Below are 58025 nucleotides of genomic sequence, written 5' to 3' on the forward strand. Positions count from 1 at the left end.
TGTATATAACACATATCAGATCCCAGATGGGTCTCTAGCACAAGGTAATAATGAAATTGATCAGCTATTAATAGTAAATGTGCTAGAAGTCTCAGAATGCCTTAAGAAACACAATGTAAACAGCAAAGTTTGAAGAAAGATTTTTCTATCACTTGCCAACAAACCAAAGAAATTATAAAGAAATGTCCTACCTGTTCTTTGTATAACCAGACTCCATGACCTACATGAAGTAGCCCAAAAGGTACCCAAACAAATAAATAGTTGATTAATAGTTGTGTTTCATTTTGCAGAGTTTGGAAAATTAAAGTATGTATACATCATATCATAGACATATATTCAGGATTTCAATGAGTAACTACTTTTAGTTTTTAAAAGATTCTATAATTACACATTTATTAGAAGTTATGGCTATTGTGGGGATATCTGACAGTGCTCCAGCATATGTCTCTAGTAAAATGAAACAGCTTTTGCATATTACAACATAAAACATATTACAGGTATACCACACAATCCTACAGGAGAAACAATTATAGAAAGATCTAATAAGGCTGGAGAGATGGCTCAGTAATTAAGAGCACTGACTGCTCTTCCAGAGGTCCTGAGTTCAAATCCCAGCAACCACATGGTGACTCACAACCATCCTATGCCCTCTTCTGGTATGTCTGAAGACAGCTACAGTGTACTTATATATAATAAATAAATCTTTAAAAAAAAAAAGAAAAAGAAAGATCTAATCATACTTTTAAAGGTATGCTTAACAAACAGAAAGGTGTGATAAAGGTTCCCAGAGATACATTACATAGTTCTTTATTAACTTTAAATTTTTAAATGCTAATGAGACAGGAACAACAGCTGAAGAGAGACATTGGATAGTAGAAAAAACCCGCTGAATTGAGTAGTCCTATATATTTTAAAGATATGTTGACCTCAGAATGGAAACCAGGATGTGTGTTACACTGGGGAAGAGGATTTGTCTTTGTTTCCACAGGAGGAGAAAAGCCGTGGATACAGTCAAATTTGATAAAGACTAGATTCAAACAGGAGAGGTAACTAACCAAGTAGAAGATAGAATAGTTTGAATGGATTAAATACGTTACGAGATTGTCAGGGAATGAGCCAAAGCTATGGCCAAGGCATTTATTAATAAATAATTAGTCTCAGAGTTGTCGTTCCAGGAGTGGAGGCTGGGAAAGGAAAAACTTGGAATTTATTTTACAATAAACATTATCTCAGAACCTATAAGATTATTAATTCTAATTAATTTTAAACTGTTAATTATTAATCACTAATCAACTAATTCTAGAAGTAAGCCTCATCTAGCTTCCTATGTGTGTTTTCTGGCTTGAGTCTGAATCAGGTGACTACAGACAAAGTTTGTGCGCCTTAGATGTACTTAATATTTGGGGGCCCCCGACCTCTCTGATTTGTGCTCAATAAGACATTTAAAATGTTGAGGTTTTCTATTATTCCTAACGGTAACCTTTGAGGTCTCCGTGAAGATGATGGGGGCATGGTAACTGCATGTGTATATAACAACACTAATCAGAGAGCCACAGGAGTAGCCTAACTAAATAAAAATCCAGATCTTCTTTTGAAAAAATTAATCCATCAGTCAAAGTAAAGATAAAAGTGCAGGAGAGGGAAAGCCAAGAATCTCGACTTTAGTGACATCATTCTTACCAAACCAAATGTTCCTTATCTGGGTTTTGTTCTTTTTCCAAATTTCTTTTTTTTTTTTTATTAAAAAAGGATTTGTTCATACAATCTGTTCTAATTGTAGTCTCCCTTCCCCCAACTCATCCCAGATCCTCACCATATATCTACCTAGTCAAATTTACATCTTTTCTTGCTCTCTTCTCTCTCTCTTCTCTCTCTCTTCTCTCTCTCTCTCTCTCTCTCTCTCTCTCTCTCTCTCTCTCTCTCTCTCTCTCTCCCTTCCTCCCTCCCTCACCAGAAAACACACAGGCATTCAAAGAAAAACGAAAAATAAATAAAATAAAACAAAAAACAAAGAAACCTGAATAGAACAAAATCAACAAATGAAAAGAGAAACAAAGAGTCAAAGAAAAAGCACAAAAAATAGATATAGACTGAGATACACGCACATTGGAAATGCAGAAATCCCATAAAAACACAAAATCGGAAACCGTGATATATAAGCAGAAGACCCGCAGGATAAGAACAAATGGGGGGTGGGGGGAGGATTCCTCAGACAAAGAATTAGGAGACAAAGAAACCCTCCAAAAATATCACTGTGTTTGTTTTGTATTGGTCATCCACTGCTGGGCAGAGCCTGGCCTTGAAAGTAGTGGACCAAAACCAAATGTTTAACGACAAAACCCAGTGGACTTTTCAGAAGGGCCAGCTTTTCTACTAGGTTAGACCCAGATGGCAAGGTGTTGGAATTATTGTTTTAAATTAACTTTGGTTTTACTTCTACCCAAAACCATTACCCAGGAGGAGGAGGAGCAAAAAGAAGAAGAAGAGGAGAAAGAGGAGGAGGAGGAGGAGGTGGAGGAGGAGGAGGAGGAGGAGAAAGAGGAAGAGGAAGAGGAAGAGGAAGAAGAATGAAAGCCCAAGTTTGGATCCCCAGCACAGAGATAAAAGGCTGGATATAAGATACCGTGGGTGCTATGCTGGCATGAATGCTATGGGGGTAAACAACCACTTTCTAATTAAATTTAAGTTGTGATCTACAAGAGGAACGCATGGGTGGAATTGTAGATCTGGCCAAGAATCAATGGTGTGGGAGCTGTCCAAGAACCCACAGTTTAGGAGCTCATAGGCACTAGAGATGAAGCTAAGCTTTCTGACTTCATCAGAGATGTTTCTTTGTACGGAAGACAGTAGTTAACACAGACACAACAATTCTAAGCACAGAGCAAGTGTCTAAGGATGCTCAGCTATAAATGGGACTTCTACATTACATCATCTCCAGTCAAGGCCCAGAGAACATCTCTGAAGAAATGCTAGAAAGATCCCAAGAGCCAGAAGTCAGAGAGGACTGGGAACAGTGTCTTCTGGACATAACAAGACAGCTACATGAATGATCTTCCAGCAGCCACACCACGGTTGTCCACACAAAAGCTTCCCAAGGTCAATCAGCTCTTGCAGGCTGTCCTCTGACCTCCACACATGTGCTATGATAAAGCTCAGTCACATACCACACACATACAAACACACACCACACACACATAAACACACACCTCACACAGACACACACACACACACACACACACACACACACACACACACACACACAAATAGATAAATATTTTAAGCCAAAAACAAAGTCAATAGAGGCTAGACACATAGATACAAGGCCTAAATCTATAAAACTGTGGAAACTACACGGCATTGGTCTTATTCATGAATTTTTTTAGATTTCACCCCACAAGTGCGGGCTACAAAACAGATGTATAAAAAGCATCTGGCAAAATCCAAGAGCTTAATATAAGCAATTAAGAAATATGAGCTAAAGAAGGTAAAAAGTAAATTATACAATATGGGTCATATTTTTACAGGGACAGCAAAGGTCACACTCGGTGAAAACTGAAAATTTTCCTATTTTTTCAGCAAATGGGGCAGATGCTCAGTCAGGCAGCTTCTGTTCACCACAGGAATGGAGAAGAAAAAGCAATCAGAGGGGAAATAAAAGTCACATATAAATCATAAAAGAAGAAGTAAGATGATCTGTTTTCAGATAATACGACCTTACACATAAAAAACACTGAAGATTCCCTAAAAATACTAGAAAATAGTAACGAATTTAATTAGCTTGCAGGATTCAAACTCGCCATACTAAAGTTGGCTGCAGTTAATGGCGACACCATCCATAAGGAAAATTAAATACCACTTATAAAACATTAATAACAACGAAATACTTAGAAATTACCTTAGTTAAATAACAGAGAAATGTAAATATATACTAAAATAACAAACTATTAATTAAAGAAGTGTTGTTTGATAATTTCATACGTACAGACAGTGTGCTTTGATCAAACCCCGCCCTTCATTGTTTCCTCCACCATCACTTTCACCTCCCAACTTCATTGCCCTTTTTTTTCACCTACTGAGCCCCTTAGTGCTGCCCACATGTGCATGGATGTAGAACCATCTACTAGAGCCTGGGTAGTGTATTGGGGGGCTGCATCCCTGAAGAAAACTAGTTCTCCCTGCCTATCTTAGAAGCTTTCATACTGCTTTAAAAAAAAACAAAAAACAAAAACAAAAAACACCATAACCAAGGCAACTTATAAAATAAAGTGTTTAACTGGGATTACGGGGGGAGGGGGGGCGTTGGAGTCCTTGATGGCAGAATGAAGGCCTAGCAGTGGGAACAGATGAAGTTCACCTCTTGAACCACAAACAAGAAGCAAAGAGCACACTAGGGATGACAGGAAGCTTTAAGTGTCAAAATCTGCCCCCATTGAAGCACCTCCTTCACTGAGACCACACCTTCTAATCCTTCCCAAACAGTCCCACTAACTAGGGACCAAGTATTCAAACACATCAATCTATGGGAGCCATTCTCACTGGAACCACCATAATTCCCTAGCACCCAACAGTTGTTGATACCTCCTGAGCTAGGGTAGGGCTTCATGAGTGTCTCCTAATACATGCTAGGATTTTGGCTGTATCTCCCTAGGGCAGGTTGTGCCCATTCGGTCACGGCCATCAGATGCCAAGCAAAACTACATTGAGGTTTCAACTTATACACATTAGAGCGGCAAAGATCAACAGCACAAATGACAGCTCAGGCTAGCAAGGATGTAGAGTAAGGGGAACACCCATCCAATGCTGGCAGGAGTACGAACTTGTAGAGGCACTGTGGAAATCAGTGTGGCCATTCCTGAGGAAGATGGGAATCTATCTACCTCAGCATCCAGCTATACCATTGTAAAGGTAACGTTTGTTCACCAGATGTAATTGTCTTCTTGGAGGCTTACTGCTGAGTAAGCTCACCCTTTGTAGCTCTTTCTGATCTACGGTTGGCTGGTTCAACTCAGCTCTTCTGCCTCAAAGCTCCTCTTCAAGCTGACTGATTCAAACTGGCTTCTCTCAAGGTTTCTGACTGAATTGCTCTGCTTGTCCTCAAACTAACTCTGACAATATGTTCTAATCTTCTGATTCCTTCTCATCCTCCGGCTCCTTCTGTCTTCACCCATAACTTGTCTCTGTAAAACTGTCCCAGTAAAATTACCTCTGTGTGTGTGTGTCTGTGTGTGTGTGTGTGTCTGTGTGTGTGTCTGTGTGTGTCTCTCTCCCTCTTCCTCTTCCTCTCCTTCTCCCTCTCTGTCTCTGTCTCTCTGTCTCTGTCTCTCTGTCTCTGTCTCTCTGTCTCTGTCCTCTGTCTCTGTTTCTCTGTCTCTGTCTCTGTCTCTGTCTCTCTGTCTCTCTGCCTCTCTTTTTCTGCCTCTGTCTCTGTCTCTCTGTCTCTCTCTCTCTCTCTCTCTCTCTCTCTCTCTCTCTCTCTCTCTCTCTCTTTCGTGTGTGTGTGTGTGTGTGTGTGTGGGTGTGTGTGTGTGTGTGTTGGGTCATGTGAATGTTTACCATCTCCTAGACCTTGACACATCCGTGTTTACTATTTCATCCTAACTTTTAAACTCCTATAAGTACTTCTTATAAGTGTAAACATGCTGTTTTGTCCCATCATAAAAACCGAAGTTGTCCAAGAACTATGGCACACATCTCTAATTCCAGCGCTTGAGAGGCTGAAATGGGAAAGGCATGTATTCAGGGTCTATATAGGGAGACGCTATCTCCAAAAAGATATAAACAGCAATCTTCCTTCACTTCTGCTTCTCAGTTTTATGACCTATTGTCAAGGTCACACTCATATATTCATAGACTATTGATTCACTGCTAGATAGAAAGATGGTGATCAAGATGCACTGACTTTAAGGAAACTGTCAAGGGTAAACAACGGTGTTATAAACAGTTAACTATATCCGTACATCGTAGTTTGAACTCAGACCATGAGCACACTGGCTTTCCTTCTTCCATCACAGTTTGCTTGTTCGTCCTAACTTCTTACTGCTGCTCAGAAAACAAAGACTAACATGGCCAGGTGAAGAATGTCAGAGAACACTTACTTAAACAAAAGACATCATAATAAAGAGGACCCTCGAAGGGGTGCTGCCAGGAGGACCTTGGCTCCTTATTCTCTGAGACTGAACTTCCAGGACCTTCTCTCCTTGTCCTCTGCAACTGAGCTGCCAGGACCTTCTCTCCTTGTCCTCTGCAACTGAGCTGCCAGGACCTTCGCTCCTTATCTTCTGCCACTGAGTTATGGGGCTCTTGGTGTGCTGCCTTCTGTACTTCCTGGTGGTCACTCCCAGGCACAGAGAGGAGCCCACCCCAGTCTGTTTGTCTCTCCACTTCTACCTTCCGTGACATGCCGCTGCACACAAAACTCTGTCCTTGGCAATCTTTGCTTTCCACCGTTCATGCTTTCCTGGAATTATTCCATTTACCTCCGTGGGATCAGTGACCACTCACTTGGTACTCACTTTACAATCTATAAATGTGACGTACTGTTTTATCTCAAGGGAAACATAAAATCAGGCACATTTTTCATACATTCACAAAACAAATATTGGTTAAATTCACAAGCAATCCTAACACTGAGAACAGGCACACTCATTACATCATCCCCATGCACTTTTCCCACTAACAAGTTAAGCCCTCTTAGTCTTCATGTTTACTGCACCTAAGACAGAAGAAACTTACTCTGTGAAAGTCACATGGTCACCAGCTGTCTCACTTTAAAGCATGTTTGTTAACTTGGAGTCAACAAGGGGTTAAATTAGATAAAGTGTTTCCAAGTGTATTCTAGCCTCCATTACATTATATTTTTTAATCTAACATAAGAACATAAGAGATTGGCTATAATGGACTCATTCTGGATTAAATGGCAGCTTTGAGAAGATACAGCCCCTGCCGACACTCTTTTCCTGGCGGTCCCCCCAATAAGTCTACAGGGTGGCTCTGATCCTCACCAAGGATCATCAAGTCCTAACCTTCCAGAAGCACCAAAGGCACTTGATACTTTGTTTATCTTCATGTTCTGGGTCTGCATGCTGGTGTCTTAGTTAGTGTTTGTATTGCTTCGACAAAACACCATGACCAGAAAGCGAGTAGCAAAGGAGAGGGTTTAGTCGGCTTACATTTCCACAGCGCTGGTCATCACTGAAGGAAGTCAGTACTGGAGCTCAAGCAGGGCAGGAACCTGGAGGCAGGAGCTGAGGCTGAGGCCATGGAGAGTGCTACTTACTGTCTTGCTTCAGATGGGTTGCTCGGTCTGCTTTCTTATAGAACCCAGGACCACCAGCCCTGAGATGGCCCCACCCACCATAGTATGAACCCTTCCCAATAAATCACTAAGAAAATGCCTTACAGCAGCTCTTACAAAGATATTTTCTCAGTTGAATTCTCTCCTTTCAGATGACTCCAATATGTCAAGTTGACGTAAGACTAGCCAGCACACCAGAGTAGGAAGTTACAAATGCTGCCAGAATTACACCACATGGGTAATTATTACCCTGTATTTATATGCCTTTATTACCGGCTTGCTTCCTAGAACTGAGATGTTTCTTTTCTAATAAGCCAACAGTGCTCAGGAATCAGTCAAGGCTAGATTTAACTTTGAATTTGAAGATTGACATTTGAAGATAAGGCTGGGGCCAGGGTTGTAGTTCAGTAGTAGGTGTTTGCCTAGCAAGTGCGAGTCTATACATTGGATGCCCAATGGCGTTTAAAAAAAAAAAAAAGTAAATTTCTTTCCAACCTCCATCTCAGAGCCAGCTTGATGTTGATGTCTAAGAAGAACAGAGTTGCCATCTATGATGTCCTTTTTAAGGAAGTCATGATGGCTGGCAAAAAAGAGGTCCACATGGCCAAACACGCCGAGCTGACAGACAAGAATGTGCCCAACCTTCCTGTCATGAAGGCCATGCAGTCTCTCAAGTCTCGGGGCTCCATGGAGGAGCATTTGCCTGGAGACATTTCTACTGGAACTGGATGAGGGCATCCAGTGTCTCCGAGGTTACCTGCACCTACCTCCGGAGATCGTGCCAGCCACCCTGTGCCGCAGCCGTCCTGAGACTGGCAGGCCGAGGTCCAAAGGTCCCGAGGGTGAGCAACATATGAAATTCACAAGAGGGGGACAGACAGAGACATCTACAGAGGGAGTGCTGTGCCCCCCGGAGCTGACAAGAACGCTGAGGCTGGGGCTGGCTCAGCAACTGAATTCCAGGTTAGAGGTGGCTTTGGCTGTGAACATGGTCAGCCACGTCGGTGAAGTTAGAGATTGCGTTGTATTGAATAAGCTTTAAAGGAAAAAATAAGTAAATAAGTACACAAATGAAGCTTACGTGCACATAAGAGAGCCTTAAGGCTTTAAGGTCATGACGTGTTCTTCCTGGAATCCTGTCCCTCATTGTGCCTGGTCCTTAGCTCTGAGTTCAGTCCAGAATAATGCAGTCTCTGTGTTTCTAGACATCAACCCCATTAAAATACTACTGAGTCTTCCCTGATCAAATAGTAAAACGTTTATCTTAGATACCTTTTAACCCAAGGACGCTTTTGTGCAAGAATTATTTCTATCAGACAAACTGTTAAAAATGCATTCCATGTGGAACTGGAGAGATGCTCAGTGGTTAGAGCACTGGCTCTTCTTCCCAGGAACTTGAGTTCAACTCCCAGCACCCACAAGGCCGTAGCCTCAGATCCAACACCCTCTTCTGGCCTCTTTGGGCACCAAACATGGAATCGATGCTCAGACATGTGTGAAGGCAAAACACCCATACCCGTAAAGTAGAAATTCAAAATAAATCTACATTTTTAAAAATATGAATTCTGAGTGCTTTTTTAAAAAACTGTACCATATATTTGAGATGAAATTGAAGGCTCAATTACTTTTTCAGGACAGAAAAATAAAGAAACCCCGGGCTAGGAGTCAGCTGGTAAAGCGCTTGCCCAACATTCAACAAAGCCCTGGGCGCTGTCCCCTGAACCACATGAGACCAGGCGTGGTGCCCCACGCCTATAATCCCGAAGTTCAGTCATCCTTGAACATAGTGAGTTCAAGGCCATCCTGGGATACTTGAGACTCAAAATAAGTAAGTAAATAGTACAACAAACTCAGCGTGCACTGGAAAATATGGGGTCTGTAACCTGCACAGCTCTGCCCCCTTTGTGACCACTGGGCATTCTGGCCCCAGGCTGCCATGAAGAAAATTCCCGTTTTCCAGCTGAGTCTTTTTCTTCATGTGCTTTCCTTTTCTCCCTTTCTCCAGCCCACCCCCAGTGTAATAAGACTTGACGTCTATGCTTCAGATAATTGTCTTAGCTCATAGGTTTGAATATTGCCCTGCGGACTGTCCCCCGTGCCTCCAAACTCAACTTCTCAGGAAATTGGAAGCCAAGCTCGGCTTTGGGCTGAGACTTCAGGGAACCTGCCTCTGGTCCCTTTCCCTTGGGTACCTGCCTAAGCACAGAGAGGCTTCTCGTTGGTTGGTTGTTTTTTTTTTCCCCCTTAAATAGTACTTCTCCGAGAATATTCAAAGTCACAGATGAGGTCAGGCACTGCACCGGACACCTCTGGAGAAGGTTTGAAAGCGATGCCTGCCCATTGTTCCAGATACCAGCGGCTCCGCAGACAACACCCTTGTCTTTCTCTCCAGGGTCCTGCGGTGCAGAATGGCGCTCTAGGTTGAGATGCTCAGAACAACCGTAGTTCTGTGAGGTAACCAACAGTTTCCGAATCTATATTTCTCTAGTGTCTTTCGCTTGACTGAGATCGAAGAGAGAGCCTGTCTTTTCTACAGTCAGACTCCTATGGTGTGGAATTACATCGTACGAATTTTTTTTTCCCCCTGTGAAATAGCTGTCGTGATGAGAAAGACAGAGAACGTGCAACTACTTCCTCCAAGAGAAGCCAAGAGAATGGTAAGGGGGCAATCTCTGATCTTCCCGTGCCTCGTGTTGTCTGCGTTCTAATTCTGCTGTGTCTTCAACTTAAGTTTCAATGCTATGCACTTTAAAACTGCACCCCCTTTGTGCACACCTCTATTATGACTTTACAATGCACCCCCTTCATCCTGATCCTCCTCCAAGCATCCTTCATGCCTAAGCTTCCAGAACCCTAGCCGACCATCTCCTCTGCGTGGGACCCAAATGTCTCTGTGTTTCCTAAATGTCTATTCATACCCATTGCCTTAAACACCTTATCAGAAAGGTCTTTATTTAACACTGAGGACAGGAACACCTTAAAGACTGGGCATAAACCTTTTCACTCCAGAATGTACAAAATAAAGAAAGCAGTCGCCTATGATGCCATAAATGTATAGAAATAGATGTTCTGCATGCCCCAGCTTGCTCGGATCTCCGAGTAGGGAAACGACACTAAGCCTTTGCTGTTACTGAAGCCACCCTCAAATATGTGCACCACAGGCACGTAACAAATAGTGTATGTGCAGAAGAGGAGGACAACTCAGAAAACAGCCCTTCCTGCTGCCAGCTCTGCTGTCCTCTCCCTCCCCATGCTAATTCCCCATGCCCCCACAGTTCCAATGTTAGTCCTCCTCTCCCAGGACCCTCTCTCCACCTTCCCGTGATTCACCTTCCACACCTAGCCACTCGCTTGTTTCTTCATTCCAATGATGTCTAAAAGCAGCGAGTGTGAGGAAGCCACTTTTTCCTCTCACGTCCTTGTAATAACTTGAGGATCAAAAAGAGCAAAGTAGCTTCAACCTCATACAAAATGTAGGTTCAGAGATGGACGGGGAAAGGTCCTCCGGGAACACCTCAGCACTCTTCACACGAGAGCCTGGTGCCCCGATCCTACACTGAGGCCCCTTTTAAAACGAAACAAAACAGAAGAGATTTTTCAGGATAGCTTTATGTGCAGACACCTTGAAACATCCCAGCCTTTGCAGAGAATGTCTCCCATTTGACTAGCTTACCCGGATTTCAAAGCGTTTGCTTTCCATGGAGTTTACTACTTCATCTCTACAGAGTCCTCAGAAGTAACTTCTCCGGCTGCCTGTGTTTCCCCAGCATTGGCTCTGCGCTCTCAGAACACAAAGGTAAGTGTTTGTTCGGGTGCATAGCAGACCTAGACTTGGATCTAAGATGGGCCGAAGCCGGGGTTGGTAGAATTGTTAATACATCAGAAGTAAGTTTCTCTCGATGAGTCCCTACCTGTTTAAGGATTCCTGGCAAGGATATACGTGTTGGAAACACAGCTGCCTAGATAAACAAAATGAAACTTTTTTTAATGCAGAAGCCTATCCTAGAAACTGATTACGGAAACCAAACGGAAATGGAATATTGGTAAATTAGGTTACAAGGGGTGGGTGAGCAGGACCTCACCCAGGTCAATGACTTACAGTCCATAATCAGGTTTAAATTATTCTTAGTATCGCCATTACCATGAACAATGTACTTCTGGCCCTCTTGGACAAGAGAAAATAATAAAAGTTTCATGATTTGTGATGATATAGCAGATGAAAAAAGAATCATATATGGAGAATAGGAATATATATCCTATATCTGAGCTAATGGCAGTACTGTTTGAAGCCTCTCCAAAATGGAGGGCATCTGAGGGTGTTGGGTGGTTTGCAGGATGCGCTGTGGTGATGAGAGCACCCTTAACATTCAGGAGCTTTGACAGGATCAGCAGGACCTCTGCTGGGCTTCACTGCTGTTAAGGGATACAGGGTTGGGGCTTCCAGAGCAGCATGAGAGGTCTGGTCTGAAACAGCATGGAACGAGTGCTTGTTGGTGCTAAAAGGACATGACATTCTGAGACCGCTGTTATATGATGGTCCATATCACAGTCTAGAGGTGGAAACTGAAATACATGTTTGACATGAGAGAAAACACTATTCAGGCTAAGACTAAAGCAAGAGAAACTGTGGGCTGACGGAGGAAATCACCAGATAGGCTATTTTTTTAAAGAGGTCTTTTAGGTGACAGTGGGAAACCCACGAAAGTTTAGAATTGCAAAATTAAAAGGAGGATATATTTAAAGTGGTAGAAAAAATAAAGTGGCAGAAAATGCAAACAATGACAGAGAAAGAGGCAAATCTTTTATAGCAAAACTAAGCAAAATGGCTGAAAGATTAAGAGTGGACGCCTTTCTCAGTAAGAAACCATAGCTCCTCACTGTGATCCAAGCTAGACATTGAGTTGACAACCAAAGGAAAATTGTGGCATTCATTTTTTTGTTGTTGTTCTTTTACATGTTGCCATGCTGACATTACAAAAAATATCCTTGGGTATCAAAATTCTCACAGGAACTCTGTTTCCTGGGGATTAGAAGTTCCTAGATATTCTTAGAGATTCAGATTTTCTTTGAAACCAGCTGACACACTGACTGAGGAAGTGTTCCGGGTGAGGCTCTACTGAAGTGAGGACTTCCACACACACACCAGCTGCTTTTGCATAAAAACTTAATTTATATTTTATGATTACATTGTCATAAAGATAACTAAAGTAGTCTCATTATACCCATGGTTTCTGTTTTTCTTTTCTTTCTTTCTTTCTTTTTTTTTTTTTCCTTGAGGTTAACATTTTTATTTTGTACCTGGGATTAGCCCAAAGTGGTCTGGAACTCACAGCAATCCTCCTGCCTTAGCTTCTAAAGTGCTGAGATCTAAGTCTTCACCACCATACCCTAATCTTATAGAAATATATTTTTACCTGCACTGAAAGGTGGTGACCCCAGGAAACTGTGTCCACTCACTTAATGGAGTGGTCTCTGGTAAGGAGCCGTTGAATGACTTTGAACAAAAGAGAGAGAGAGAGAGACAGTCAGAGACAGAGACAGAGAGAGTAGGGAAAGGGGGAGAGAGGGAAGAGAGAGAGAGAGAGAGAGAGAGAGAGAGAGAGAGAGAGAGAGAGAGAGAGAGAGAGAGGTCTCTGCAAATATGGGCTACACATCTTTAAATTTCTGAACTGATGAGAGTGCAGTATGAGCTCGGTCTCTGAGTAAGCGAGGATGCAGAGACACTCACTTTTCCTGTAAATGGAATAGAATAGAATTCTCTTGAAGCTGGTGAACACTGTGACCTGAAATCAACGATGACCTAACAGGATCTGAAACTCCCACCCAGGTACAGGTGAGGGCAGCTCTGAGATGCCTGGACAGAGTCCAGACAAAGCAGAGGGACGTACTAGATGGGACCCCAAAGGACATGGTCGCAATCATTAGAGATGTCAGCTCTTTCTATTTAATTCCAAGGACGCGCCACCCACAAATGGCCCCGAGCAACCACAGCGGCATTACGGAGTTCGTGCTCACCGGGCTCTCTGACGACCCCCTGATCCAGGCTCTACTTTTTGCTCTGTTCCTGGGGATTTACATCCTCACCATAACAGGGAACCTGATGATGCTGGTGGTGATCAGGGCTGACTCCCACCTCCACACGCCCATGTACTACTTCTTAAGCAACCTGTCGTTCCTGGATCTCTGCTTCTCATCCGTCACGGTTCCGAAGCTGCTGAAGGACCTCCTGTCTGCGAAGAAAAGCATCTCTGTGGAGGGCTGCCTGGCTCAGGTCTTCTTCGTGTTCATCACCGCGGGAACGGAAGCCTTTCTTCTTTCAATGATGGCGTATGACCGCTACGCTGCTGTCTGCCACCCGCTGCTCTACGGGCAGATGATGAGCAACGAACTCTGCCTGAAGTTGGTTCTGCTCTCGTGGGGCCTGGCCTCTCTCAGTTCAGTAGTCATTGTGCTCTTGGCTGTGAACCTGGACTTCTGCGAGGCCTACACCATTCACCACTACACGTGCGAGCTCCCCTCTCTCTTTCCTCTCTCTTGCTCCGATATCTCCATCAACGTTGACGTCTTGATCTGCTCCACCTTGCTGCATGGGCTGGGAACCTTTCTCCCGATCTTCTTCTCTTACGCACGCATCGTATCCACCGTGCTGAGCATGAAGTCCACCACGGGGAGAAGCAAGGCGTTTAACACTTGCTCTTCTCACCTCATAGCCGTGGTCTTGTTTTTTGGGTCGGGCTTGGTTCGTTATCTTATGCCCACGTCTGGTTCTTCTCTGGACTTGCTCTCTTCCTTGCAATACAGCGCGGTCACGCCCATGCTGAATCCCCTCATCTATAGCCTGAAGAACCAGGAGGTGAAGACCGCTGTGAAAAGGACATTAGGGAAATGCCTGCGATACTTGGAGTGACGGCACAGACCCGGAATGGCAGGAAGACCAAGGTGGTCAAGCACTTGAACTTGAGTTTCAGACCGCTGGTGTAAAGGGAGGCCTACCCGCTCTCCCTAGCTAGGCTAACAAAAGTATATAAAACTGCGTTTAGATAGAAAACATACAGCCTATCTTTTCTTTGCTTTGTTCTCTGACATTTCTATAGCTTTCTTCCTGAGTTACACACTTGAGAGTTACAACCCCTAAACTAATATTTCTTAAATATTTCTATTAATTTTTGAGAAGTTCATCCAATGTTTTCTGACCATTTTCACCCTTACTCTCTCTCCTAACTTCTTTGACATCCACACCCATTGTCCCATCCCCAATTTCAGGTATTTTTTTTTTTTTTGGTTCTTTTTTTCGGAGCTGGGGACCGAACCCAGGGCCTTGCGCTTCCTAGGCAAGCGCTCTACCACTGAGCTAAATCCCCAACCCCTCAGGTATTTTTTAATTTAAAATTTTTAAGAATCTGATATCAAATTTATATCATTTTTATCCTCCCTCTCCCCTCTCTAACTCTCCCAATGTCCCCCCATCTAAATTTCATGACCTTGTCTTCTATAGTTAATATTGTTGGGGGGGTCCTGGGTGCTATACAGAAGCAGGCTGAGCAAGCCACGAGGAGCAAGTCAGTAAGCAGCACCCCTCTGTGGCCTCTGCATCAGCTCCTGCCTCCAAGATGCTGCCCTGTTTGAGCTCCTGCCCTGACTTCCTTCACATGTATGCACATGTGTGTGTTCATGTGCATGCATGTGTGTATATGTGTGTGTGCATGAGTGTGTGTGCATGTGTGTGCATGTGTGCATTCATGTGCGTATGTGTATATGTGCATGTATGTGTGTGTGCATGTGTGTATATGTGTTGTTATAAAACATACAACTCCTTTTAGTGTTACTCGTGTGTTGATGTGTTGAAGGCTGGCTGACCACTTATCAGGGCTCTCATCTCTGGAGAAAATCTCGATTCTCCTCAGCAGCCATTGATCACTTATAGCTCTTGATCTAAGGGTAGGACCTTATTTTTTTTAATGTTTATTTATTTATTGTATAAGAGCACACCGTCACTGTCTTCAGACACACCAAAAGAGGACATCGAATCCCATTACAGATGGTTGTGAGCCACCATGTGGTTGCTGGGAATTGAACTCAGGACCTCTGGAAGAGCAGTCGGTGCTCTTAACCGCTGAGCCATCTCTCCAGCCCCAGACCTTATGACATTGCCCGTTAGTGTTAATATGTTAGCTGGTGCTGTCACTGTCCATATCTTGTTTAGGTGACAATATTGTTGGGATTTCTCAAGTGCGGCATCCCAGGCATGTCCAGAACACCCTGTTTCACAGCAGACACCCAGGACCTCTGGCTCTCACAATCCTTTCTCTCCCTCTTCCATAGTGTTCCCTGAGCCTCGAGTGTAGGGGTTGTTACATTGTAGACGTATTAGTTAGGGCTGGCCACCCCATGGTGTCTCTCCGCATTTTGTCCAGTTTGGATTTCTGTGATCTGCATGGCTTAGGGACTGACCTACCTGGAGTGAGAGGGGAATGTAGAAACCAAAGACACATAGACATACAGACACACAGACACATTGTGCTGACAGTTTTATGTCAACTTGACCCAAGTTAGAGTTATCTGCAAGGAGGGCACCTCAACTGAGCAATGGCTGCATTACCTCCAGATATAAAGCATTTTCTTCATTAGCGATGGGTGTGAGAGGGCCCAGCCCATCAGAGGTGATGCCATCCCTGGGCTGGTGGTCCTGGGTGCTGTACAGAAGCAGGCCAAGCAAGCCATGAGGAGCAAGCCAGTAAGCAGCATCCCTCCACGACCTCTGAATCCGCTCCTGCCTCCAAGATGCTGCCCTGTTTGAGGTCCTTCCCTGACTTCCTTCAGCAATAGATTGTACCCTGGAAGTATAAACCGAAATAGGCCCTTTCTCCCCAAATTTGGTCATGGTGTTTCATCGGAGCAATAGTAACCCTAACTAAGACAAAAATCGGTACCATGATCATGGGGCGTTGCTGGGACAGACCTGATCTTGCTTTGGGAGGGTTGTGCAAGGATTTTAAAACTTTGGGTTAGAAAAGCAGTTGAGTATTGAGAGCTCAGTGAGCCATTTTGTAGGAGCTTGGAAGAAAGGGCTGAGAGCGGCGCAGACGATGGAGACCTAGCTTCGTGTGAAGATTCTGTCGTCTGGTCAGCTGGAGCTGTGGTTAACAAGAATCCAGAACCAAAATCTTTGCTTTGCTGGGGCAATGGATGCCAGTTACCTGGAGCTGAAGAATTGACTATGGTTAAGAAGAGATCAGCATCCCAGACCTTCTGGGAAGGTTCCTCAGGGTCAGTACACACAGACGCTGTGTTTTAGAGGCAGCCAAGGTTGTACCTCGTGCTGCAGCCAAACTTGATAATATAAAAGTCAACCAGGTGGTACCGGCTTTAAAGGCATGAAGAGGTCATGGAGAGCAGCTGAGGCTTGGCACTGTGAGGGTCCATGAGAGGCCATTGGTAAAGGTGTAGCCTTAGTGTCAGTTGAAACTCTAGGACTGAAGAGATCATAAAGAGAAATCGAGTCACCATGAAAAGAATCCTGGAGGGGCCATTGATGAAAGTGCAGCCCAGTTGCAGCAGGAGACTCCAGCGTATCGGTGATGCCAGCACCATGGGATGACCACCAAGAACAGCATCAGCAATGGCGTGGAGACAGCCAGTGCCTAGAAGACAAACTGTGTGATGAACCATAGAAGTGAGCCCCTTGGAGGAGCCCAGAAGATCCAGAGTGGATCCCAGATAATTGGTCACTGAGTTATGTACACTTTTGGAGTCTTGTTTTGCTTTGTTCAGATTGTGACTGTGCCCCACTTCTTCCCTTTCTTACTTCGAGTAAGAAAGTATTTAATTTATTTCTGATTTTACAGGAGCCCATAGTTGAGAGACTTTGGATTTTAGAGATACTGGATTTTTAAGTGTTTAATGTTTAAAGACTGTGGGACTTTAAGCTTTTGTAGTATTTGTGTTAATGTTGATGTAATGTATGGTCTTGGGGAAGAACAAGAAAGCCCTAACAGTGATGTGTTTGCACATCAAGTTGACAAGGGGTCAGTTGCGCCGTCTACTTTTATGTTAACTTGACACAAGCTAGAGATACCTTGAAAGGAGGGAACTTCAACTGAGGAAATATCTCCATTAGATCCAGCATTTTCTTAATTAGCATTTGATGGGGAGGGTCCAGCCCTTTGTGAGTGGCGCCACACTTGGGCTGGTGGTCCACGGCAGACTGAGCAAACCGTGAGGAGCAAGCTAACAGGCAGCATCCCTCCATGGTCTCTGAATCAGCTGCTGCCCTGTTTGCTGCCCTGACTTCCCTCATTAATAGACTGTTATCTGGAAGTATAAGGTGAAATAAACTCTTTCTCCCCGAGTTTTTTTGGTCACAATGGTTTTTGGTTTGTTTTTTTTTTAATGTTTATTTATTTATTATATGTATGTACACTGTCGCTGTCTTCAGACACACCAGAAGAGGGCATCAGATCCCATTACAGATGGTTGTGAGCCACCATGTGGTTGCTGGGAATTGAACTCAGGACCTCAGGAAGAGCAGTCAGTGCTCTTAACCGCTGAGCCTTCCCACCAGCCCTGGTCACGATGTTCTATCACAGTAATAGTAACCTAACTAGGACACACATATACAGAAAAGCTGGGATCGGGTGGGCCGTGCACTTTGATGGAGATGTGCCAGCAGCAGTCTAGAAACCTAAGGTGTTTATTTTATACATCTGAATCAAGAAGGAAGGTTTAGCTGATCACCACAGGATACCTCGACCAGGAGCAGTCTCGGGCTGTAGACAGCCAGGAGGAAGGAGCTGTGGTTGGCAGTCTCTGCACACACTAGTTTTAGGAAAAGGTCAATAATTCGTAATGTCTGTACTTGGACCAGAGGAAGGCTTTGCTTTTCCTCTGAGCCTTCCATAGGTCTGGGACACAGACGTGGTCATGTCCCTTCATCTGCTCCTCATAGTGGATTTCTGTAATTTCCTCTAGCTGCTGAAAAAAAAAAAAAGGCAGCTTCTTTGATAAGAGATGAGGGCCACGTGTCTCTAAATATGAAAAGAGTTTCAAAATTATATTGGTTTAGGATTTGTGCTAGAATTTATGATCTCTCCAGCCATGGGTAGCACACACGTACAGTTCCAGCTCAGCTCCTCCCAGTGTTCTGTCCAGAGTATGTGGTGTCTTCAACGATGAGGTCTTACCTCCAAGTTCTCAGAAGCAACCAAGGTCAATGGCTGTGGCCCTCATTGTCTTGGGAGTTCCTTGAACCCCACACCCCTGCAATGATTAACAACTAGAAGAAGGGAGGTTCCCCATGTGGGCCACTAGGAGCTTGGTCAGACAATCCATGGTTCTTTCATAAACATTATCATCCGTGGCCCATATATATACAGCCACCAAAACTAGATAAGATTGATGAAGCTAAAAAATGCATGCTGAAAGGGACCAGATATAGATCTCTCCTGAAAGACACATCCAGATCATGTCCAACACAGAGGTCAATGCTAGCAGCAAACCACCGAACTGAGAACAAAACCCCCTTGAGGGCAATTAGAGGAAGTATTGAAAGAGTTGAAGGAGCTTGCAACCCCGTAAAAACGACAATGCCAACCAACCAGAGCTTCCAGGGACTAAACCATTACAGAAAGACTATACATGGACTGACCCAGGGTTCCAACTGCATATGTAGCAGAGGATGGCCTTGTTGGGGCACCAGGGGAAGGGGAACCCCTTGGTCCTGCCAAGGTTGAACCCCCAGTGCAGGGGAATATGGGAGGGGACAATAAGGGGGACGTATAGAGGGAATACCCATATGGGGGAGGGGGAGAGGGTAGGGCTTATGGACAGGAAACCGGGAAAGGGAATAACATTTGAAATGTAAGTAAAGAAATATATCTAATAAAATTTAAAAAAAAACAAAAAACAAAAAACATTATCATCCATGTGGCATAATTCAGTTTAAACAGTGTGTGTGTGAATGTGTGTAAACATATGTGTGTGTGTGTGTGTGTGTGTGTGTGTGTGGGTGGGTAGTATTCATATATAATATATGTATTTAAGTAAGCTTATAAAATATTGTTTCCCAGCAGCTTTGTAAACATCGTTAGTATTACTTATCTCTCCCCCTTTGCTCTCTCTATATATTGCCTTTCCTTAAAATTCTTTTACTATCAATATGGAAACACTAAAGTACCTAGGGATCTAAAGTAATCCTGAGCAGAAAATTATAAGGCCTGGGGAATCTGCATTCATGATTTCAATGCAAACTGCAGAGCCATAGTGAATACAAAATGGTGTTGGCACAAACGCAGATCCGTGAAGACCTGAATCTGACCCCAGCTGCAGACCGTGAGCTATGGTAGAAAACCTGAATGCAGCCCGTAGCTGCAGCCACCCAATCCTTTGCAGAAATACCACAGACGTATATTGGAGAGAAGACAGTCTCTTCTGCAAATGATGCTGAGAGATCTGGATACCTCTGTGTAGAAGAATGAGGCTAGACTCCCATATCTCACCTTCCACAAGAATAAACTCCAAATGGATAAAGACCTCAGTGTAGGACCTGACACGGGGCTGGAGAGGTATCTTGGTTGGTAAAGCATAAAGACCCAGGCCCCCACACCCACGTAAAAGTCCTAGCATGATAGCAATCCCAGTGCTGGGGAGACATTACAGGTGGATCCCTGTGGCTCACTGGACAATCAGTATAACTTATAAAAATCTCAGGTCTGATTGAGAAATCACCTTTGAAAAAGCCAAGACAAATGGCACATGATGAGGAATGACATTTAAGATTGTCTAGGGAAGGGGGTTATAGGCACATACACACAAACACATATGCACACATACATACACACAAACACATCACACAGAGGGAGAAACACATACACAGAGAGAGAGAGGCACACACACAGACAGAAATGTATATGCATATACATGCACACACACAAACACACATGTGCACACATAGTCACATACACACCGAGACATCACATATTCACATGCATACACACATACACACACATGAACACATATGCACATGCACACATGCATACACAGAGAGAGATGTACACACATAGAACCACATACACACATACACATGCACACAGATATACAAGCACTCACACAAACACATATATGCACATAAACAAACAAATTCACACACACAAACACATAGACACACACACACACACACACAGAGTTTGAAACTTATAGAGGTAAAATATACTTTAGAACCCCAAGATATAAACAAGAGACTTTCTGAAAAGGAATCCAGTCACTCAGAAAATAAGGCCAATGATTGACAAGTAAGACCTCCGAAAATAAAAAGATTTCTGTAGAGAAATGATCAACTGAACAAGGAGCCTACAAATAGGAGAAAAATCCTGGGTAACTACACATTTGACAGAGGATTGATACCTAGAATATACAAAGAACTCAAAAGTCAACCTGATCAATAAATAAGTTAATGAAATGAATGGTTCGAAAAGATGTAATGTGAATAGCCAATAGAAATGCAAATGTTCAACTTCACTGGTCATCAGAAAAATCAAATCAAATCTGTGCTGCGGTTCCATCCTGATGGCTTTCTCCCCCAGCAGCCTGCGTAGCTTCTTCCAGTACTAATGAATGTCAGACTTCAGGGAGGAAGCTGCCAGATCAGTATAACAAATAGCTTGGGCTGGAGAGATGGCTCAGTGGCTAAGAGCACTGTCTGCTCTTCCAGAGGTCCTGCGTTCAATTCCCAGCAACCACATGGTGGCTCACAACCATCTGTAATGGGATCTGATGCCCTCTTCTGGCCTGCAGCATACATGCAGAGGGACCCCTGTATGCATAATAAATCTTTGAGAGAAAAAAAAATAGCTCGATTTCTCTAAGTCCTGGGACCAAAGTGTGTAGTGTCGGGTCTTCCCATCAAATTCTGGTAGGCAGTCAATACTGAGGTGTTCATGAGGTGAGGCCTCACCTCCTCATCTCATTTCTTCAGGGATGAAAGTCTCTTCCCTCTCATCACATGTTGGGTATTTCTGATAACCAGTTCTCATCCTGAAGCTATCTAGACTACATGGGCATTTACCCTAGGTAGAGTAGAAAGCAGATTGGCAATGACCAATAAAAGATTCCTGTCAGGAAATACTTAGGGGCTTTAGGAGCTCTGTGCTGTGGAGTACTTACTGTCTTATTAGGGTCTTATGTTATGAACAGACACCATGACACCAAAAAACATAAGTTTTATAAAGACAACATTTCATTGGGGCTGGCTTACAGGTTCAGAGGTTCAGTCCATTATCATCAAGGCCTTGATCATCATGGCAGCATCCAGGCAGGCATGGTGCAGGAGGAGCTGAATTCAACATCTTCACCGGAAGGAAGCCAGGAACAGACTGAGCATCCTCAGGCAGCTAGGAGGAGGGTCTCCGAGCCCACCCCCACAGTGACACACTTCCTCCAGCAAGGCCGCACCTTCCAATAGTGCCACTCCATGAGCCAAGCATGTGCAAACCATCACAAGTACCAAAGTGTGAATCCTGAAAACTATGATAACAGTTGCCCTGAAGTAAGCCCACAGGTGCAGTAGAGGCACGAATATTACAGAGGTGGCTAACCACTTTCTGGTTGGTTCTAAGGCCCACATGACAGGAGGAAATCCATGCCTGGTACTTTAAATCTGGCCGAGGACCCACAGCTATGGAACTCATAGGACCTAGAAGTGAACCGACAAATATTATGTTGCTAATTGAGCATAGTATCAAACTGTCTTTTAAATATGTAACTCTAAACCTACCGATGATGCACTGGTCCTCACTTGAGGAGCATCTGTGTAGCTGTTGATACAAAGATTTCACAACTGATCAAATACTGAGACAAAGTATCAGTGGGGTTTTCAGCCATCGGTGAGACATCTACATCAAACAGCGTCCTCTGGAGACCCAGAGAACATCTACAGAGGCAGAAGTCAGTGAGGACTGGGGCAGAGTCTTCCAGACAGAGCAAGGCTGCTCCACTCATGAACTCAGAGCAGGTGTGGCTGTCTGAAGGAGACCCGCACAAACCCAGGCCAGTCCGCACTCCACACGGATGGGGTAAGGGTACGTGAGTCTGCACCCCTAGCTGACAGCTCGACAATTGATGACTGCTGTGGGAAGAGAGTTTGTTTTGCTTAAGAGTGTAATGGGTTAACCACGCAACAGTGAACAGCCCCACACCCATGCGTCTAGGGCAGCACTGATTGGACCTGGTGAGCTGTGTCTAACAAGAAGACATAAAGTTGGGAGGAGGACATGGAGGAAGGGATCCAGGAGGAGATAGAAGGGGAGAGAGAATGAATACAATCAAAATACATTGTGTGCATGTATAAAATTTCCAAAGAATGAATAAAACATGTTGTTTTAAAAAAATGAGTAAACAGAGAGCTCGTGGGTTGGTGAACGCATTGAGGTTCAGGGAGGGCAACTCAGACTGAGGGGCATGAAGGCCCTGTGTACTTCTCCCATTCCGTTTTCTATACAGCTCTTAGGATTTCACTGTTTCTATGTCAGAGCCTTTATAACACACTGGTGATGAGAGGTGATCTCTTTGAGACCACTGGGACTAAGGTGAGCGTCCCCTCATTCCCAATCCTTTCCAGGGTTTGTGGTTCTGCTTTGGTGTGGTTTGGGTTGGGTTGGTTGGGTTGGGTTGGGTTGGTTGGTTGGGTTGGTGTTGTTGTAAAAATTTAAAAATAATAATGAGTAACGGTGTCTCTTACCCCGCTAGGTCCGCGCCACGGTGTCCCAAGATATCTGCTAGATATCTTGAAGGAAACACAGCCCAGCCGCACACTTTCCTACACCAAACCCTCACATAAAAGAACACACAACACAGTAATCTTAGATCCAATTGGTAAGATATAATTGCCCACTTAAACATACAAAGCCCAGTACCATCCATCCCTTGAGAACACTAATAACAACCTGTAAATACACAGAGCGGAATCTTAACATCACCTGCCATGGCTTCTCCCCTCTCTCCGTCCTGTCTCCTCCTCCCTCCCCTAGTCTCCTCCTCTTCCTTCAAACTTCTCTCCCGCCCATCCTTCCTTCTCCTCCAATGACAGGCCTCCTTCTATCCTGTACCTGCCCCACCTGTGACATCATCCTACAGGTTGGGTTGGTTGGTTGGTTGGGTTGGTTGGTTGGTTAGTTAATTGGAGTTTTGTTTTGGGTTTGGTTTTGTTGGTAGTGGTTTTTTGGGGTTGGGTTTTGGTTTTTATTATTTTTTAGTTTTCAGGGTTTTTTTTTTTTTTTTTTTAAAGATTTATTTATTTATTATATATAAGTACACTGTAGCTGTCTTCAGATACACCAGAAGAGGGCATCAGATCTCTTTACAGATGGTTGTGAGCCACCATGTGGTTGCTGGGAATTGAACTCATGACCTCTGGAAGAGCAGTTGGGTGCTCTTAACCACTGAGCCATCTCTCCAGCCCTTAGTCTTCAGTTTTATTTGATTGGTTGGGTGGGTGGGTGGCTGGGTGGGTGGCTGGGTGGTTGTTTTGGAGGACAGGGTCTCTCTACATAGCCCTGGCTGCCCTGGAACTATGCAGACCAGGCTAACCTCAGACTCTCAGAGGTCAACCTGCCTCTGCCTGCCAAGTGCTGTGATCAAAAGTGTGCACCACCACATCAGGCCCCCGAGAGGTTCTTGAACCAAGCACTCATATTTTATGGCCTTCACTCCGGGGATTGGACTTTTCCATTGTGTTTCTCATTAAGTGGCCACACTGGGTGTCCGAGGCTAGACTGCTCTTCTGGAGCTGGTGAGTGACGTGAAACATGTTCTCATGACTAGAATAGCACTTGGTTGGATTGGCCACTCTTTTCTGATTCACACACACACAGATATACACACACACATACACACACACACCACACATACATACACACACACATACACACTCACATACACACACACCACACACACACACACACACATACACACACACACACACACACACACACACACACACACACACACACACACACACACTTGATTCTTATTCCTTTTAGTTTGTCTAAAATATTTGAGTCCATAGCGCTATGGCCCTTGATAAAATTACAATAATTACAAAGGCAAAAAGGCCTTAAACTGAAATGGCACCGGGAAGCAAGCAGGTGTCACTATTGCAACATCTGGCAAAATAGATTTTATACAAAAAATAGGAAGAAAAAAAAGCAGACAAGATAAAGAAGGCCACCTCATACTTCATCAGCCCATGAAACATTCTTTAAAAATTGATGTATTTTTAAAGAAACATTGTGTTTGTCTCAATATAGGAAGGCTAAAACACCTTCCTGCAACTTATTTGTCTGCAGTGGACTAAACCCAGAAATAAGCAATAAGGAACAGTACATAAAATACAAAAAAAAATTGTGATGATTTTGTAACTCACTATTCAATGATGAGCTATTGAAGAAATCAAGAAGGGAATAAAAAATCCTGGAGTGGAATAGAAATAAAAATACAACATTATCAATAATAATTACTTGGCACAGCCAACCTAATTCCGTGGCACGGAGAACAGTCCAGTGCATTGTAAGAAGTTTATCAGCATCCACCGCCTCTACTGAGTCAAGACCAGAGACCAAAAACATCTCCAGATTTATAGCGCTATGTCTGGTGAACCCTTTATGCCTGGCTTTAAGTGGCATGTATAGTAGAGGCTTTGTGTCTGGCTTTCAGTGAAATGTTTCAGCAAAGCCTTGGCTATGTTTGGGTCAGTCCAGGAGAGGCTGAGAAACTGTTCTGAGAGGATTTGAACCTGGAAGGAATGTCTCTCTAGAAAATCTGTACTTGCTGCTTGCACCCGCACCAGCCTCGGTCCTAAGTCACTCTGGGCAAACCTGGAGTTCTTACTTTCAATGCTGGCTTGCCACAGTCAAAAGGGACTGAGATTTGTGTGGGTTGTCTGCTCTCGGGCAGCAGGGGCAAGACAACTGTGGTAGTTGGAACCTTTCCCAGCCCCCATTAATTTTGAGTAATGATTGAATAAAGGTCACTGGAGTGAGCCAGTCGGAGTCAGTCCTTTAGAAGAAGGCTGAACCCCTCTGCTCCTTCGGAAAATGAAGGCTTAGCCTCTTGGTGAGCTTCTCTCTCTATCGCAGCACCTACAACCAACATCAACCAATATCCAGACAAATGCGCCTGGGAGAAATTATCATATCAAATATGTATAAAGCTTCTCCAACTACTTAATCAGGTCTAAATTCCCATTGCAAATCAATTCAACCGGACTTAAAATCATCTTCCTCAGTCTGTACTAGGCGTGTCTCAGGATGCTAACAGCTAATATATTAGACGGTATAGATTTACACTTTCTAAGGTTTCGGCATCGATGTTTAGGCCCTGCCCACCGACGATTCTCTGCACCAAAACGAGCTATCCTAATTCACCTCAACTGGCTTGTGTCTACTGAAATACGGTTCCATTGTGTCCTGTCATGATCAGCCGTTTAAAGACGAAGAGTCCCACTAAAGAAGCGGTCGCTTGACCATGTCTGAGACCGTAGATCAGGGAAAAGTCCATGAAATTTACCTGATTTTCAGTTGATGGAAATAAGGGATCTGGTGTTTTGGTTTTATTGATTGGTTGGTTGGTTTTGAGACAGGGTCTCTCTGTGTAGCCCTGACTGTCCTGGAACTCACTCTGTAGACCGAGCTGGCCTCAAACTCAGAGATCCACCTGCCTCTGCCTCCAAGTGCCGGAATTAAAGGCGTGCACCACCACTGCCTGGGTTTGCCTCCCTGCACACCGTGGTTCTTACCGTGGGCATCACCGCGATTGTATACTTCTCTGGCCTGTGTGTTAGGAAGAGCTCAGACAGACATCCTGCCTCCCAAATCACACTGAAGCCTCGGTGATCTGGCTGAACACATTCCCTGTGTCTCCTGCACCTTGAATCACCTCGTGCTTCCCACTGATGTGGATTGGCATTCCAGGGACCCCAGGCAGCTCAATGACTCGGAAGAATTACAAGTCCCACATCAGAGTTAGGGTTAAGGCAATCGTTGGCAGCTTTTAGTTTCGCTTTGGGAATCTCTTTCCAGAAGAGCCATCACGTAATAAGCTGGAAACTGCAAAGTGCTCTGTGGTTTCTCTCACTGGTTTATCCAGCCAAGGCACAGAGAAAGTCACACGAAAGGAGTCGGGTTGGTTCTTTTTCCCACTTGCAGATTTTATTTTTCCACCATACTTAGACGAAAACTCAAACGAAGTGAAACAGAAAATACTATCCTTTTAGAAGGCAATTTGGTGAGCTTCGTCCTTTTTCTTTTTTCTTTTTTTTTTAATCGCTTGTCTTTAGAACCACAAATTCAGAGTTATTTCTGTACAAATGCTGAAAAAAAGAAAAGGCATTTGCACAACTATTTAACTGCAGCGTTGTTTGTTATAGAAAAAAAAAAAGACACTTACCTCTAACGAGCTCGTTGACTCTGCAACTATTCCGTACAGCAATCCGCAGTAAGAGGAATGAGACAAACGGACAAGACCAACTGCAAGGATGTCTGTCCATTGAGAAGGAGGGCATATGACTCAAGATTTCTGAAAGTTGATCGTTTTTATTTTGTGCGTACGGGTGCTTTGTGTGCAAGGCCATGCCCTTCCTGCAGACTGAGGCTGGAAGAAGTCATTGGATTCCCTGACACTGGACCCCCAGGCAATTACAAGCTGTCGCGTGGGTGCTGGGAACTGAACCAGGGACCTCTGTAAGAGCAACAAGTGCTCTTAACCACTGAGCCATCTCTCCAGCCCTCAAATTTACTTTTAAAGATATGAAAAATGTATGAAAAAAACATTAAATTATAACCTTCTCTTGGAATAGGATGTCAGCTAAATTTCCAGGGTTTAGGGCACTTAGAGGCAAGTTCCTGATATCCTGAAGAGAGCGCTGTGCTTGCTGGCATGTATAATATTCAGTATTTAAGACAGGAAAGAGGCCTGGGTCAGTGATGCTCAACTCTCCAATAATTGTGTATATAAAGAAGACTTAAAAAAAATTACTGAGGGCTGGAGAGATGGCTCAGTGGTTAGGAGCACTGACTGCTCTTCCTAAGGACCTGAGTTCAAATCCCAGCAACCACATGGTGGCTCACAACCATCTGTAATGGAATCCGATGCCCTCTTCTGGTCTGCCAAAAGACAGTGACAGTGTACTCGCATACATGGAATAAATAAATAAATCAAAAAAAATTACTGGACTGTTGGTAGAAGAACTTTTGAGGCCAGAAGTCTGTCTACAAGACAAACTCCTCATCTCCATACAGGGAGATTAGGGAGAAAGACCCATGAAAGAGACACTTGGTGAAGCTGGATAAGAAATAGATATATGGGGGTTGGGGATTTAGCTCAGTGGTAGAGCGCTTGCCTAGCAAACGCAAGGCCCTAGGTTCGGTCCCCAGCTCCGAAAAAAAGAAAGAGGAAAAAAAAAAGAAATAGATACATGGTAAAAACACAAGTTTGTAATCATAATAAATCAGGAGCTGGAGAGACGGCTCACTGGTTAAGAACACTTGCCATTCTCCCGAAAGACCCCAGGCTTCCACGGCAGGCAACTCACACCTCCAGGGTATCTGACCCCTCTACTAGTCTCCACCACCACCTGCACTTACGTATCATGCACCCACATAGACACATACACGTATGTAAATATATATACATAGTATCTAAACATAATAAATCATATTATTAAAAGAATGACGTGCTAAGAATTAGAAGCCTAAATAAATCCTCAGAAATTTTCAGCACCAACCTGAACACAACAAAATAAACACACATTGGCAGACACGGTGGTGCGAACCTGCAATCTCACCGCTCAGGAGACTGAGGAAAAGTGGGAAACTACACATGTACTCGTCTATAAGGAACACATGGCTAACTTGAAGCATGCTTAGTACCTGCCGAGGATTTTGAGCCTCAGTTGGACTTGTGTAACTTTGAGTATTAGTTTGAGACCAGCTTGGGCTACAATAAAAAGACCCTCTCTTAAAAGGGGGTAAACAAACAGACTAGGAAATATTAAATGATAGAAACATAGTTAAAGATTATTCTCCTCACTAGGTGTGGTGGTGCATCCCTTTAATTCCATCCAGCACTCAGGAGAAGGTAGAAGGATCTCTGTGAGTTCCAGGCCAGTCTGGTCAACAGAGTGAGTTCCAGGACAGCCAGGGCTACATAGTGAGACCCTGATTCAAAAGATACATTTTTTAAAAAAGATTACTCTCCTCAAAGAAATGCAAAGGCTTTACAAATAAATGCAACCAAACTTACAGAAAAACTGGTCATTCCTCTATTACCCAAGATTACTACAAAAAAAAGTAGTGAATAAAAAAAATCAGTCATTTTATGAAGCTTCGTTAGCCCCAACAGTCCCATCTTCTGCTCTGAGTGAAAGGATTACAAGGGCTGTCCCCATCCAGTGCCACACCCACGCAGTGCCATGCCCACCTAAAGCCACGCCCATGAAGTGCCAAGCCCGCCCCTATCACACCCACCTGTTGCTGTGCCTGAGCAGTGCCACGCCCACACAGCGCCACGCCTACCCAGTGCCCCGCCCACCTGGGCTTTTCCCGGGTTCTGGGGATCCAAAGCCCCATGTCCACGTTTCTGCGCCATCTCTTCAGCTAAGTGCTGCTTTCCATTTGCTTGGCACTGTGACTGTAGTTTGCAATATAGCTTCCCCTTTAACAAAGCCAGAATGGTTTGGGCTTTTTTTTTTTTAAGAAAAAATATTGTTCAAGAATTTCATACATGTATACGATGTGTTTTGATCAAGTCTCTCCTCCATTCCCTTCCCTCCAGTTCCTTTCCCAATTCCCCCACACCACTGTTCCCTTCCAATATCGTGTGGTGTGTGTGTGTGTGTGTGTGTGTGTGTGTGTGTGTGTGTGTGTACATGCACGTGCACATGTGTATGTGTATATAGGCTTAGAGTTTTCAAAACCTATTTAATTTGGGTTCATAAATGCTTTAACCTCCCTTCTAACCCACTGACCAGAGGTAGCAGAAGAAGATTAATAGGAAAAAGGGGTTGTGGACCTACTTAGAAGTAATTATTTGAGATGACTTCTTCACAATCAGGATACCAGCAGTCCAGTCCAAAAGCAAACACCAAACACAGATCAGTAGCAGCTGCTCAATCCAGCAGAAACTGCAGTGCTCCCTCCACCAATCCGTACAAGTCAGCCAAAGCAGCAAGACTCAGTCAAAATGCTATGAGAAGTTCTTCCGTGCTTTTCTCTCTATGAAGTGGAGACCGACAAAGACCAGCAAAGTGTTGCAAGGAGTAGCAATGCAAGAGCATCCTCTCACTGTCTGTGGGGTTATATTTATATTTTTTCTAAACATCATGTGCCCTCTCAAGTGTCTGCTTCAGCAAGACGTCCTCTCACAAGACAGCTTCCAGAAAAAAACCACGTGACACAAATGAGTTTCCAAAGAAACCAGAAGTTTCCACTTCATCCAATACATATTATACACATAGACATACCTATGGTTTTCTAAAACAGGTTCTCTCTATGTAGTCCTGGCTGTTCGAGAGCTCACTACGCAGACCAGACTAGCCTCAAGTTCGCAGAGATCTGCCTGTCTCTGCCTCCCAAGTGTTGGGATTAAAGGCATGCACACATAAAGCCCAGCTTATTTTTTTTTCTTTTTTCTTTTTTTCGGAGCTGGGACTGAACCCAGGGCCTTGTGCTTGCTAGGCAAGCGCTCTACCACTGAGCTAAATCCCCAACCCACCCAGCTTATTTTTGAGACTTTCGTTTGAGTACGGTATTTACAGCATCTCTCCCTCCCCTCTGCCTCTTCTAGCCCCTCCCATGCCCCCACTTCCCAAATTCATGAAGCTTCTTTGTGGAGCACAGGCCACCACAGAAATATATGAATGGTCAAAATCAACAGAACCCTGGACCAACCGATACTTTTACAACACAACCCCTGCACTGAAGGCTCAAGGGACACCATGGAAGAAGGGGTGGAGAGGTCACAGAAGCCAGAGGTCCAGGGCATCTGCTGCAAGACAGTGTCTATACATGACAGGGGAGCTGTGCACACTGAATCTCAGCCATGTGGCCACCTAAACAAAACCTGAAAAGTGCCATTGTGGATGGGGAATCAAGGCTCTTCCCCTAGATGAAGAATCACAAGTAAGGGATGACCACTGAAAGAGGAATCAACCAGTCTACTCCAGGGATGAGCCCCCGGCAGGAGAGCCAACCCCCAGGCAACCAGCCCTAAGCACATGTATGCATGAGTGACACTAATAGACTCTGCAGGTCATTCACATTTATAAATGTGAGAGCAAGTGTGTGTGCAGCAACAATAATTCAAAAATAAGAGGTCATGCTTTGGGCTCTTTTAACCTCAAAACTGAGTAAGCTAAGTTGCGAGCGTGTTCAGTGTGAGGAATGTTTAAGTGGAAAATACTACAACTACTTTTTCAGAGGTCTTTGTTTTCGTTTTGTCAGCTAAACATTTTGTGATATTTGTGGAGATGTCTGAACAGCATGGTGACATTACAGTTAGTAAAAACTCACTTCGAGAGTCTAAAGGAGGAGACACAGTAGATATGGAAGCAAAGCTGGGTGATACTGGAGGTAAAAAGGGGTGTGCATGTGCATGTGTGTGTGCGTGTCTGTGTGTCTATGCGTGTGTGTGTGTGTGTGTGTTTCCAGAATTTTGCGAGTGTATACAATGAGTATACCTATAACCCACTCACATACCAGTGATATTTTTACATAATAATAGAACTAAAACCAGAATGTTGGCTACCTCAGAGCCCTCTTGGAGGATGGAACCCACCAAAACGAGAGTAACACAAAGAGTCAGCCATGAGGACCCACTCGGAATCAGAGCGGACCTGCTTAAGGGTCTCTCTAGGGACTTGCTTCATCCTCTCAGGTCTAGGGATGATTTCAAGTCCCTCTGGCCATTGTTATTTGTAAGTGGAACTTTGGAAAACTACTCTTCCCCCTGGACATAAAGACTATGGGGGATGAATCCTTATTCGGAAGTCTCTTGTGAGCCAGAGAGACAGCTCAACCATTCGAGGCTAAGGTTCATAGCCAAATTTAAAGAGCTGGGTTCCCAGAAGTCCCTCGTCTGCATCCCCTAGGACTGAGCCAAGGGAAGCCCACAGAACCGAGTCATATCCGTGGCTTTGTGCGGTGTTGGGAGGATGTGCTCTGCACATCCTCCTCCAAACCCACCAGGTGTCGGCCTTGGAATCCAGGTAAGGATAAATCTTACTCACATCCATTTTCTCCTAAAGCCGCCCAGTCAGGGAACCCAGAAGGGAGTCAGTCATGAGGAGAGGGAGATCCCCACTTATGAACCTTCTATCTATCTCTTGAGAAGAAGAGAGGCACCTTCTTTCCTTCCTCTGGTCTCAACTAAACCTCGTAACTGTCCATTCTGCCAAGTAACGTTTACCCCTCCTCCTTCAGGGTAGATGCTGTCTGTAACTTTCCGAGGCTGAGTGTCTAGAGTTTGAAGGGTTTTATCCATATCCAATGCAGAGAACCTCAGGTCTTGTGCTGAACCCTGAGAGTGCAGTGAAAACGGAGTGCATTGTACATTCGCTGAAACCAGAAGGCTTTGGAAGGGCTCGGGTACACAGCCCTTGCCTCCACTCTGAGGGCTCCCCCCCCATCTAGCTTCCATGACACTGTGTGCCACTTCTGCTTGGAGTAGCATACAGGGGGACAAGGGATTTCTATTAAGTAGTAAACACCCCAAAAAGACCCTGTCTTTCTCAGCATGTCTAAAATGGAATGGACCTTGGAAACCATCTAGCTTTCCAGATTTTTTTCCTTACATTTATTGGAGGTGGTGGAGGTTGTCTGCTGCATGTATGTGGAGTTCAGAGCACAATTTGTAGGGGTCAGCACTCTCCTCCCACTCCGCGGGTCCCAGGGACAGAACTCAGATCATCAGCCTTGGTGCCAAGCACCTTTACTAGCTAAGCCATCTGACCTACTCTACTGATTTTTTTTTTATGAGAAATTCAAGTGATGTACCAACCTGTGAGGACAGAGAGAGAGGGCTTGCACCACATGATGTACCAACAGTGCTTCTAGCACTTATTCAGAGACCATTATGCTCTGTCATCCAGATGGCCAAACGTCTGCTGCTGATTTACTGTGCCAGTCAGTCTTCCCGCAGCATGAGCTTCACTCCCTTTGGAAGCACAGCAGAACGCCTCTCAGTGTCCTCGGGGTCTCTCCTCAGCTTCTTCCCATTCTTTCTCCTGATTTCTAACCCTCCTTCTCCTTCCCTGCCTTTCCAGGTCTCCTCTACACGCTTTCCACACACCTTCTCCACTCCTTCTCCTTCCCACTTTGGCCAGGTCACTACCCTGAGCTAGAAAGTGCTGAGATTCCCACACAGAAGGAAAGCCACATCCAGGCAAGCCCCGCCCCGCCCCGCCCCGCCCCGCCCCCAACTCAGCCCAGAAGCGCAATTCACCGTCCAGGCGGGTGCACAGGACAGCTGAGCGATCTCCTCAGTGCTCGTCCCTTAGCTTGAATGCTTCATGGAAGTTAGAAATGTCACTGAGTTTGTGCTACTCGGACTAACCAGCAACCCTCGGAGCCAGGTGCTTCTCTTTGTGCTGTTCTTGGTGATTTACCTCCTGACCCTCGTGGGGAACCTGCTGATGCTGATGCTGATCAGCTCTGACGCCCACCTTCGTACCCCCATGTACTTCTTCCTGAGATACCTCTCCTTCATGGACGCTTTCTACTCTTCGGTCATTGTGCCCAAGTTGCTGAGAAACCTTATTTCTGAGTGGAAGACCATATCCTTCCTTGGGTGTTTCATTCAGATCGCCCTGGTCATATTTTCTGGGGCCACCGAAGCCTGCCTCCTTTCCGCCATGGCCTATGACCGGTTCCAGGCTGTGTGCCACCCGCTGTTGTATGTGGTCACTATGAATGGAAAGGTATGTTCTGGGATGGTGGCTATATCCTGGGCCGTAGGAATGAGCGTTAGCCTGGTTAACACCCTCCTGCTAGCTCAGGAGAACTTCTGTGGCCCCAACGTCATCCACAATTTCGCCTGTGAGCTTCCTCCGGTGCTCTTGTTGGTCTGTTCCGACCCCCACACTACTATTGCCTCCATCCTGACCACGTTGGTGATCTTGGGTTTTGGTTCACTTATCCTCCTGCTGGGATCCTACAGCCGCATCATCAAGACAGCCCTGGGCGTCAACTCGGCCGCAGGTCGGAGCAAGATCTTCTCCACATGTTCCTCCCATTTCCTTGTGGTTACCATCTTTTATGGTTCAGGAGTGTTCAGGTGTGTCACTCGGTAGTTCCTACTCATAAGTGTCGAGCGTCCCTCTCCTAACTGCCCTCGACCTACGCAACAGCAAGGCCATGCAGCAGGGAAAAGCCATCCAGAGATTCTGCCCTGGAATTCCAAAGTCTTGTTGAGCTCCTGCATGCCTCTGCAATGGACTGGCTGTGAGGTTTTCAAAAGAGGAAGGAGGGAGGGAGAGGAAGGAAAGAGACAGGAAGGAGGGAGGGAGGGAGAGAGGGAGAGAGGGAGGGAGGGAGAGGAGGGGGAGAGAAAGGAAAGAGACAAGGAGGGAGGGAGGGACAGAGTGACAGGATGGGGAAAGAGAGAAAGAGAGAGAGAGAGAGAGAGGAGACCCTGTAAGTTAGGCATAGGGGCCATGCCTCCAATCCCCAGCACCTGTGTGTATCTGTGTGTGTTTTACATATGTATGTGTGTATATATGTGTATGTGTGTATGTATGTATATACTGTCTAAGTATGCATGTGTGAGTGTGCACATGTGTGTATGTGTGTGTTCGTATTTTTATATGTGTATGCATGAGTGTGTGAGAATGCATGCATGCGTGTGTGTTTGTGTATGTCTGTGTTTGTCTGTGTTTGTGTGTATATGTGTATGTATATGTATGTGTATGTATATGTATGTGTATATGTATGTGTGTGTATGTGTGTATGGGTATGTCTGTGTTTATCTGTGTCTGTGTATATATATGTGTGTGTATGTGTATGTACATGTGAATATTTGTGTATGTGTATATATGTGTATGCATGTGTGTGAGTGTACATGTATGCATGTGTATATATGTATGTCTACGTTTGTCTGCATTTGTGTATATATGTGTGCATGTGTATATGTATGTGTATGTGTATATGTGTGTTTGTGTATGTTTGTGTACATGTAAATGTGTATGTGTGTCTGAATCTATATGTAAGGGTGTATGTGTATGCATGTGTGTATGTGTTTGTATGTGTGTGGAGGTATATGTGGGTATGTATGTGTGTGTATGTGTGTGTATCTCCATGTGTCTGTGTGTATATGTATGTCTGTATGTATATGTATATATGTGTGTGTATCTCTATGTGTCTGTGTGTATATGTATGTCTGTATGTATATGTATATATGTGTGTATATATGTGTGTGTGTCTGTGAGTGTACATGCATATATGTGTGTCTGTGTGTATGTATGTGTGTGTGCATGCATACACCACATGTGTGCAGAGGTCTCATGAGGACATTGGATCCTCTGAAACTAGAGGTAGACATGGCCATGAGCTGTCTGACATGTGTTCTCTGAACTGAGCCACAGTCGTCCATTAACACAGCAGTATTAACCACTGAGCTATCTCCCCAGCCCCTGGATATCTTTTAAATGAAGTCCACAGAGCCCATAATGAGCATTCTTGAGATGTCACATTTGTTCCAATGAAGATAATGCCATTGAGAAAGCAATAATGTTTCTTTGGGAAATAACCCGAGGCATACTTAGTTACGCCCAGTGATTTAATCTCAGGATGTTAAATTAAAGTCATATGTTCTGCTTAATCCATTTTCGTCTCTCACTTTATTCACTGATTTTGGCTCCTTCTCAAACAAAAGAAAAATGAAACTAAAAAAACCGTTCTGCCAGGCATTATAAAAATAATGTGCTGAGGCCGAAGAGATGGCTCAGTGGTTAGGAGCACTGGCTGCTCTTGCAGGGGACCAGGTTCAGTTCCCAGCACCCACATGGTCTCACAACCATCCATACTTCCAGTTCCAGGGGACTAGGAACCCTCTTCTGACCTCCATGGGTACCAGGCATTCACCTGGTGCGTGTACACATATACACGCAAACACTCATATACACATGATGATGATGATGATGGTGATGGTGATGGTGATGATTTACTATGATTGTGAGAGTAATCATGTGGAAAACAGTGGCAGTGTTGTGAACTAGTCACTTAGTTTTGCAAGAAACAATGTATGTCTGTATGTATGTCTATGTATATATATGTGTATGTATGTGTGTATGTGTCTGTGAGTGTACATGCATACATGTGTGTCTGAATTGTTGAGAATCTAGAGAAAGGGTAGTATTGTTGTCATGGCTACAAGCCAAGATGCTTGGAAGAGTGGTTAGTCCGATCCTAACCTGAGCTCCTCAGTACACAGAGCTTGTCCTCGTCTGACTCCTCTCTGTGCATTCACTCATGCTTGGAGGCATGTGAAGGCAGAAGTGACGGACTTCCCGATGAAGTTAATAACAACTGTGGGAGTGAGGTTCCGTACTCACACCCAGCCTGACCACAGAGAGAAGTTAGCGAGCAGTTGGTGTTGGGACGTTGCCATGGTGACAGTACCCTGAGGTACCCTTTGTGCACTCCGCGGGAGTGGGATGGACCACAGCTGCGAGTGGTATCGTGATCCTCATCCTGAGTTCCTGAGTTCACGTCGCTCCTTTGTGTAATTCCTCCTAAGGTACATGACTCCAGCATCCGGCTCAGCCTTGGAGCAAGTGTTGTCTTTGCAGTACAGCGTGGTGACCCCGCTGCTAAATCCCCTCATCTACAGCCTGAAAAACAAGGACGTCAAGGCGGCTCTGAGGAGGATGCTGAGCAGGAAGTCCAGACTGACCTTGTAGCCAGACTCTCCTGCTCCATCGAGGGTAGGAGTTGCAGGAGAAAGGTGCTAGAAAAGGTCTTGCCAGTCTGCCACCTCAAGGGAATAGTTTCTCTTCCTCCACTGCCCTGCCCCCTAGTGGCGGGATATTAGGAAACCTCCAGGATAGAGCAGGTGACACCTGAGCCATCCCAAAGACCCACGTAGTACATTAGGAAATCCTTTGAGCTTCACTAGCCATTTCCACAGCTATTGGTGTTTTAATGAATCAACCCGTCAGACCACCAGCCAGGATAGTGCCACGTTCTGGGTAAGTAGCACTTGCCTGAGTAAGGTTCAACTCCCATTTGTTTCCACCTCCCCCACCACCACCACCCCCCAAAAAAAATCCATTGCAAGATCTAAACCTCCAAGTAAGTGAAAAAGAAACAAAGTAACTGTGTCTCTAGAGTCCTGTCTTCATTCATGAAAGCAGTACCCAGAGCTGGGGCTCACCGAATTCACAGTAGTTACTTGTGAACCACCTAAGGGATGAATGAAGAAGTAGGGAATCCATCTGAAGATGACCTCCTCCTGCATGCTGTTAGGAAACAGGGGAAGGGGGGTTGTGGATTTAGCTCAGTGGTAGAGCATTTGCCTAGCAAGCGCAAGGCCCTGGGTTCGGTCCCCAGCTCCAAAAAAAAAAAGAAAAGAAAAGAAAGAAAGAAAGAAACAAAGAAACAAAGAAACAACGAAAGAAACAAAGAAAGAAAAGAAAAGGAAAGAAAAGGAAACAGGGAAGGTGAGGACCATCAACTAATGTTAAGTGTCCTGAGGACAGAACTTCTAATAGCTTCTGTGTCCCTGTGGCCTAGGATACGCAGTACTTAATAGTTAGTTACATTAGATAAAGGACAGAGATTAGTGAGTGGTGGAGGAAGGGAAGGGAGAGAACATCTGAAAAGGAACACTGCCTTCGTAAGACATGTGTCAGAGAAAATATCCCAGAGGAGAAATCGGAAGTGGAGAGAAAGAGATTCCATCTTGGAGAGCGCTATCCTGAGTCCTCACTGTGAGCTCGGTGAATCCTCTAGGACAGGTCTTCCTCTAGCCTTCCTACCTCCCACTTGAACCTCCTGCTTGAGGTTCAGAACGGCTCCAGACCTAGAGGAAAGAGAAACTGGAGGAGTAGAACAAATGCCCATCCTCTGAGACACTGCTCACAAGAAGTCCGCCCAGATAGAGCTTCAGTTTCCCAGCCCGTTTCTTCCCAGATGCCAAGAGAAGTCTGCCGTAAGGGGTAGAGTGTGGCTTAGTGGTAGGACACGTGCATAGGAGAGGAAGAAAACAGCACCCTCATCATCCCGGGTGGCAGCATGTGACCGTCATTTCACTTGGAAGAAGGGGAGAGGAGCTAGCTAGTGCTAGCCGTCCGTCGGATGGGATAATCACTGGACTGAATCACAAAGGTAACATTTGTTTTCACAAGACAACTCATAATTCTGCAAATGCCATATTAATTATTGAATGAATAAAATACGCAAGCTAGTGGGGGAAAGAAGAACAGACTAGGTACACGTGCGTCTCTAAAGGCTGCAAATGCTGACCTCAAATGCCCTCTGCTGTTGCTTGTACAGAAGAACATTAGCAGTGCACTTTGCTTACAGAGTGTTTTCCCACTTACCACACAAAAACCGAACTGAGGGAAAGTACATTTTAAAAACTGCTCTACCGTACTGATACAGCACAGGGATGTACATGCATTTGTATGATAACCTTCTGTAGCAATAAAAGACTGGATTTAAAAAAAAAAATGATTCCGTGCTGGCTCCCATGCTGGTTCTTGCTCCCCCAAGCTAGAGCAAGGTTGGATGATCTTGTCTCTCCTGTCTTCCTTGTGCAGTTTCTCAGTTGGGGAGGTAATCATTTGATTCCCATGTGCAATCCTGCAGTGATACACTGCCATCTGCCATCCGCAACATTCACCTGATGCAAGCCCATCGGCCATTTGTAACCATTCGATCTGATACTTTGCCATCCACTATTTGTAACCATTCATCCACCATCTGTAACATTCCATATCTGATACACTGCCAGCCACCATCCGTAACGCCTGATCCCCCTGATCCCACGTGCAGTCCGGCAGTGGCCCACTGCTCTTCCCCATCCTCAGGGAAGTCACCTTGTGAGAGTCTCAAATCTTGGACCTTGAATCCCCAAGGCGATGGCGCTAATAAACTCATCCCTTTATGAGACAGCTGCCTCAGGAATCCCACAGTAATAACGCAGAGGCAGCCAACACCGCCAGAACCATGACACTCATCAGCACAGCGCAGCTTTGGTGGCATTTCTTCTCTAGACATTTGGTGGCGCTGGTTCCTTATATTTTTCAACCATAAGGCCGCCTGAAGCTGCAGCTGTGGCAAGTTAACAGCTAAGGGGGAAACAGGCAAGTTCAGGGGCAGAATGAGCCTCCAACTCTGACCTTTCACACGCGCCTCCTGAGGACTTGGAGAAGCCTTTGTACCATGACTAGTATGGGGAAGATAACATGCAGTGTCATAGGAGAGACATCACACTGTGTTTAAATTTACACTGCAGTGTAATGACAGATACCAGTTATTTCCTGGGAATTTTCCCAGATACAAGGCAGACCTACACATACACATACACACACACACACACACACACACACACACACACACACACGTGCGCACGCGCCCTGTTGTGCCTATAGATTTCCTAAGCATAGGAGTTTCATTTTGGAGCTGGTGACTGCTAACACAGGAGAAGCATGACTTGACCTGACTGTCCAAAGCCCCAAAGGTTATTGGGGTAATGCAATGGTTGCTATTGTCTCTCGACTGAGTTTAGAATTGCCATGGAAATGCACATCTCTAGATGTCTAAAGAGGGTGGTCCCAAAATGTTTGGGTAAACAGGAAAGACCATGCCTTGAACATGGGCAGCAGTATCCCACGAGCTAGAGTTCCTGACTGAATAAAAAAGAGAAAATGAATGTGAAGTCCAGCATCCGTCTCTCCTGACTTCCTGACGGCACACAGTGTGGCCAGCTTTCTCTACAGTCCTGCTGAGTTGCACCCTCCAACCAAGAGCCATTAAAACCTGTCCTTCCCTGAGTTTTATCTGGAATATCTTCACATCTATTTAAAAGGTAACTAAAAAGCAACTAATACAGTGGAGATCTTTGGAAGGTAGAAAGAAGACAAGGTTTCATTCCCAGCTAATTCAAAATGTAGTAAATTGAGATACGGTTTTGCAGCTTTGAAGCAGGGAATCTCAGAGAACCAGCTCATCCAAAGCTTCTAAGACAAAGCGGGTCATGCACATGGGGCAGAGGTGAGCAGCTCACACTCGGACCAGCAACAGGTACCAAGAACAAATAGCAACACCCGGATCCGATCCCTGCCACGCATCCTACAGCCAAAATAAGGGAAGTTCTGCAAGCAGCCAGCTAAAAACAAGCAAGGTTTGAGACATACATGGTACAGAAAGAACAAATCAAAAGCCCCCGTGTGAATAAATCCTTAAGAATTGATAACTTTATAATATCCTGCATATATGCAATCTCCAGAGAACAGGTCTTGTCACAGCTCATCTTGAAAAAATAAATTCCTCAGCTCCCTCAATCATCTACTGACTCCTAACTGTCCGGTTATAAGGTCCACCACCCCACATGCTGTCAAAACCCCACCTATACTTCCAAATCCAGCTAAATCCACCCCTGATAGTCTAAGTGTGGCCTCCCACCCCTGTAATCCTCAGGGTTGCAGGTGGAGGATAGGGAATGGGAGTTCATTCAGGTCTGAGTTATATAGTGAGATGCTAAGGAAAGAAAAAGCCGGGCTGGAGAGATGGCTCATCAGTTGAGAGCACTGACTGCTCTTCCAGAGGTCCTGAGTTCAAATCCCAGCAACCACGTGGTGGCTCACAACCATCTGTAATGAGATCTGATGCCCTCTTCTGGTGTGTCTGGAGACAGCTACAGTGTACTTATATATAATAAATAAATGAATCTTAAAAAAAAAATAAAGGAAAGAAAAGCCACGACTCTCATCCTCTGTGGGAGCTGAGATATAGGTACATGTGTGTTTTTGTCAGTTATACATGTGTGCATGTGAGTGTGGAAGCCAGGGTAACCTGGGGTTTCATTTCTCAGGAGCCAACTTCATTGTTTTTTGAGACAGAGTCTGTAAACTTGGACCTGGGGCTCACAGATTAGGCTAGACCGACAGGCCATCGAACCCCGGGCATCCTCCTGAATGAACTGAAACCACAAGCACATACCACACGTGCACGCCCAGCTTTTCATATCAGTGCTTAGGTTCGAACCGGGGTCCTCATACTTGCTTGCGTGGCACCTTATCCACCAAACTAATCCCCCTGCCCATGAATGCTTTCTTGGTCTCAGTTTTCCATTTCTCTGAAATGCAACTTATCTTTCCCCTTAAGAATAGGCAGGGCTGGGCTGGAGAGATGGCTCAGTGGTTTAGAACACTATTCCAGAGGACCCAGGTTCAATTCCCAGCAACCATACCTGTCTGTAACTCCAGGTCCAGGGCACCTGATGCCCTCACAGATATACATGCAGGCAAACTACCAAGGAGCATAATATAAAAATAAATGAGCCCTTTAAAAAATTAAGCATGTGTCCAGAGACAGGCTCAAAGTGGGATCCTAGTTCAAAGGGAGACCCCAAGACCTGACACCATTACTGAGGCTATGGGGCACTCACAAAAAGGGACCTATCATGACTGCCCTCCAAACAACCCAAGAAGCAGCTGAAAGAGTCAGATGCAGACATGTGCATCGAACCAATGAACAGAAGCTGCTGACCCCTCTGGTTGAATTAGGGAAAAGCTGGAGGAAGCTGAGGAGGAGGGCAGCCCTGTAGAAGGACCAGCAGTCTCAATTAACCTGGACCCCTGAGATCTCTCAGACACTGGATCACCAACCAGGCAGCATCCACCAGCTGAGATGAGGCCTCCAACACATACACAGCAGAGGACTCCCGGGTCTGGGTTTAGTCAGAGAAGATGCACCTAACCCTCAAGAGACTGGAGGCCCCAGGAAGTTTAGAGGTCTATTGGGGGGAAGGGGGGGGACATCTTCGTGGAGCGGGGGTTGGGGGGTGCTCAGGGAGGAGGTATGGGATGTGTAACAGTCGAAGAGTGGACCGGGAGGGGAATAAAATCAGGAGTGTAAAAATAAATACATTTTTAAAAAATCTAAGCGTGTGCAGAATGTATTTCTAGCCTCTCATTAGTCTTATAGCGCTGCCCCCTGCATTACACCTATCTATATTGTCTCTCCTACTGGTCTTCATAGGATGAGCCCTTTTAACAACTTTGGACCTCCTGTGGTTGCTAGATGACCGATAAAGTGACACAGAAAATGTTGTTCGTGTCCTTGTGGTAAGTTCACGCTCTTCCCTCTGTAGTGGGCGGAGCTTCAGAGCTCCGCCCATGTTCCACCCTTTCCCTGTAGAAAGAAAACACCAACAGAGACATCAAATTGGGCCCTTTATTTGGGACAGAAGAGGGTTCTCTTGCATTAGTAAAACCACCATCGCCGTCACTAAGCAAGGGTTTGCAGTCCAGTGCGCCAGTCACACTCCTTTAGAGTCCTTTAGAGTCCGATGGTGTCACTACAGGATACAAGGCTCAGAGACAGATCATCTTCACGATAGACAGAGCCAAACTGAGGTAGCCTTAGGGAACAGGCGTTTCTGAATTCAGGGCAGGGACAACAAGGGCAGGAGCTCCCGGCTTCTCACAGCGCCACTGTTCCAGCTTCTCAGAGCACATGGGCTTGTAAGCCTTCCTGATCACGGAGAAACGGACAAAATGAATGGACTGGCTGGAATTTTCTTTTTAACTTGACTATGCCAAATAGCGGGTTCCATTATGACAGTTTCATACATGTATATCCGTGTGCTTTGCTCAGTTATCACACACACTCACACAGACACACACACACACACACACACACACACACACACACTTTCTCTCATGTTGCAGGTGGTTGACAATGTCTAGCATAAAACTCCATTTAGGTCATCCTCAGTGTGAGCTGAAAGATTTAGAGAAGAAATACAGACATTCTGAGGTCGATGGCAAGGGCTTCTCAGTGGAATGGAGCTCACTATTAATATAATAATAATAATAATAATAATAATAATAATAATAATAATAATAATAATATAAGGCTAGTGGTGGTGGTGTATGACTTTAATATGTGAAGGCATAAGTAAGCAGATCTCTGTGAGTTTGAGGCCAGCCTGGTCTACAGAGCTAGATCCAAGATAGCCAGTGCTACACACACACACACACACACACACACACACACACACACACACCCTCTCAGAAAACCAAAATAAGGGCTGGAGAGATGGCTCAGTGGTTAAGTGCTGGGGTTCAACTCCCGGCAACCACATGGTGGCTCACAACCACCTGTAATGGGATCCAATGTCCTTTTCTGGTGTGTCTGAAGACAGTGACAGTGTACGCACATAGTACAATAAATTAATAAAATCTTCTTTAAAAAAAACAAAACAATAATGATGATAAAATCAATAAAGTTCAGATCTAGAAAAGATGTGGAACCACACCAAGTGCTTTGAGGCTGAGAACTGGCCCAGGAAAGAGAGTTCTGGACGTCAGCCTTCCAACAGGGAATTCTGTATCGGGAAAGTTGTCACACAAGAATGACACAGAAGAGCATTTTAAATATAGACCTTTCGGACTCTAGATGGATTTTGTTTTGGAGACTCCGTCAGAGATTAAAGGGCCTAGAAAGGGAAGTGCTAGCGCCCTCCAGAGGAGAGCAGAGGCAATGACTCACCAGTAGTCGATCCCTTTGATAGCCACGATCTTCTTGGCACATACTATGTCATCCGCAAGCTCATCATCCAGGAACTCTAGCGGAGTGCAGGAAGGAACAAGACAGCTAAGAAATACAGCTCAGCGGGCTGGCTCCACTACTCCCACGGTCAGGGGGACTGGTTCTGAGCTGAAGGCTTGGCCTAGAGACTTTCTATACGAAATGGCCAATCTAGTAATGCCTCCCTTTGGTGGGGACTTCATCCCCTTCCCTAGGACACCTCTCAAGAAATCGACAGCTTCATCACACCCTGAAAATACAGCGTATCAGACTTCAAGACTCACAAGTGTCTTGAACTACCCTTTCCCGAGCCTTAGGGGACTCTCTGGGCATGCGGAGATCATGACCAGTTTCTTACTAAGCACCGCCATCTCAAGTCACACGGTACCCAGCACTCCTGCTGCTTTGGAAGACTCAGAGGCAGGTGTGGGAATACAGAAGAACATGGTGAAAGAGGGTACTCACTGTCACAGGAAATGTCACAGATGTTCTCTGACTCGGGGAACTCGCTACTCTTGCACCAATTTCTGTTACTGATCTGGAAGAGTCCGTACTCTGTGCTGCCATTGTTCTTGACGATAGCTTGTGAGTCATAGCCACTGGTGTGGAATAAAACACAGGTCCCTGAGGGAGACAGAAGGAAGAACTTTCTCAGAGATGTCTCAGAGAGGCATGATTGAGAAACTAATTTGGAGCAGAGGGGAGGCTTCCCAACCAATCTCCAAAGGTGGTAAAGTCCGGAGCATCTTGGTGAAGTGAGAAAGGCCAGACAATGGGAGACAGGAAGGGCAGGAGAACTAGTTGAATAGAAGAGATCAAGACAGAACAAGAGGAGCTATGAGACCACGAGGAGATGGAGGAGGAGGAGGAAGAGGAGGAGGAGGAGGAGGAGGAGGAGGAGGAGGGAGAGTTGGGAATGAGAGGAAGCAAGGAAGTAGTGTAAACTCACATTCAAGCAAGCTGATGCCTTGATAGCCATCCATGTCTTCAATGGCGTGGGACACCTCACATTTTGTAAACTCTGTGGCTTGAAAGCCAGGCAGCGAAATACACGCCAGGAACAGAGGAACAAAACGCAGCATTTTGCCTGCTCCCAGACCTTGAATGTGGATACCACTCACTTCCCCTGCTTTTATTTATGAAGAAGGCCTCTGGCCCCCTGGCACCAGGCCTTCTCTCTAGGAAGATGATGATGACGAGAAGAAGCTTCTGCCAAGATAGAAACGCCGAGCCTGCCAACTTCCCTCCATCCTGCCACCCTCCCCCACCTCCTGTATCCAGTCAATACCAAGTATTGTTTTCTGCCCATATAGATCTACAATGATCCAGCTTCGCGCTCAGTTTTGCTAAACCTTTGTTTCTTTCAGGGCTGCTTCTAGGAAGCAGGATGTCCCTAACCTTAGGAACAAAGGAGGCTTCAGGACAACACAAGTGAGGTGATTGGAAAACACAGTTGACCACAGCCAACTCCATTCCTACCCCTAAACACATACAGAATGTGGAAAGGGATTTATCATATCCTAGGACCAGAGGTGGCATTTGTCTGGCCTACCTAACCATGGGACAAAGTCCAGGAAAGCCCCTTGATACGGCAGTTCATAGCCGAGGGCCTCGGAGAAAGGGATGGGACACGGTGACATTTGGCATGAGAGCCAAATACAGCTTGGATGTCAAGACTTCCTATGGAGGAAGATAGATAATGGGAAAAGCTTTGTGTGAAAATATCTAGCTGTCCTATAAGAAATTGCCAAGCTCCCTGCCCCCAGTCGCCACTGACAGGAGATGCTTCTTGGTGTTATTAAGACATTGTGTCAATGCAAGGCAATTTCATAGTAACATTGTTTTTGGGTAAGTAGTTCTTGATAGCCCCAAGGTGGGCCACAGACAGGAAAGGGGTCCTGGGTAAACTGTAATAGTCATCTCCTCTAAGCAAGTGAGGGCTGGGTACTAGTACCAAGTGATTACTGTAATTTGCTGTCATGGAACGCTACATTCGTGGTCTTGGTGGTCTTTGCCTTCCTTCCTGCCTATGCTCATTTCATAAGCCTGATTTTTTACTTCTCCCGAGGTCTCCATCCTAACCAAGCCACCTAAGACTTAAAAACTGGAAGTCTTCCCACTGGCTATTATCTGTAAGTCTTCAGAGACAAAGGCGCTCTTCTCTGTTTAACCCCACCCGCTCTGCTCGGGGTAACCAGTGTATAGCACAGCGTGACTGAAACTCGTGCGGAGGATGTGGAAACCCAAGGCGGATGAACAGAAACTCCCGAATGGGAAGAGATTCAGGCTCAGAAATTCAGCAAATGCGTTGCCTCTGCGGGTCTCTCATATCCTACCCAGGACTGGGAAGGTTTGGGACAAGAATGGGAATCCTGTCACACTGAGCAAGTCACATGCAAACTGAGTGGGAATGGATCATACAGGAGAGGAACACATAAGAAAAGTTAAGTCCGATGAAGTCTTCCCAGTAGTGGTGTCTGCATAAACTGCCTCTGGCCCTGGGCAGAATGAGTATCTGTGACGGAGGGAAGTGGAGGTCCACAGTCTTAGACCACAGGAGCTTTCCACACCTCCGGGTTCATCCGCTTGCCTACGGTAATGTGATCGTATCTCACATCCGCTTGCTGGTAATATGATCATATCTCTGCCCTTCTCTATAAGCAATAAAAAGCAATATAAGGTCCAGGAACCACAGCTAAGTCCAGAAAAGAAGCCAAGTGGGCCCCAGGCAAGAGGAAGCATTTGTTTATAAGGGCGGGGCCACCTGAGGCCGGAGAGCGAATGGGAACAACTGCAAACGTTCAGCGGAAGATGTCAGTTCCTGGAGATGGAACAATCGTCACGGAACTGAAAGAGGAAGAAACGGGAAGGCGGAAGTGTGGCTAACGCGGAAGATTTCTGTCTGATTCTCCCGTGCAGGGGTGGGGGAGGAGGAGGGTGTTCCTGAGGATCCTTCACGCTGAGATCCAAATCAAATGGTGAGGAGGTATTTGCCACACACTTTTCTGGATTTCTCGGGACTTCCGGAAACTGAGTCCGTGTTCTGCTTCAGCATGATTTACCCTCTGACACCCCAGTTTGAAAGTCCTGGATGAGAGGCCGGGGTTGCTACTTGGAGTGACCCCCTGCAGGCCACATTAAAATCATCATTACTTCTTACACTGATATGCCCATCTTGTTTCAATTCATTTCCTAAATCAGGAAAATTATACCAGGCAGAGAATGAAACAAAATCTTGGACTTGACCTATAAGATTATGTTATTTGCATTGTTTTGGTTTGGTTTGGTTTGGTTTGAAGATAGGGTCTTATATAACCCAGGCTACCCTGTAATTCTATATATAACCCAGGCTATCCTTGAATTCATGATCCTCCTGCCTCTGCCTTCTGAATACTGGAATTACAAGTGTATAAAACTTTTATATCCTGTGTCAAGGTTTCTATTCCTGCACAAACACCATGACCAAGAAGCAAGTTGGGGAGGAAAGGGTTTATTCAGCTCACACTTCCACATTGCTGTTCACTACCAAAGGAAGTCAGGACTGGAACTCAAGTGAGTCAGGAAGCAGGAGCTGATGCAAAGGCCATGGAGGGATGTTACTTACTGGATTGCTTCCCCTAGCTTGCCCAGCTTGCTCTCTTATAGAACCCAGGGCCACAAGCCCAGGGATGGCACCCACAGTGGGCCCTTCCCCTTCATCACCCATTGAGAAGATGCCTTCCAGCTGGATCTCATGGAGGCATTTCCTCAAGGGAGGCTCCTTGCTCTGTGATAACTCCAGCTGTGTCAAGTTGACACACAAAAGCAGCCAGTACATCCTGACATCAAATATTTAATCTCAAAACATATATATTTCCCTTCGTTTGTATTTTATGTACTTTAGTGATGTTTTACAGTACTTTTCACATAGATATGGTGTTTTTAATAAATTTAATCTTACTTAAACATGTGCCATTTTTTAAAGATTTATTTATTATATGTAAGTACACTGTTACTGCCCTCAGACACACCAGAAGAGGGCATCAGATCCCATTATAGATGGTTGTGAGCCACCATGTGGTTGCTGGGATTTGAACTCAGGACCTCTGGAAGAGTAGCCAGTGCTCTTAACCACTGAGCCATCTTTCCAGCACCATTTGCCTCTTATTATGATTAATATGAATAAGATGTTTCCTCTTTCCATTTTCAGTTGTTGATACGTTAATACAGAGAATAAAAACTTTTTTGCTAATAAGCATTCCACACAGTCACCTCAGCCATGTATAAAATGCTGTATGTGTCTCATGATATTACAAATTCCAATGTTTGGGGATTTCTTGTACATAGTCAGATTGTCACTAAAGATGGTAAGTAAGTGTTTTCTGTTCATTTGGCTTCCATGGGTTGGGGGAGAGTACCAAAAAGACACTTGCCATTGGATGAACTCACGCATTACATAATATATGGCCATTGTCTTGTTCCTGATCAAATCTCAAGTTCACATTTTCGTAACTACATTCAGTCGAGGAAACTCCAGGCCCAGAAAGTAGAATGTAAGAGAAGCTTTATCTAAAGTTTCCTCTCTGGGCTGGGGATGCAGCTGGTAATGCAACATTTGTCTGGTAGGCATGAAGCCTTGAACCACAAAGAGAAGCATCAAAATCCCCCGAAGGTCCTTCAAAGATCTACAGATCGAGTTGTCCAGGTATGAGCTGTAAATATTCCCCAAACACACAAATAAGGCACCAGGATGCAAACGCTAAGCACAAAAGTGAGAACAGTGGTTACGTCTGGGAATAGAGAGGCTTGTAGTTAAAAAGGAGCCTTCTGAGGGCTGGAGATGGCTCCGCAGTTAAGAGAATCGGCTGCTCTTCCGGTGAGCCTGGGTTCAAGTCCTTACTCCAACAGGGATGGTGGCTTACACCTGTCTGTAACTCTACACCTGAGGGATCTGATCTCTCTTTGGCATCTGCAGCCCATGCAGATGTTGGAGACATTCACGCAGACAGGACACTCACAACACATTTTTTTTAGTGAGACACAGAAAGGAACCTTCTGGAGGTCTGGCTGTGTTCTATTTATTGGCCTGAACATTTGCCGCAAAGACGTTTGATTTCCAGTGTTTGGTTAAATGACGCATTAACTCTTAGTGCTTATTTCTATATCCAGGTTATCCTGCACACTTGCGCATATATTACCCCTTCTTTACAACCAGTTTCCGAATGTTTAACTTGTTCCTTCTAATTCAGCCATACTTCTCCGTCTCTGTGGAAGTTGGTTTTTGACACGAATCCAGGAAGACACGTGTCTTCTTGGAAGAGGAAATCTTAATTGAGAAGATACTTCCATAAGATCAGCCAATGGACAAGACCATGGGATACTGTCTTGATTGATTATTGATGTGGGAAGGCTCAGCCCACCGTGGGTGGTGCCATCCCTAGGCATGTGATCCTGGATGACCTAAAGAAGCAAGCTGAGCAAGCCAGGAAGAGCAAACTTGTAATCAATGTGCCTCCATGGTCTCTGCTACAGTCCCTGCCTGCAGGTTCCTGTCTTGACTCCCCGGACGATGGACTACAAACTGTAATGTGTAATAATCTTTCCCTTCTTGAGTTGCTTTACGTCATAGTGCTTTATCACAGCAGTAGAATAGTAATTAAGACAGTCTCCCCAGGTTACTGTTCCATTAGGACTTCACTATTTGAAAAACAAATACCATCCCAGTCTTGGATGTCTGGTTCCACATAGACAAAACTTTCTCCGTGCATCCCAACTGAAGAATCTGGACACTTTCAAGCTCTTTCTGTGGAAACCTCTCTTCTGGGTTTGTACATGCACTCTCCTAATTTAAAAGGTTTGTCGATTGCTATTCAGATGCATCCTCACATCTGTGATAGTGCAGCTCCTCTTTCACCGGAGACAGCTGTAGTACAGAGCTTGTAGCTCAAGGATAGAGCATTTCACTGTAGGAAACACTGGCCAGGGATTGCTTCAAGTGTGGTGGTTTGAATGAAAATGACCCCCATAGGCCCACAGGGGGTTGGCACTATCAGGAGGTGTGTCCTTGTTGGAGTGGGTGTGTCCTTGTTGGAGTGGGCGTGGCCTCGGAGGAAGTATGCCACTGGGGGTGGGCTTTGAGGTTTCAGATGCTCAAGTCAAGCCCAGTGTCGCTCTCTCTTCCTCTGCCTTCGAATGTAGAACTCTCAGCACCATGTCTGCCTGTGTCCTTCCATGCTCCCTGCCACGATGACAATGGACTAAACCTCTGAACTAGAAGCCAGCCCCAATTAGCTTTCCTCTATAAGAGTTGCTGTGGTCACACTGTCTCTTCTCAGCAATAGAAACCCTAGCTTAGACATCAGGTGTCCGTTTCTAGTACTGCAAATGTGATCCTGGACCTTGGTTTGGGTGTATGGTTCATGGTGCATGGATTGTGTGTGTTCTCAGCCATCTGTACCTACCCCACCCCCATTCCTGTCCGGGTTTAAATCACTCAAAATATAAGGCAGGTCGGTGCAGCATTCTTGGATGAGAATGTTGGTCTATACTTCACCACTTTCCCCTCCCAGGAAGAAGTCAGGAGTTGAAGGGCACAGGTAAGACAATGCTACAAATTTCCTAATAGACTCTAATGGCTTCAACTAATGCAAGGTGCACAGACCTGTTCTGCTTCAGTTTCTCACAATGGAAATTGGGCTACATGATTATAAAATTATTGGCTACATAATGTAATGTTAAATCTGCATTGAAATAGAGGAAATGGTCTGTGGAACCTGTCTACCATCTTTGTGATCCTTTTTTTTTTCTTTTTTTCGGAGCTGAGAACCGAACCCAGGACCTTGCGCTTACTAGGCAAGCGCTCTACCACTGAGCTAAATCCCCAACTCCCTTTCTGATCCTCTTGTTCTAATCCTCCAGTTGGTGGTCATAGGCACCCATCTGTCTCTTAGCACTAATCATTTTGCTGAGTGCTGTATAGAATGGATGTTGTGTTGTGTTGTTGAATGTCTAGACGTTGAGGAGAGGAAGAGTTCTGGCATTGCATTAATAGCTAGTAACTAGTTAATAAATTGAGTTTGAATATAACGCATATTGAAATTTAGCTTAATCTTTGATGGTGTACACCTTCAATCCCAGCACTCAAGAGGGAGAATTGGGCAGATCTCTGTGACCTAGAAGCTAGCCTGGTCTCCACAGCAAGTTCCAAGCCAACCAGAGGCTACAATGAAGTTCTGTAAAAAGAAAAATTCACTCATTCATTCATTCATTCATTAAAAAAAAACCAGACCATTTTTCTCATACAATAATTTATCCTTGTGGGCTGTCTGAAACAATTATGGATGGCTTTCAGTTTCCAGTGAAATTGCTCCACTCCTGTTGGCTGGAACTCAGATATTGTCCCCTGTCTACAAGTTTCAGTAGTTAAGTTACAATGTTTCACGAGTTCCCTTATATAGGTTTCCAGATTTCTCTCTGAATATACCTCTTCTTCTGCCCTGCAAATTCAAACAGCCCCCGTCTTCCCAAACTCCGTTCTCTGCCTCCTCAGTGTGGCAAGACCACCACGCTTCATTCCTCCCACCTCCCAGTCCTAGAAAGTACTTCCGGCAGACACTGGACCTGATGGCAATGCTTGTCTGGTTAGTCCCTTCTTCTCCGGGGCATTGAAACCGTCTGCCATGCCTCTCCTCAGCCGAGAGCAGTGTTCCATGTCTTTTGTGCCTTTGTAGTCATTCATATAAGGAGAGTTGCTACAAGAGCCAACACTCTCTCACAGGTGGAAATTGCAGTCCTTTTAAACTTTTTTTTTAAAGATTGATTGATTGATTGATTGACTGATTGATTGATATGAGTGCTCTGTAGCTGTCTTCAGACACCCCAGAAGAGGGCATCGGATCCCATTACAGGTGGTTGTGAACCACCATGTGGTTGCTCGGAATTGAACTCATTGCCCTCAAATTCTAGCTCATACTTCATGTACTCTACTGAAGTCACCTACTACTTTTTCTATGATCTCAGTGAACCCTGTAGTTCTTTGGGGGGCAAGCTATATTATTAAGTTATACTAGTGCATAGTGCGACATAGTGAATCTCCAGGTAAGTCTTATACCTCAAATATCCAGTAATGACTAACATGTTGTAGAACTCAAAAATATTAATTTGTGAATAAATCATTCCAAAATGCATTGTCTTCTACTGAATAGAAATAGATAATATCAGGAACATGATCCCTCCTCATTTCGTAGAAGATTAAAATATAATATGGTTTAATCTCTTCGACTTAACAGCTTTAAGGGAAAGCTATGCCAATTGGGCCACATCTACATAATGAAATTGGAATTTTAAAATGCTCATAATAGGGCTGGAAAGATGGCTCAGTGGTTAAGAGCACTGACTGCTCTTCCAGAGGTCCTGAGTTCAAATCCCAGCAACCACATGGTGGCTCACAACTATCTGTAATGGGATCCGATGCCCTCTTCTGGTGTGTCTGAAGATAGTGACAATGTATACATAAAATAAATAAATCTTAAAAGAAAGAAACGCTCATAATAAAATAATGATAACTGAGACATCAGAATTCACATTGTATATAAGCTAACTGTACCTATATAGAAAATATACACTTAAAATCCTGCAAGGGACTCTACTTCAAAATAATTGTTGCAACTTACATGTGCTAGTTTTTTAACTTGGCACAGATTTTTTTATTTTCATTTTAATTTGTTTTTTTTTTAATTTACTCTTCTCTCATACAATATATCCCAAGCACAGTTTTTCTTCTCTCCATTCCTCCCAGTCCCCCTACCCCACCTCCCTTATTCCCCAGATCCACTCCTCCATTTTCCTTTCAGAAAAGAGCAGGCCTCCCAGGGATATCAACTGAACACAGCATGACAAGTTGCAGTAAGACTAAGCACACTCCTTCCTATCAAAGCTGGATGAGGCCACCTAGTAGGAGGAAAAGGGTCCCAAGAGCAGGCGAAAGAATCAGAGACGGCCCCTCCCATTGCCGCGGTTGTTGGCTTGGAGTTTTTCTAGGACTCCTGACGCATGCTTTTTAACCGTGATCTGAGTCTAGCATTAACAGGTATTGACCCTGGCTATCTAACTCTTTTCATAAAAGATGACTTAGGGCTATCAATTATTCTGCACCAATACTTCATTTTTACTTCATATCTCCCAACCACGTTCTGAATTTAGGTGACAGTCCACTCAGCCTCCTGAAGGCTCATTTTGTGGCTAGGGTGTCTTCCAGAGCTCGCCAGGAAGTGCATCTCACAGTGACTTACGATAAGGGTACTAGATTGAGCCTGTTGATGACTGACTGAGACCTTTGTTGGACTACATGCCCTTGTAGCATTTTTCCAGGATGGCACGTTGGCAATCAACCTCCTGGAGACGTCAGGTCTCTGTGATTCTGCTCATCTGCGTGTCTCCTACGGTGCTGAGAATCAGGAGGTAGCCCATGTCTGAAGAGTATTTCCGTGGACTGGTTTCTTTCCAGGGCAATCTGTTATGGCTTGGATCTTTTCCTTAGTGTCTTCTATTTACCTGCCTCATTTTCCAAAGACAAAACTCATAACAGAGACATCTGATGTGAACTCTGGCTCCATCACTTGCTAACTGCATGGTTCTGGATAACGGGCGTGACCTGACCTCGTACACATAACTTCCTGACACATATAAACCGAAGATAATTATAATATCCACCTCCTGGCAGTCAATAATTATTAAGTCTCTATTAGACAGTTCTGTAAAAGCACTAGCACCTAGTGCCAAAGAAAAGTTCAGCAAAGGAACGTTTTAGCATTGTTATTTTGCTCTCTGGTTTTAGTACAGATAGATGATAGATAGATAGATAGATAGATAGATAGATAGATAGATAGATAGATAGATGATAGTAGATGATAGATAGATAGATGATAGTAGATGATAGATGGATAGATAGATGATAGATAGAGGATAGATAGAAGATAGATAGATAGATAGATAGATGATAGTAGATGATAGATAGATAGATGATAGTAGATGATAGATAGATAGATAGATAGATGGATATAGGATAGATAGATAGAGGATAGATAAATAGATAATAGATGATAGATAGATAGATAGATAGATGATAGTAGATGATAGATGGATAGATAGATAGATGATAGTAGATGATAGATAGATAAATAGATAGATGATAGATAGATAGATGATAGATAGACAGATAGATAGATGGATAGATTATAGATAGATAGATTATATTTAGATAGATAAGTAGATAGATAGGTAGGTAGAAGACAGATGACAGATAAATTATACTAATACTATTGATCAATACATGCATATAGGGGGTGTGTGTGTGTGTGTGTGTGTGTGTGTGTGTGTGTGTGTGTGTACTCTCCATCCTTTCCTGAGGCTTTTATCAAGGAGTTGGGATGAGAAATAGAGGCTGACCAAATGAAGTTGAGCCAGACCATGTGTCTATAATTAAGAGGTCTGCATCTCAGTGGGAAAAAAGGACATCTGATAAGAAAATGATGGCCCCATTATTAAAGCGTCAATACATATTCTACTAAATCTTGTGTTGTTTTATGCTCTGTGCCCACAGTAGTGGGGAAAAAAACTGGTAGGTCATGAGAATTCCATAAATACTTATTGGGTTAATTAATGTTACAATACTTGTTCATAGGAAAACATAATTTAATGTTTAAAACAACATAGTGATCCTTCATTTATCCTTTAAACTCCCATATAACATTTCGGAACATATGCTAAAATGAAACAAACTTTTAGGCGCAAGTTGGATATTTTTCTCACGATCATCACAAACTATGTCAATAAACACTAGTGTTCTTCCCTATGCAGAAAATACCCTAACCTGTGTCTGCCTCAGGCTACTCGCACAAGCCAAGGCCTCCATCTCTGTATTGTATTCTTAGAGAAAATATGCTAGTTAACCTCCTTTTGGTCACCCTTTTCTTGTCCAGAGCTCTGCACTCTGCCCTCTGCCAAAGTGAGATACTCAGGCTTCCAGGAAGAGAGCGTCCCCGTCTGTTATTGGGAAGCCCAGCACCCAGCTGCAGGGCTCCTCCTCCTCCTCATACAGATCTTCCTCACGGGCAGGGACTCCGTCCTACAGGAACTGGGTTTCCTGTTCACAAACCTCATTCAGCTACGTATTATTGACTCCGTGATTTAGAAGAAACCCGACTTGGTTTACTTTTAATGTTAATCTATCAAATTAAACAGAGCAGGTTGTCCTCAGAATTCTGTAGTCATTTCCTCCACTGTCTTCCCTGACCAGAAACAAACCCGACTGAGGTCCTGACCCTCACCAGACTGTTAACACAGCCATTCTGGACACAGCCATACTGATCCGAGCCAGAAGTGCAAGAGCAAAGTCAGAGCACACTTCACGGTTCCTCGCAAGGCTCATTCTGAGAACTGACAAACTGAGCAAGTTAACGTGTGCCTTGTGAGGCATAAAGTATTTGATACATACTGGCTCTAATTGATCTATTTACTGTGTGTATATGTGTCTGTATGTGTGCCTATGTGTGTATGTGTCTGTGTGTGCATCTCTACATCTATATACACATACCCATGCACATATACATATATATGTGGGCCTCTGTGTATATGTGTCTGTGTGTTTGTATGTGCCTCTGGGTGGGTGTGTGTATGTGTGTGTGTGTGTGTGTGTGTGTGTATCTGTGTGTGTATGTGTAAATCTCTTTATCCATCTATCTGTCTGTCCGTCTGTCTGTGCCTCCATGTATATATGCCTGTGTATGTATGCATGTATGTATGTTTGTGTATGTGTGTGTGTAGATGTTCATGCCTCAGCACTGGTGTGGAGGTTAGAGAATACTTGTGGGAGTCCATTCTCTCCTCTACCATGTAGACTCTGGGGAGTAAACTTATACTGGAGGCAAGCAGCCTTACCTAGTGAGCCATCTCACTGGTCTCGACATCCCGTCTTGCCGGTCTGAGCCCGGGCACAGCTGCTTAGGGCACTAAGCAACGGTCCCTTGAGGGCTAAAGCATCCCCTAGAACCAAGGCACAGAAGCAACTGTTCCAGCTGGCACCGGGCTCCATGTCTGCTCCAAGAAGGCGCCTCTCCAGCCTTCACACCGGAGGGATGGCACCCAGCTCTATAAAGAGTAGCAGTGTCTGCAGCAGCACATACAGAACAGGGACCTCGGTCTTCCGTGAGCCCTCTGGGGCTGGGGAAGGCTGCGATGTGGAGGCTTCATGAGAGAGAAGCAGGAAGCCCTGAGAGTTATCTGCTGGCAGAAGAAGTGAGTCCCAGGATTCAGACAACCAGGAGAGCAGCAGTGACTCAGAGCATGAAGAACAGGTCAGCCACCCCATCACTGAGTCTGAAGGTCTAGAGTTCCTCTGGTCCAGTAGTGCTCTCTGCTCAGACCCAGCCTAAATAGACAAAGAAGGGAGTGTGCCACATGCCTTCAGTCCCTGTATTTCTCTCTGAGAGTCCAGTGGATGAGGCCTATCTGTGTCAACTTCTGGAGGCCAGAGATGGGACCTCCTTCCCCTCCACTCTGCCCCTGTGTTCCGTGCGTCTCCTTATTTTCATACTCAAACCTAAGTCTGTAAACAGCAGTAGTTTTTCCCAGCACAGGTCAGGGTGCTCCGTCTTCTACCACTGCACCCCGGGTAGAGGTCTTGGTCTGTATCTGAGCATGTGTAAACTTAAGTCTACTCTCAGTTCTTTTTTTTTTTTTTTTTTTTTTTTTGGTTTTTTTTTTTTAAAAGAGCTGGGGATTTTATGACCCATGGGGCCTTAGTTTCTTAGACACACCAGAAGGACATCAGACCATGAGATGGTTGTGAGCCCCTACTCTCAGTTCTTTGAACCCAGGACCTCAGGAAGGAGTCCGTCTTTAACCATGGTCTTCCATTCTTTGATTATTTCTACATCCTTCGTACAGTCTTCACATTTAACCTTCTCACATCATAAATCATAATATCAACAGACAGACTCTCTCTCTCTTCTCTCTCTCTCTCTCTCTCTCTCTGTGTGTGTGTGTGTGTGTGTGTGTGTGTGTGTGTGTCCCTTGAAGCTGGACTTCCAGTCAATTGTGAGCCACTCGGCATGAGTGCTCTGAGCCTACCTCGGGCTCTGCAAGATTTTGCTCTCAACTCCTGAGCCGTCTCTCCAGCCCTAAATCCTCATTGCTTTACGCAGATGCTCCCGCATCCGTTCTCACCTTTCCTGTACTTGTTCAAACTCATTGCCGAGGTGAACGTGTCCCCTTTAAATATGCTTCCGGTCACCTCCCTTTTCTTTCTTTCTTTTTTTTAATTAATTTATTTATTTTATGTATGTGAGTACACTGTCAGACATACCAGAGAGCATTGAATCCCATTACAGATGGCTGTGAGCCACCATGTGGTTGCTGGGAATTGAACTCAGGACCTCTGGAAGAGCAGAGCTCTTAACCACTGAGCCATCTCTCCAGCCCCCACTTCCCTTTTCATGTTTCAAATTGCAAGGTTTCTTTGAGTATAATTCTGTTGTCTGTAATATTGGTCGTCCCTTTATTTCATGTTATCTGATCCTTTATGAATCCTGCATGTTAGTCATGTCTACTGAAGTTATTGATAAAATATGGGACAGATGCAGGGTCTAAAACACCTTCTGCATTTTCTATGTAACTTTCCTAAAAGTTAATGTGTAGAGCTTTCTCTGTCCTACTTCATTATTGTCTCAGTAAATGACATTATGTAAGGTTTCTCCTGGAAAGCATTACAAACCTCTCAGGGATTCTTTGGTGAGGGGTTAAGGCAGGGTTTCTTTGTGTAGCCTTGGCTGTCCTGGAGCATCCTGTTGACCAGGCTGGCCTTGAGCTGAGAGATCCTCCTGCCTCTGCCCCCTGAGTGCTGGAATTCAAGGCGTGCACCACCCAGACTCTTTTTTTTTTTTTTTTTTTTTTTGGAGCTGGGGACCAAACAGGGCCTTGCACTTGCTAGGCAAGTGCTCTACCACTGCTAAATCCCCAACTTAACCCAGACTCTTTTTTTTTTTGACAACTATTCTATAAAATTTTTTTAAGAACTTCACGGGGTTGGGGAACTCAGGGCCTTAAGCGCCCTAGGCAAGCGCTCTACCACTGAACTAAATCCCCAACCCCTAATGATTCTTTAAGAGACAACTATTCTATAAAATATATATTTAAGAACTTCACCGGGAGGGTTTGGTGGCATTCAGAAGGCAAAGGCAGATGGATCTCTGTGAGTTTGAGGCCGGACTGTATACATGATGAGTTTCAGACCAGCCTAATTTACAAAGTGAGACTCTGTCTCAAAAGATCAAAAAGAAAATGAAAGAAAAAGAAAAAAAATTTCCCCAGGGCAAACACAGTGCCACACATTTGTGACCCCAGCACTTGGGAGGCTGAGACAGGACCACCATGAGTCTAAGTCTAGTTTGCACTATAGATAAGTTCCGGGCAATCCTGAGCTACAGAGCAAGACGAAGTCTCAAATAAAACAGCAACAGTGTATCTGTAAACACGACTCAGGGCTGAGAGCAACTGTTGCTCTTGCAGAGAGCCCGGCTTCAACTCCTAACACCCACTAATGCTTCACAAGAATCCATAGCTCCGGTTCCAAGGGGATTCTATGACCCTTCTGACCTAAATGAGCATTATGCACACACAAGGCAGGCATACATACATACATACATACATACATACATACATACATACATACATACAAACAAAATAATCAAGCACTTATATAAAGATTTTTAAAACAACAACATTAAAAATATAACAATCTCACCAAGCACCAACGTTCACTAGTTGGCAAAGGCACTAGTAACTTTTTCTATCTAAATAAAGCAGAGTTTCACAACCTTCCAGACACTGGGACCATTTAACACAATTCCTCACGTTGTGGTGACTCCCCGACCATAAAAATGATCTTGGTTGCTAAC

General features: G+C 44.6%; 3 protein-coding genes and 1 pseudogene across 3 annotated transcripts; 3 read left to right on the forward strand and 1 right to left on the reverse strand.

The window, feature by feature from the left end:
• The first annotated feature begins 7810 nt into the window (after positions 1-7810).
• Positions 7811-8302, forward strand: LOC116890239 (annotated as a pseudogene).
• A 4963-nt stretch (positions 8303-13265) lies between these two features.
• On the forward strand, positions 13266-14201 carry LOC116890240 (olfactory receptor 8S1-like). The gene has a single exon (XM_032890968.1). It carries the CDS (start codon positions 13266-13268, stop codon positions 14199-14201), a length of 936 nt encoding a protein of 311 aa, XP_032746859.1.
• Positions 14202-32846: 18645 nt separating this feature from the next.
• On the forward strand, positions 32847-36233 carry LOC116890511 (olfactory receptor 8S1-like). Its single transcript, XM_032891011.1, has 2 exons — positions 32847-33610; positions 36071-36233. The coding sequence occupies exons 1-2, from the start codon at positions 32847-32849 to the stop codon at positions 36231-36233; spliced, it is 927 nt and encodes a 308-aa protein (XP_032746902.1).
• Positions 36234-41715: 5482 nt separating this feature from the next.
• Positions 41716-44180, reverse strand: Lalba (lactalbumin alpha). The gene is made up of 4 exons (XM_032890969.1): positions 44042-44180; positions 43558-43716; positions 43054-43129; positions 41716-42033 (listed from the first exon to the last, which is right to left on the reverse strand). Exons 1-4 carry the CDS (start codon positions 44172-44174, stop codon positions 41922-41924), a joined length of 480 nt encoding a protein of 159 aa, XP_032746860.1. The 5' UTR covers positions 44175-44180; the 3' UTR covers positions 41716-41921.
• Between the last annotated feature and the right edge of the window lie 13845 nt (positions 44181-58025).

Source organism: Rattus rattus, chromosome 1, assembly GCF_011064425.1.
Source record: "Rattus rattus isolate New Zealand chromosome 1, Rrattus_CSIRO_v1, whole genome shotgun sequence".
NCBI lineage: Eukaryota > Metazoa > Chordata > Mammalia > Rodentia > Muridae > Rattus > Rattus rattus.

Excerpts from the sequence above, each read along its gene's own strand:
- Lalba (XM_032890969.1), bottom strand. The coding sequence starts at position 44,174 with ATGCTGCGTTTTGTTCCTCTGTTCCTGGCGTGTATTTCGCTGCCTGGC. Across the intron at positions 43,717-44,041 it reads AGGCATCAGCTTGCTTGAAT|GGACCTGTGTTTTATTCCAC; the intron begins GTGAGTTTACAC and ends TGTCTCCCTCAG. Across the intron at positions 42,034-43,053 it reads ATCAAAGGGATCGACTACTG|GAAGGCTTACAAGCCCATGT; the intron begins GTGAGTCATTGC and ends CTCCGTGATCAG.
- LOC116890240 (XM_032890968.1), top strand. The coding sequence starts at position 13,266 with ATGGCCCCGAGCAACCACAGCGGCATTACGGAGTTCGTGCTCACCGGG.
- LOC116890511 (XM_032891011.1), top strand. The coding sequence starts at position 32,847 with ATGGAAGTTAGAAATGTCACTGAGTTTGTGCTACTCGGACTAACCAGC. Across the intron at positions 33,611-36,070 it reads TATGGTTCAGGAGTGTTCAG|GTACATGACTCCAGCATCCG; the intron begins GTGTGTCACTCG and ends ATTCCTCCTAAG.